This window comes from Triticum dicoccoides, chromosome 4A (genome assembly GCF_002162155.2).
Source record: "Triticum dicoccoides isolate Atlit2015 ecotype Zavitan chromosome 4A, WEW_v2.0, whole genome shotgun sequence".
In the NCBI taxonomy this organism is placed as follows: domain Eukaryota; kingdom Viridiplantae; phylum Streptophyta; class Magnoliopsida; order Poales; family Poaceae; genus Triticum; species Triticum dicoccoides.
This window is the reverse complement of record NC_041386.1, coordinates 59226681-59293317: the sequence shown is the minus strand read 5'-3', so window position 1 is coordinate 59293317 and position 66637 is coordinate 59226681. Positions and strand designations below refer to the sequence as shown.

The 66637-nt window shown below is 48.4% G+C and overlaps 1 protein-coding gene across 1 annotated transcript; it reads right to left on the bottom strand.

Moving 5' to 3' along the window:
• Positions 1-29633: 29633 nt before the first annotated feature.
• Positions 29634-33509, bottom strand: LOC119284966 (glucan endo-1,3-beta-glucosidase 3-like). The gene is made up of 3 exons (XM_037564153.1): positions 33113-33509; positions 30128-31384; positions 29634-30043 (listed from the first exon to the last, which is right to left on the bottom strand). Exons 1-3 carry the CDS (start codon positions 33177-33179, stop codon positions 29865-29867), a joined length of 1503 nt encoding a protein of 500 aa, XP_037420050.1. The 5' UTR covers positions 33180-33509; the 3' UTR covers positions 29634-29864.
• Between the last annotated feature and the right edge of the window lie 33128 nt (positions 33510-66637).

Below are 66637 nucleotides of genomic sequence, written 5' to 3'. Positions count from 1 at the left end.
CAAGTGGGGTTGGATCAAATATAAATTTTGTTAATTTTCAATTTCAATATTTTCAAATAAATAAAAATAAAGAGAGAAGATAACATGACTTCATCAAAAACAGAAAAGAAAATATTGGAAATAGAATTTTGAATCAAAATATATTTATTTGTTTTTACTTGCAAACATATTTATTTTATGCAAATTTTATTAGTGCTAAAATGTTTGTTTTTAATTTATGCATTTAGGCCCAGAAAAATGTTCACAAGGTCATATATAAGGCCCTAATTATATGTGAATTTTTCTGTTAAGATATATACTTATTATAGTTTTCGTATTTCTTATTCTGGAAAATGTTTTATACAAAAAATCATTTCCGCCGAACTAGGCCAGGCCAGCCGCAGCCCAACTCTGCGCCGCCTCCTTCCCTGAGCCAGAGTTCGCCGCCCGTAAACCATCGCCGCCGCCGTGGCCGAGTCGGTCTCCACGCCGCCTCGCCCGACCCCTCCTTCAAGTCACCGCCTCCCCTTCCTCCTTTAAATAGCGCCGCCCGTTCTCGTCTCTCTCCTCCCAAAGTAGCAGAAGCCGCCACCGCATCTTGCAGCCACCGCCGCCGCAGCAAACCACCTCTGCCGCAGCTCGCCTCGCCGCCCCGCGCCACACCCACCGCCACTCTCCGCCGAAGCCGGAGCCGTCGTCCCCGTCCGAAACTGCCGCCGCCGCTTTCCCCAACTCCGGCGACCGCCGTGGTATCCGTCGCTCCCCCTCGTCCGTCCGATCTGGATCTAACGATCCAGATTGATTTGCTTCGAGTCATTTTTTTACATTTTTTATTTAGCATACGCTTGCCGGTTAAGCCTCTGTAGCGAACGATTTCATCACTTAACTTCTGTAGCGGACGTTCGTCTTTTAGTTTTCTGTCTTGTAGTCAGGGAACTAGATGCAGTTATTTTTCTTACAGATTAATCCATGTTTTTCAATCTAGCACAACTTTTAAATCGTTTGTCCAAATTCAACGAAACCAATGCCAAATTCTTCGGCATGATCCCCTCTATCCAGATAACCAATCTAAAAATATTTTTGAAAATTTTGAAATTTGACTTCGTTCATATCTGATTTAAACTTTGTTTGGCTATAATTTGAGTTTCGTAACTCCGATTGGAGTGATTCTTTTTGCATATCGAAGCTCATCACATATACCTTCTATTAAGATAAAAACCACATAATTTTACTACTGTTAAAATTTTGTGTTGTACAGAAGTTTTATTTGGATATTTTTGGAGTTTTTATAAGTTTTTTCTTTGCTTTTCTTTTTGATTCGTTGTTTGTGTGCTTATGTATGTTATGGTTTGCTTCGTTAGATTATCCGGAGTGCGAAGCTTGCTACTACGAATCTCTAGGGTTTACCGATCGTCAGCAAGGCAAGTTACACTTTGATCATACTCTTTCATAACCAGTTTTATTATACATTAGTTTCACCCTCAAAAATTGCATGAGTAGGTTTGGGAACATGTGGTTATTGCTTTGTAGTTCATGAGGTAGGAACCTATTACCTTTGATCACCCCGGGAATATACGTTATGCTCATAAATTGCTTAGCCATGCTCGTAGATGGGGATTGGTATGTGAGATTCATGCAAGTTGTGAGAGATAATAATTAAGGGTAACTTAAGGTGGCAACATTAACATACATCTGGGTGGATTTTTTGGGGCACCTGGAGAAACCAGTGCTTCCCCAAGGGAATCCCGGAGTACCCGTGTGATTACCCTAAGTCCGCCACCTAGGCTCAAAGGGATCATACAACACTTCATGAATAGAAACTTCTGTGTGTAGCCACAAGCCATTATGGGCTCTGGCATAGTTGAGTAAGTTGTGTGACCTCTTTTAGTGGTAGACTAGCTGATGTAGGGGAAAGTAGGTGTACCAATCTATCCAGAGTAAAGAGTAAATGCTTCAGAAAGGCTATGTCTCAATCTTCCGATCATGGAGGTGGTCGAGTCTTGTGGGGAAAAGTGTGCAAACCTCTGCAGAGTGTACAAACTAATCATGATTAGCCGTGTCCCCGGTTATGGACAACTTGAGTATCTAGAAGTGAATTATTGCTTGATCTCATCACTTTATTTAATTTATGAATTGGGTTATTATTATTAATATTACTTGGTAATTTTGGGGTTGAGTTGGAGGAACCTTCTCAACAATGGCATAAACTTGGTAGTAAATAAAATTTATTCCTTTGTTGTAGGAAAAAATTGGCTTTATGCAAAAAGTAAAATTAGAGCCTCCACCAGCCAAATATGCATGTAGTGATAGATATTGTTCATCATTGCTCTATAGTGTGATCTTGCCAGCATATTCCATGTGCTAACCTACACGACTGCAATGTCTCATGTTGCAGAATTTTCAAACGAGGACTAAGGTGCGATAGTTCATTGTCATGCACTCAGTTTTGTCATGGAGTTGGATGGACTCATTTATCTTTGAAGCTTCCGCATTTATTTTATTTAGTTGGCCTTCGGCCTTATTTATGTAATAAATACTCTTTATGAGGACCTTGATGTAATAAGTGTGTGATTGAACTCTGTTATAAATCCTCGAGGACTGTGTGTGTCAGCATACTGATCCAGGCATGACACTTAAGCACGGAGACTTTGATCCATTGGGATCGGGTCGCTACAAGTCCTCGTTACCTCTTTATACAAAGCAGATGCTTACATGAACCACCCGGGCACGTGCTGCTCCATTGATGACGTTACTGAGCTTTTGGAAGAAACGTACAACACAGATTGTCCATACTTATTCCCGCGTGTTCGTCAGTGCGAAAAGGCCAGAGGCCTTCTCGGATCACATATCCAAATCGTTAGTGTCTTGGGAGCGCACGGAGATGATCAATGATCCACGATCTGTGGTCCTGTCGCCCGGTCTCACGGACTTACGGCAAGGGCTAAGAATGCACGGCCGTGCCGCGTAATTATCTCGCGGGTACCCTCATGGTCAACCCGACTGCAGTATCTCTCGCGGGTACCAACAGGTGAAAGGATCGATATGGTTGACTAGAGGGGGGGTGAATAGGAAACTAACAATTTTTAGCTTTTCTTTACCAAATTAAACTTTGCATCAAAGTAGGTTGTCTAGATGTGTAACTAGGTGAGCAACCTATATGATGCAACAACAACAAGCACACAAGCAAGCAAGAGAAGTAACACTAATAAGCTTGCACAAGTAAAGGTACGAGATAACCAAGAGTGGAGCCGGTGAAGACGAGGATGTGTTACCGAAGTTCCTTCCTTTTAGGGGAAGTACGTCTCCGTTGGAGAGGTGTGGAGGCACAATGCTCCCCAAGAAGCCACTAGGGCCACCGTATTCTCCTCATGCCCTCACACAATGCGAGATGCCGTGATTCCACTATTGGTGCCCTTGGAGGCAGCGACCGGACCTTCACAAACAAGGTTGGGGCTCTCTCCACAACTTAATTGGAGGCTCCGAACTAAACCGCGGAGCTTCACCACAATGGAAGGTGGCTCCGAGGTGACCTCAACCATCTAGGGTGCTCAAACACCCAAGAATAAAAAAATCCACACAAGAAAGTATGGGGGAGCAAAAATCCTTTGGTGGAAGTGTAGATTTAGGTCTCCTCCTTCAATCCCTAGCAAATCAACAAGTTTGAGTGGCTAGCAAGAGAGATCGGGCAAGAGAGCTTGAGTAGCATTAATGGTGGAGTGAGAGAGGTCAAAGGTGGGTGTGGTAGGTGGAAGAAGCACCCTTATATAGCAGCCCTAAAAATCCAACTGTTACTGTGTTTTCAGTACTACAGCGGTACAACCGCTCCTTGTCCTGGTACAACCGGGACTCACAATTTACATGCAGAACCCTACCAGGCGGTACAACTGGGCGACCAGGCGGTAGTACCGGTTGAGGAGAACAACCGGACCAACCGCCCAGCCACCGCTCAACCACCGCATAGGAACAGAAGGGAGTCACCCCTGAGTGCGGTAGTCGAGCGGTACAGGGTCGGTGCAACCGCATGGCCTTGAGTGCTCGGGTGGCTAAGTCCTGAGTGGTAGAACTGCTCCGGACACCGGTGGTACCGGTACGACCAGACCAACCAGGCCACCACCGCCCGAGTACCACATCAAAATAGAAGCCTGACTGGTACTTGGGCGGTGCCTGGCCAGAACAACCGCCCTAATCTTTGTTGAGCATGTTGGCGGTACCACCGCCCGGAAGCAGCGGTACGACCGCTCGATCAAAACTGGTCAGCCCCAAGACCCAGCGGTACAACCGCTCCAGAGAGCGGTACAACCGCTGGGAACCCACAGTAAGAAGTAGGAAACAAAGGGGAAGAGCTCTCTCACAATTTAGGAAGGCAAGAGAGGGGTGAGGTAAGTGTATGTGAAATGATGCCCCCAACACTTTCCAATGTGGATTCCCTCTTGATAGTACGGGTTCCCTACGACCAAAAGAGATAAAACAAGTAGAAAACACCGTCTTCGATCTTTTTCTTTCAGAGAGAATAACTAACCGAAGAAGGCCTAAATCCCGAAACCTAAAACACTTAGCACAAGATTAGACCAACAAAGGGGTGTCATCATCATCCAAAACACAAAGTAGGGAAATGTCCTTACAATCTCCCCCTTTTGGTGGATGATGACAACACCACGATATGCAAGTGGAAAGTCTAGAAAATGTAGACGGGACTCCCCCTAGATGTGTGCCCCAAATTGAGAAGGCTATTTGAGATCACACATTAGGGACGAGACTCCCCCCTTGATTTTATAGACTCGCCACTCCTACTAAACATGGTGAGCAATAAGACCATAATATGAAGGTAAAGATAATAATGGAATACACAACAATATCGTCGATAATAAAGATAGATAGCTAGATAAGCACATGTCTTACACCATGCAAGAAGAGATAAGCAACAAGGTTCACAAGCCAAAGTTCAACACAACGAACGAAAGGAAGGCACACCCAAGCAAGGCAAAGAGAAAAAAAACCATGCAAATCCCGAGACCTATAAAACTCTCTCCCCCTTTGGCATCAAGAAACCAAAAAGGAAAAAAGAGCGAAGCTAGCATCCCAAAGCTCAATCATCCTCCTCTGACTCCTCGGTAGCATCTGGATCCGCATCATCATCAGACTCGTCATCATCGTCGTGATCGGATTCCTCCAAGATATTATCCGTTGCAGCAAAGGAGGTGGAAGGCTGGCAAGGGACCTCATCATCAGACCACGTGCTGTGAGCAGAGATCCAGCGCTCCTCCGGTGTGATGCTCTTCTCAGAACCACTCTGGACAGGCATGTTGAGGTGCTTCATCATCGCAATCTGACGACGCCGAGCAAGCTTCTCATTGACATGGGCCTCATACAACTCCGTCTGAATATCCGTCTGGAGGCAGAAAGTCTTCTTTCACCTTGGCTGTGAGCTTGGCCACCCACGAGGGCTTGGCCCTGGCTCCATCTCAAAGTCCTCATCATCCGAGGTGGCATAGACATCCTCGGGAGCATTAGCAGGGAAGCGAGGCTCGGCGTGTTTCTTCTTTTTGAGGAGCTTGACTTCATGAGCAGTGAGATTATCAGGAGAAGTGAGATTCTCTCCAGGACGGCAAACCTCCCATACTGAGTTCACAAAGCACATGACAAACGGAGCATAAATGGGAACCTTCCTATAGATGACCATGTTGTACATCTCGTGCCACAGCCAGTTGGACACATCAAACGTTTCCCCATAGCCCACCTTGGTATTCATTGCAACCATCAAGTCAACAAGATAGCCATGGATTTCATCTTGATTTCCCACCTTGGGCAGAAGCACATTGCGAAACACACGATGCATGATGTCATAGACCTTCACCAAATCCTTAGATTCTCCAATAATACCACGGCCCCGAATGTACAGAGGGGCAAGCTTCTCCTTAAGCATGGACTTAGGATGCTCATGAGGGTGAATGCCACCCCTTCCTACCAGACCAGTATCGTCATACCCAATAGCATTGCAAAAGGCCCTCCAGGGCACTTGGAAGAGCTCATAACGGCACATGAACGTGAGAATCCAAGCATCATCTTCTCCAAAGTGAACAGTGGCATAGAACTGATGGACAAGCTGAACATCAAAGTCACAGTTAACTGACATGAGCTTGACCAGATCAAACTCCTCACAGAGAGCCAAGGCTTCACCAAAGTACTCCAAGTTGTTCCTCCAATGGTCAAGATCGATGGTCCACTGCTTGGCATACCTATTCTTGTTGTGCTCAGAGAGTTCATGAACGATCCGCACTTGCATCTCATTTCGGAACTGAACGACGGTCCAGCGGGGAGAAATGGGAACCTCATAAGGATTTTTCGAGTGAAAGGCTCCCAATCCTTGGCTTTCCAACGGTGCAAGGGCAAAACCACACGTTGCTTGGCAGCGGCAGACTTCTCACGGCGAGTGGGCTTGGTGGGAATCACAACCTCTTCTTCGTCATCAGACACAACCGGGCGCAAGGTCCTTCGTGCCCTCTTCTTGGTCTTGCGAGGAGCAGAGCGAGAACTAGAGCCACCTGTACACACGCACAAGGAGAATACAAGAAACCCATCAAAGATGAGAGGATTGCACACACAGAAAGAGGAAAATATAAATTGCACAAACTTAGAAAGCAGAACATGGCTACATGGTGCAGATATCCCGGTTGAACCGGTTCACTTACCGATAGAACCGCTCCAGCGGTTGTACCGCCCGTAGAGGCGGTAGAACCGCTGAACAGTGGTACTACGGGTAGGGACTAGATCTATCCGCGAAATATGTATCACACTAGCCATATTCTAATCTCTAAGAAGTGCAATCGAAGTGCAGGAGGCAAAAGGATCCCTTCCACCCAATAGTTTAACCAATAAACGTGGAATGTCAAGTAATGCCCTAGAAGAAGGGGACAAACCCTAGAACGAAGAACGAATGACATGGGGCATTACTGTCATCCATGGGAAGAGATCAGGAAGGAGGAGGCCTCCTTGGAGAGGATCCACGGAGACCCCACAGATCCGAAGCGCGAGAAGCACTCCGGGGCAGAGGCAATGGCGATCGGTGGCTAGGTCACAAGATGGGAAGGTCTAGGAAGAAAGTAAAAGGAAATCCCCTCCAGCCCCGATAGGTATAAATAGGCCCAAAGTCGCGCAACGGTTGTACCGCTCAAGGACGCGGTTGTACCGCTGCCTGGTACGAGCTAGTGGTTGCGGGCGGTACTTCCGTCGTCAAGAGGCAGCGGTAGTACCGCCGTAACCAACCGGTAGAACCGGCCAGACGGGCACCCTAGTGGTGGAGCGGTGGAACCGCTCAAGCACCGCTGGGAGACCGCCTGGAGAGCACCAGCGGTAGAACCGCCTGTGACCCCGGTTGTACCGCCCGGTCACCATCACCAAAGCCATGGTCAAGTGTGTTCAATTAGACTAGATGGCTCGAGGAAAGGGAAGGCTTGGGATAGAGAAGACGCGGGGAAAAAGGTGGGTCTCCAAGATCCCAAAAAACGAAAGAGAACCACACTTGGAGACCCCAACACCTAGAGCCTAAGAAAACAAACTAAGGCAAGGACAAGAAGGACAAACACAAAGCACAACACTATCAAGGGGGTCGGTGGCCGTAGCCACCTATGTATGAGTCAATTGGTATGGCACCGCGAAGAATTATCCTTGGGCCCATGACCAACACTCATCTTTAAACAAGATAATCTGAAAGAGTTGATCAATTTATGCATAATGGGGGGAGGAAGAGTTCATTGAGAGAACAACACTCACCCTATGTCCATGCCTACATCTAAACAAGATAACAAGTTGAGTATGGTGGGGTGTGCAAGGATTCAAGCAACATTGCTCGAATCAGTGATATTTAGCTCATGCCTTAACTCACGAAATCTTGCTTCATCCAAAGGCTTCGTGAAAATATCTGCAAGGTTGTCATGAGTGTTGACATAGTTGATATCGATCTCCCCTCTCCTAATATGATCCCGGATGAAGTGATACCGGATCTCAATATGCTTCGTCTTGAAGTGTTGCACCGGGTTGAGAGAATCTTGATTGCACTTTCATTGTCAGACCAAAGAGGCACTTTGTCATAAGTGACATCGTAATCCTTTAGAGTTTGCCTCATCCATAAAAGTTGTGCACAACAACTACCGGCAGCCACATACTCCACTTCCATGGACGAGAGAGACACGCAACTTTGCTTCTTGGAATACCAACTCACCAAAGAGCAACCAAGAAATTGGCACCCTCCGGAAGTGGACTTCCTATCCACTTTGTCTCCCGCCCAATCCGAGTCCTAATAACCTACAAGATTGAAGTTTGCTCCTCTTGGGTACCATAAGCCAAAGTTTGGGGTATGAGCCAAATATCGAAAGATTCGCTTGACCGCCACAAAGTGACTTTCCTTAGGTGCGGCTTGAAACTGTGCACAAATACCCACACTCAACATGATATCCGGTCTAGATGCACAAAGGCAAAGCAAGGAGCCAATCATGGAGCGATACACCTTTTGATCCACTGCTTTACCATTGGGATCAATGTCAAGTTGGCACTTGGTGGGCATGGGAGTGGAAGCCGGCTTGACATCACTTAGCTTGAATCTCTTGAGCATGTCTTGAGTGTATTTGGCTTGGTTGATGAAGGTTCCTTCTCTCCTTTGCTTCACTTTGAACCCAAGAAAGAACTTCAACTCTCCCATGGAAGACATCTCGAACTTTGAGGTCATGAGAGCGGCAAATTCCTCATTGAAAGCTTTGTTAGGGGAACCAAAGATAGTATCATCAACATATAATTGGCACACAAACAACTCCCCTTTGACCTTCTTAGTAAAAAAAGTGGGGGAGATTAGCCCAACTTCAAAACCACAGTCTTGTAACAACTCCGTAAGGTGGTCATACCACGCACGTGGGGCTTGTTTAAGGCCATAGAGTGCCTTATCGAGTTGATACACATGATCGGTAAAGTAGGGATCCTCGAACCCGGGGGGTTGCTTGACATATACCAATTCATTAATCAAACCATTAAGAAAAGCACTATTCACATCCATTTGTTGTAACTTAAAGTTATGATGAGAAGCATATGCAATCAACATGTGAATGGGTTCAAGATGAGCAACGGGAGCAAAGGTTTACCATAGTCGATATCCTCGACTTGGGAGTAGCCTTGTGCTACCAAACGAGCCTTGTTGCCAATGATAATCCCAAGAGCATCTTGCTTGTTCTTGAATATCCACTTGGTTCCAATGACATTGTGGTTCCCCGTTGGCCTTGGCACCAATCTCCACACTTTGTTTCACTCGAAGTTGTTGAGTTCTTAATGCATGGCATTGAGCCAATCCGGATCTTCGAGCGCCTCATAGACCTTTTGGGGTTCAACACACAAGACAAACGTGTGGTGTTAACAATAGTTTGCTAATTGTCTACGAGTGCTTACACCCTTTCTTAAGCTTCCAAGCACATTTGTCATGAGATGATCCTTGGTGGAGAGCTTGGAAGCAATCTTGGCGGCACGACGCTCCAATTCCTCCTCGGGGGTGAGACGAGGAGTGGTCACTTGATCATCTTGAGCGCTGTCTTGAGCTTGTCCTTGATCTCGAGGAAGCTCTCGATCTTGAACTTGCTCAAAGGAGAGAACTTGACCTTGGGCATCACTTGATGTTACAACACCATCTTGAGATTGACCTTGCCCTTGGTCTTGTTCTTAAGGTTGAGGGCCTTCACTTTGTTCTTCGGAAGCATGTGGGTCTTGGGTTGGTGAAGGTTCCACTTGTCTGGAATATTGTCCTTCTCCTTCGGCCACAAGGGGTTCCTCAATGGGTAGGATATGACCAACACCCATTCTTCTTATGGCTTGGGGAGGAATTTCATCACCTACATCACAAGTACCACTTTGCTCCACTTGGGAGCCATTATTCTCATCAAACTCCACGTTAAAAGTTTCCTCAATAAGTCCCGTGGACTTATTGAGAACACGGTAAGCATGAGAGTTTGTAGCATAACCAATAAATATGCCCTCATAAGCTCTAGCCTCAAATTTAGACAAACGGACACCTTTCTTGAGAATGAAACACTTACACCCGAACACCCGGAAGTACTTGAGGTTGGGCTTGTTACCGATGAGTATCTCATATGGAGTCTTGTTCAAGCCTTTGCGGAGGTAGAGCCAATTAGATGCACGACACGCGGTGTTGATGGCTTCGGCCCAAAAGTTGTAGGGAGACTTGAACTCCGCCATCATGGTCCTTGCTGCATCCATCAATGTCCGGTTCTTCCTCTTCGCTACACCATTTTGTTGAGGGGTATAAGGTGCGGAATATTGATGCTTTATTCCCTCATCACTCAAAAACTCATCCAAGGTGTAGTTCTTGAACTCGGAGCCATTGTCACTTCTTATAGTCAAGATCTTTGTATTGTGTTGTCGTTGAGCTTCATTTGCAAAGTCGATGACAATTTGTTGGGTCTCACTCTTCCTCTTGAAGAAATATACCCAAGTGTATCTTGAATAGTCATCCACAATCACCAAGCAATACTTTCGGTCACCAAGACTATCAAAGGATGGAGGCCCGAAGAGATCCAAATGAAGGAGCTCCAAAGGCCTCTTCGAGTAGATGATAGTCATGGGAGGGTGAGCCTTCTCATGTAGCTTTCCTTCGATGCAAGCACTGCAAGCACGATCTTTGGCAAAACTAAAATTTATTAGTCCATGGACATGGTCCCCCTTGGGAAGACTTTGCAAAGATCTCATATTGACGTGGGCTAAACGGATATGCCAAAACCATCCCATGTCAACTTTAGCCATTAGTCATGTCGCGGTCTTAGTAGGTCGCTCCGAAAAGTTAATCACATAGAGACCGTTCTCGACATTCCCAACAAAGGCTACTTTAAGAGTCTTGCTCCACAAGAGGGCCACGGTATCCATTGTTGGAAATATGCCCTAGAGGCAATAATAAAAGTATTATTATTATATTTCCTTGTTCATGATAATTGTCTTTTATTCATGCTATAACTGTATTATCCGGAAATCGTAATACACGTGTGAATACATAGACCACAATATGTCCCTAGTGAGCCTCTAGTTGACTAGCTCGTTGTGATCAACAAATAGTCATGGTTTCCTGGCTATGGACATTGGATGTCGTTGATAACAGGATCACATCATTAGGAGAATGATGTGATGGACAAGACCCAATCCTAAGACTAGCACAAAAGATCGTGTAGTTCATTTGCTAGAGCTTTGCCAATGTCAAGTATCTCTTCCTTCGACCATGAGAGCGTGTAACTCCTGGATACCGTAGGAGTGCTTTGGGTGTATCAAACGTCACAACGTAACTGGGTGACTATAAAGGTGCACTACAGGTATCTCCGAAAGTATCTATTGTTTTATGCGGATCGAGACTGGGATTTGTCACTCCATGTAAACGGAGAGGTATCTCTGGGCCCACTCGGTAGGACATCATCATATGCGCAATGTGACCAAGGAGTTGATCACGGGATGATGTGTTACGGAACGAGTAAAGTGACTTGCCGGTAACGAGATTGAACAAGGTATTGGATACCGACGATCGAATCTCGGGCAAGTAACATACCGATAGACAAAGGGAATTGAATACGGGATTGATTAAGTCCTTGACATTGTGGTTCATCCGATGAGATCATCGTGGAACATGTGGGAGCCATCATGGGTATCCAGATCCCGCTGTTGGTTATTGACCGGAGAACGTCTCGGTCATGTCTACATGTCTCCCGAACCCGTAGGGTCTACACACTTAAGGTTCGACGACGCTAGGGTTATAAAGGAAGTTTGTATGTGGTTACCGAATGTTGTTCGGAGTCCCGGATGAGATCCCGGACGTCACGAGGAGTTCCGGAATGGTCTGGAGGTAAAGATTTATATATGGGAAGTCCTATTTTGGCCACCGGAAAATGTTCGGGATTTTTCGGTATTGTACCGGGAAGGTTCTAGAAGGTTCCGGAGTGGGGCCCACCTGCATGGGGGGACCCACATGGACGTGGGTAGTGGGGGCAAGGCCCCACACCCCTGGTCAAGGCGCACCAAGATCCCCCCTTAGAAGGAATAAGATCATATCCCGAAGGGATAAGATCAAGATCCCTAAAAAGGGGGGATAACAATCGGTGGGGAAGGAAATAATGAGATTTCTTTCCTCCCACCTTGGCCAACGCCCCAATGGACTTGGAGGGCAAGAAACCAGCCCCTCCACCCCTATATATAGTGGGGAGGCGCATGGGAGCTATAGACGAAGTTCTGGCACAGCCCTACCTCTCTTCCTACTCCTCCTCTCCCATGGTGCTTGGCAAAGCCCTGCTGGATTGCCACGCTCCTCCACCACCACCACGCCGTTGTGCTGCTGTTGGATGGAGTCTTCCTCAACCTCTCCCTCTCTCCTTGCTGGATCAAGGCGTGGGAGACGTCACCGGGCTGTACGTGTGTTGAACGCGGAGGTGCCGTCCGTTCGGCACTAGGATCATCGGTGATTTGAATCACGACGAGTACGACTCCATCAACCCCGTTCACTTGAACGCTTCCACTTAGCGATCTACAAGGGTATGTAGATGCACTCTCTTTCTACTCGTTGCTGGTCTCTCCATAGATAGATCTTGGTGACACGTAGGAAAATTTTTGAATTTCTGCTACGTTCCCCAACAGTGGTATCAGAGCTAGGTCTATTGCGTAGATTCTTTGCACGAGTAGAACACAAAGTAGTTGTGGGCGTTGATGTTGTTCAATATGCTTACCGTTACTAGTCCAATCTTGTTTCGACGGTATTGTGGGATGAAGCGGCCCGGACCGACCTTACACGTACTCTTACGTGAGACAGGTTCCACCGATTGACATGCACTTGGTGCATAAGGTGGCTAGCGGGTGCCAGTCTCTCCCACTTTAGTCGGAACGGATTCGATGAAAAGGGTCCTTATGAAGGGTAAATAGCAATTGGCATATCACGTTGTGGTCTTGCGTAGGTAAGAAACGTTCTTGCTAGAAACCCATAGCAGCCACGTAAAACATGCAACAACAATTAGAGGACGTCTAACTTGTTTTTGCAGGGTATGCTATGTGATGTGATATGGCCAAGAAGAATGTGATGAATGATATGTGATGTATGAGATTGATCATGTTCTTGTAATAGGATTCACGACTTGCATGTCGATGAGTATGACAACCGGCAGGAGCCATAGGAGTTGTCTTTATTTATTGTATGACCTGCGTGTCATTGAAGAACGCCATGTAAACTACTTTGCTTTATTGCTAAACGTGTTAGTCATAGAAGTAGAAGTAGTCGTTGGCGTGACAACTTCATGAAGACATGATGATGGAGATCATGATGATGGAGATCATGGTGTCGTGCCGGTGACGATGATGATCATGGAGCCCCGAAGATGAAGATCAAAAGGAGCAAAATGATATTGGCCATATCATGTCACTATTTGATTGCATGTGATGTTTATCATGTTTATGCATCTTGTTTGCTTAGGACGACGGTAGTAAATAAGATGACCCCTTACAAAATTTCAAGAAGTGTTCTCCCCTAACTGTGCACCGTTGCTACAGTTCGTCGCTTCTAAGCACCACGTGATGATCGGGTGTGATGGATTCTTACGTTCACATACAACGGGTGTAAGATAGTTTTACACAGCGAAAACACTTAGGGTTAACTTGACGAGCCTAGCATGTGCAGACATGGCCTCGGAACACGGAGACCGAAAGGTCGAGCATGAGTCGTATGGTAGATACGATCAACATGAAGATGTTCACCGATGATGACTAGTCCGTCTCACGTGATGATCGGACACGGCCTAGTTGACTCGGATCATGTGATCACTTAGATGACCAGAGGGATGTCTATCTAAGTGGGAGTTCATAAGATGAACTTAATTATCCTGAACATAGTCAAAAGACCTTTTGCAAATTATGTCGTAAGCTCGCGCTTTAGTTCCACTGTTTAGATATGTTCCTAGAGAAAATATAGTTGAAAGTTGATAGTAGCGATTATGCGATCAGTAGAAAGCTTATGTCCTTAATGCACCGCTCAGTGTGCTGAACCCCAACGTCGTTTGTGGATGTTTCGAACATCGAACATACACGTTTTGATAACTACGTGATAGTTCAGTTAAATGGTTTAAGTAGAGGCACCAAAGACGTTTTCGAAACGTCGCGGAACATATGAGATGTTTCGAGGGCTGAAATTGGGATTTCAGGCTCGTGCCCACGTCAAGAGGTACAAGACCTCCGACAATTTTCTTAGCCTACAAACTAAGGGAGAAAAGCTCAATCGTTGAGCTTGTGCTCAGATTGTCTGAGTGCAACAATCACTTGAATCGAGTGGGAGTTAATATTCCAGATGAGATAGTGATGTTTCTCCAAAGTCATTGCCACCAAGCTGCAAGAGCTTCGTGATGAACTATAACATATCAGGGATAGATATGATGATCCTTGAGGTATTCGCGATGTTTGACACCGCGAAAGTAGAAATCAAGAAGGAGCATCAATTGTTGATGGTTGGTGAAACCACTAGTTTCAAGAAGGGCAAGGGAACAAAGGGATACTTCATGAAACGGCAATTCAGCTGCTGCTCTAGTGAAGAAACCCAAGGTTGAACCCAAACCCGAGACTAAGTGCTTCTGTAATAAGGGGAACAGTCACTAGAGCGGAATTACCCTAGATACTTGGTAGATGAGAAGGCTGGCAAGGTCGATAGAAGTATATTGGATATACATTATGTTAATGTGTACTTTGCTGGTACTCCTAGTAGCACCAGGGTATTAAGATACCAGTTCAGTTGCTAAGTGTTAGTAACTCGAAATAAAAGGCTACGGAATAAACGGAGACTAGCTAAAGGTGAGCTGACGATATATGTTTGATGTGATCAAACATCGCACGCTCCCTCTACCATCAAGATTAGTATTAAACCTGAATGGTTTATTGAATCTCGATCGTAGTGATACACATTTTCATGCCAAAAGATATAAGATAGTAATGATAGTACCACTTCCTTGTGGCACTGCCATATAAGTCATAATGGTATAAAACGCATGAAGAAGCTTCATGTTGATGGATCTTTGGACTCACTCGTTTTTGAAAAGTTTGAGACATGCGAACCATGTCTATTGGTGTATATGCATGAAGAAACTCCATGCAAATGGACCGTTCGGACTCACTTGATTTTGAATCACTTGAGATATGCAAATCATACCACATAGGCAAGATGACTGAAAAGCCTCAGTTTCAATAAGATGGAACAAGATAGCAACTTGTTGGAAGTAACACATTTTGATGTGTGCAGTCCAATAAGTGCTGAGGCATGCAGTGAATATCGTTATGTTCTTACTTCACAGATGATTCGAGTAGATGTTGAGAATATTTACTTGATGAAACACAAGTCTGAATTATTGAATGGTTCAAGTAATTTCAGAGTGAAGTAAAAGATCATTGTGACAAGAGGATAAAATGTCTATGATATGATCATAGAGATGAATATCTGAGTTACGAGTTTTGGCACACAATTAAGACATTGTGGAAATTGTTTCGCAATTAATACCGCCTGGAACACCATAGTGTGATGGTGTGTCCGAACATCATAGTTGCACCCTATTGGATATGGTGCGTACCATGATGTCTCTTATCGAATTACCACTATTGTTCATGGGTTAGGCATTAGAGACAACCACATTCACTTTAAATAGGGCACCACGTAATTCCGATGAGATGACACCGTATGAATTATGGTTTAGAGAAACCTAAGTTGTCGTTTCTTAAAAGTTTGGGGTTGCGACGCTTATATGAAAAAGTTTCAGGTTGATAAGCTCGAACCCAAAGCGGATAAAATGCATCTTCATAGGAAACCCAAAACAGTTGGGTATACCTCCTAATTCAGATCCGAAAGCAATATGGATTGTTTCTAGAATCGGGTCCTTTCTCGAGGAAAAGTTTCTCTCGAAAGAATTGAGTGGGAGGATGGTGGAGACTTGATGAGGTTATTGAACCGTCTCTTCAACTAGTGTGTGACAGGGCACAGGGAGTTGTTCCTGTGGCACCTACACCAATTGAAGTGGAAGCTTATGATATTGATCATGAAACTTCGGATCAAGTCACTCCCAAACCTCGTAGGATGACAAGGATGCGTACTACTTCAGAGTGGTACGTAATCCTGTCTTGAAGGTCATGTTTCTAGACAACAATGAACCTACGAGCTATGGAGAAGCGATGGTGGGCCCGGATTCCGATAAATGGCTTGAGGCCATAAAATCCGAGAGAGGATCCATGTATGAAAACAAAGTGTAGACTTTGGCAGAACGGCTCGATGGTCGTAAGGCTAATGAGTACAGATGGATTTCAAAAGGAAGACGGACAATGATGGTAAATGTCACCATTAAGAAAGCTCGACTTGTCGTTAAGATGTTTTCCGACAAGTTCAAGGAGTTGACTACAATGAGATTTTCTCACTCGTAGCGATGCTAAGAGTCTGTTGGAATTATATTAGTGATTACTGCATTATTTATGAAATCTTCCAGATAGGATGTCAAAACATTGTTTCCTCGACGATTTTAATGAGGAAAGGTTGTATGTGATACAACCGGAAGGTTTTGTCAATCCCGAAAGATGCTAATAAGTATGCAAAGCTCCAGCAATCCTTCTAAGGACTGGAGTGAGCATCTCGGAGTTGGAATGTATGCTTTGATGATGATCAAAAATTTTGGGTTTGTACAAAGTTTATGAGAAACTTGTATTTCCAAAGAAGTGAGTGGGAGCACTATAGAATTTCTGATGAGTATATGTTGTTGACATATTGTTGATCAGAAATGACGTAGAATTTCTGGAAAGCATATAGGGTTATTTTGAAAGTGTTTTTCAATGGAAAGCCTGGATTAAGCTACTTGAACATTGAGCATCAAGATCTATAAGGATAGATCAAAATGCTTAATAATACTTTCAAATGAGCACATACCTTGACATGATCTTGAAGGTGTTCAAGATGGACCAGTCAAAGAAGGAGTTCTTGCCTGAGTTGTAAGGTACGAAGTTAAGACTTAAAGCTCGACCACGGCAGAATAGAGAGAAAGGATGAAGGTCGTCCCCTATGCTTAAGACGTAGGCTCTTCAGTATGCTGTGATGTGTACCGCACCTGAAGTGTATCTTGCCATGAGTCAGTCAAGGGGTACAAGAGTGATCCAAGAATGGCTCACAGGACAGCGGTCAAAGTTATCCTTAGTAACTAGTGGACTAAGGAATTTTCTCGATTATGGAGGTGGTAAAAGAGTTCGTCGTAAAGGTTACGATGATGCAAGCTTGACACCTATCCGGATAGCTCTGAGTAGAGAGACCGGATACATATAATGGAGCAATAATTTAGAATAGCTCCAAGTAGAACAGTTGTTTGGAATAGCTCCAAATAGAGCGTGGTAGCTGCATCTAGGAGATGACATAGAGATTTGTAAAGCACACACGGATCTGAAAGGTTCAGACCCGTTGACTAAAACCTCTCTCACAAGCAACATGATCAAACATAAAACTCATTGAGTGTTAATCACATAGTGATGTGAACTAGACTACTGACTCTAGTAAACTCTTGGGTATTAGTCACATGGCGATGTGACCTGTGAGTGTTAATCACATGGCGATGTGAACTAGATTATTGACTCTAGTGCAAATGGGAGACTGTTGGAAATATGCCCTAGAGGCAATAATAAAAGTATTATTATTATATTTCCTTGTTCATGATAATTGTCTTTTATTCATGCTATAACTGTATTATCCGGAAATCGTAATACACGTGTGAATACATAGACCACAATATGTCCCTAGTGAGCCTCTAGTTGACTAGCTCGTTGTGATCAACAGATAGTCATGGTTTCCTGGCTATGGACATTGGATGTCGTTGATAACGGGATCACATCATTAGGAGAATGATGTGATGGACAAGACCCTATCCTAAGACTAGCACAAAAGATCGTGTAGTTCATTTGCTAGAGCTTTGCCAATGTCAAGTATCTCTTCCTTCGACCATGAGAGCGTGTAACTCCTGGATACCGTAGGAGTGCTTTGGGTGTATCAAACGTCACAACGTAACTGGGTGACTATAAAGGTGCACTACAGGTATCTCCGAAAGTATCTATTGTTTTATGCGGATCGAGACTGGGATTTGTCACTCCGTGTAAACGGAGAGGTATCTCTGGGCCCACTCGGTAGGACATCATCATATGCGCAATGTGACCAAGGAGTTGATCACGGGATGATGTGTTACGGAACGAGTAAAGTGACTTGCCGGTAACGAGATTGAACAAGGTATTGGATACCGACGATCGAATCTCGGGCAAGTAACATACCGATAGACAAAGGGAATTGAATACGGGATTGATTAAGTCCTTGACATCGTGGTTCATCCGATGATATCATCGTGGAACATGTGGGAGCCATCATGGGTATCCAGATCCCGCTGTTGGTTATTGAACGGAGAACGTCTCAGTCATGTCTACATGTCTCCCGAACCCGTAGGGTCTACACACTTAAGGTTCGATGACGCTAGGGTTATAAAGGAAGTTTGTATGTGGTTACCGAATGTTGTTCGGAGTCCCGGATGAGACCCCGGACGTCACGAGGAGTTCCGGAATGGTCCGGAGGTAAAGATTTATATATGGGAAGTCCTATTTTGGCCACTGGAAAATGTTCGGGATTTTTCGGTATTGTACCGGGAAGGTTCTAGAAGGTTCCGGAGTGGGGCCCACCTGCATGGGGGGACCCACATGGACGTGGGTAGTGGGGGCAAGGCCCCACACCCCTGGTCAAGGCGCACCAAGATCCCCCCTTAGAAGGAATAAGATCATATCCCGAAGGGATAAGATCAAGATCCCTAAAAAGGGGGGATAACAATCGGTGGGGAAGGAAATAATGAGATTTCTTTCCTCCCACCTTGGCCAACGCCCCAATGGACTTGGAGGGCAAGAAACCAGCCCCTCCACCCCTATATATAGTGGGGAGGCGCATGGGAGCTATAGACGAAGTTCTGGCACAGCCCTACCTCTCTTCCTACTCCTCCTCTCCCATGGTGCTTGGCAAAGCCCTGCTGGATTGCCACGCTCCTCCACCACCACCACGCCGTTGTGCTGCTGTTGGATGGAGTCTTCCTCAACCTCTCCCTCTCTCCTTGCTGTATCAAGGCGTGGGAGACGTCACCGGGCTGTACGTGTGTTGAACGCGGAGGTGCCGTCCGTTCGGCACTAGGATCATTGGTGATTTGAATCACGACGAGTACGACTCCAGCAACCCCGTTCACTTGAACGCTTCCGCTTAGCGATCTACAAGGGTATGTAGATGCACTCTCTTTCTACTCGTTGCTGGTCTCTCCATAGATAGATCTTGGTGACACGTAGGAAAATTTTTGAATTTCTGCTACGTTCCCCAACATCCATATCAAAGAAAGTGGCAAAGCCCATGAGTGCTAGTTGACGAACGGAAAGTAAATTGTATGCAAGGGACTCAACAAGCATGACCTTCTCGATCGTAAGATCATGAGAAATGACAACTTTGTCGAGTCCCAATACCTTAGAGGACGAGGCGTCACCCCACTCGACGTTGGTGGGCATGGATGGAATCTTTTGCACGTCCACCACCAAGTCCTTGCTTCCGGTCATATGATTAGTAGCTCCACTATGGAGCAACCATGATCCCCCACCAGAAGCAAACACCCTACAAGAGATCAATGCTTGGTTTTAGGTACCCATTTTGTAATGGGTCCTTTGATGTTAGTAACAAGGGTCTTAGGAACCCAAATAGACCATTCAATGTACTCATAAGGAGAACCAACAAATTTGGCATAAACATGCCCATCTCTAGCACGGCACAACACATAAGAAGGGTTAAAGTCGCCGTCTTTGTTGGGAATGGAAGCGTTGCCCTTCTTGGCATCACTACCCCTCACGGAGTTCTTCTCCTTCTCCTTAGTAGCACCCTCTCCCTCCTTCACAAAGGTTTGCTTGAGAGGAGGAGGTCGTTTGTCCTTTTCATTCTTCTTCTTGTTCTTGGACTTGGGCACGTACCCAATCCCTTCCTTGGCCACAACTCCCTTTTGGTTGGTCAAAAGGTCATTGAGGTTCTTCTCGCCTTGTATGCAAGACACAAGACCTTTCTCAAGTTGCACCTTTAGCTTAGCGTTCTCCTCAACAAGATACACATGCTCACAACATGGGTTAGTAGCATTTGCATTATCAATTAACATCATATGAGGAAAAGTGGTTTTCTCCTTTGTTAGCTTTACTTGAAGTTGATCATGAGACTCTTTGAGGATGGCATGAGCACACTTCAAGACCTTGTGAGCCTTGTCAAGTAGATCAAACTCCTCTTTGAGTCTAGCAGGATCAACCCCAAGCTTGGCCTTCTCGGAGTTTAGCACACGAGAGACAACAAGAGCATGATCACAATATTTCTTTAACTTAGCATGATCAACGTTGTGTGACTCCTCAAGAGCCAAGCGAAGACCACACTCTTTCTCAAGAGCATTGGGAAGATCCGAAATCTCATCGGCATAGTCACGACTATGCCCCTCCATCTTGGAGATAGTATCTTCGTGAGCCTCGATCATGTCATTGGCTTCACCAAGTTGTTCCAAGAGAGCAACAAAATGCTTCTTGGATTTACCCTTGAGTTTACCCATAAAGGACTCAAACTCATTTTCCTCCACATTAGATCCCTGATATTCATAGATGCAATCCGTCAAGGAAGGATTATTAATGATGGTAGTTTTGATGTTGGGGGTTACCTTGTTGGTGGCTTTAGCCATGAGGCACTTGGCGGTGATGTTCTCATTGGGTGAGTCAAAGAGAGACACTCATGGAGTTTTTACAATGGCAACGGAGGCCATGGCAACCGACTCACCATCTTCATCATCATCCTCATGGTACTCTTCTTGAACCACCAACGCCTTGTGAGGGGTCTTCTTGGTGAAGTTGCTCTTGTTGGGGAAAGACTTGGCTTTGTCCTTTCGGATGAGCTTGCCACCATTGTCTTCCCTCTTCTCATACGGACACTCCGCAACAAAATGGCTCACATTGCCACAATTGTAGCAAGTCCTCACACGTTGCTTGCTCTTCGTGCCACTTGAGTTGTTCTTGTTGAAGTTTGGCCCTGAGTTCTTCTTGCTCCAAAATTGCCTTGAAGCAAGTGCCATGTGTTCATGATAGGCATACTTTGTATTTTCGGGGTTGCTTTCCTCTTCTTCCTCTTCTTCTTCTTCAACACAAACCTTGGCCTTCAATGCAAGGTTGGGCTTCTTTGCCCTTTGAGAGCGAAGCACCGCGTTGTCGGCGGTCTTGTCCAAGATGTTCATAGCCACAAACTCATCCAACACTTCACTTGAGGTCAAAGTGTGGAAGTCCAGCCTTTGACGAATGACGAAGGACATGGCCTTGTGGTAAGGCATCATTGCCTTGAGGAATTTGCGCTTGATCCAATTGTCATTCATGTCCTTGCTCCCATGATCTCGGAGTGAGACCGCGAGTTTGGTTACTCTTCGATAAAGCTCACGAGGTTCTTCGTCTTCTTTCATTGCAAACTCATCGGCTTCATCTTGCACCACTTCATAGTTGGAGCGTTGAATGCTTGCGCTTCCCGGGTAGAGAGAGACAACACAAAGCCATGCATCTTTGGCCAAGGCGAAGGGCCGCAGATGAGGTAGATCTTCGGGAGGAATTGCATCTTGGATGATGAAGAGAGCATTCTCATTTAATTGATTATCCGCGGCTTCTCGAGGAGTGAAGTTGCTTGGGTCATGCGGATAGAAGCCTTCTTCAATGATTCTCCAAAGATTAGTATTCACATGATTTAAATGATGATTAAAGCGATAAACCCAAGAATCAAAGTCCTCATTTTTCATAATCTTAGGGGGAGGACCGGCATGATTCAAATGAGTGGAAGGAATCGGTCCACCATAAACAAGTGGTGGTTCCACATGGTAAAAGATGTCGGTGCCATTTTTACCACTAGAAGAAGGAGCTTTTTCACTACTAGCTTCCCCCTTGTCGGAGTTAGCATCTGTCACCTTGTCAGTGGGATCACCCACTTTCAACGGTGCGGTGGATAGTTTAAGCCCTTCAATGAATTTAGTAAACATCCTTTCAACCTCGGTCGTCATGGAGGTTTTCAATGTCTCCAAGGCTACATTGAATTCCTCACGAGAGACCGAGGTTCCCCCATCAACCGTAGACGAGATCGGATTCACACCGGAGTGCTCCTCCACAACGTCTACGATGTCAACCATACTCTTCGGACGGCAAAGTCCTTAGTGAAGAGACGAGGCTCTGATACCAATTGAAAGGATCGATATGGTTGACTAGAGGGGGTGAATAGGCAACTAACAATTTTTAGCTTTTCTTTACCAAATTAAACTTTGCATCAAAGTAGGTTGTCTAGATGTGTAACTAGGTGAGCAACCTATATGATGCAACAATAACAAGCACACAAGCAAGCAAGAGAAGTAACACTAATAAGCTTGCACAAGTAAAGGTACGAGATAACCAAGAGTGGAGCCGGTGAAGACGAGAATGTGTTACCGAAGTTCCTTCCTTTTGAGGGGAAGTACGTCTCCGTTGGAGCAGTGTGGAGGCACAATGCTCCCCAAGAAGCCACTAGGGCCACCGTATTATCTTCACGCCCTCACACAATGCGATATGCCGTGATTCCACTATTGGTGCCCTTGGAGGCGGCGACCAGACCTTCACAAACAAGGTTGGGGCTCTCTCCACAACTTAATTGGAGGCTCCGAACTAAACCGCGGAGCTTCACCACAATGGAAGGTGGCTCCGAGGTGACCTCAGCCGTCTAGGGTGCTCAAACACCCAAGAGTAACAAAATCCACACAAGAAAGTATGGGGAAGCAAAAATCCTTTGGTGGAAGTGTAGATCTAGGTCTCCTCCTTCAATCCCTAGCAAATCAACAAGTTTGAGTGGCTAGCAAGAGAGATTGGGCAAGAGAGCTTGAGTAGCATTAATGGTGGAGTGAGAGAGGTCAAAGGTGGGTGTGGTAGGTGGAAGAAGCACCCTTATATAGCAACCCTAAAAATCCAATCGTTACTGTGTTTTTAGTACTGCAGCGATACAACCGCTCCTTGTCCCGGTACAACCGGGACTCACAGTTTATGTGCAGAACCCTACCAGGCGGTACAACCGGGCGACCGGGCGGTAGTACCAGTTAAGGAGAACAACCGGACCAACCGCCCAGCCACCGCTCAACCACCGCATAGGAACAAAAGGGAGTCACCCCTGAGTGTGGTAGTCGAGCGGTACAGGGCCGGTCCAACCGCATGGCCTTGAGCGCTCGGGAGGCTAAGTCCTGAGCGGTAGAACTGCTCCGGACACCGGTGGTACCGGTACGACCAAACCAACCAGGCCACCACCGCCCGAGTACCGCATCAAAACAGAAGCCTGGCCGGTACTTGGGCGGTGCCTGGCCGGAACAACCGCCCTAATCTTTGCTAAGCATGTTGGCGGTACCATCGCCCGGAAGCAGCGGTACAACCGCTCGATCAAAACTGGTCAGCGCCAAAACCCAGCGGTACAACCGCTCCAGAGAGCGGTACAACCGCTGGGAACCCACAGTAAGCACTAGGAAACAAAGGGGAAGAGCTCTCTCTCACAGTTTAGGAAGGCAAGAGAGGGGTGAGGTAAGTGTACGTGAAATGATGCCCCCAACACTTTCCAATGTGGATTCCCTCTTGATAGTATGGGTTCCCTACGACCAAAAGAGATAAAAACAAGTAGAAAACACCGTCTTCGATCTTTTTCTTTCAGAAAGAATAGCTAACCGAAGAAGGCCTTAATCCCGAAACCTGAAACACTTAGCACAAGATTAGACCAACAAAGGGGTGTCATCATCATCCAAAACACAAAGTAGCGAAATGTCCTTACAACAGGGGAGTCCACGAAATACTTTTTCCGCCGTCGCAAGCCTCTGTTCTCAAGAGATCCCACCTGGGGACCTTTTCTGGCACTCTGCCGGAGGGGCAATCGATCACAGAAGGGTTCTTTATCAACCTTACTGCCCCTTCGATGATGCGTGAGTAGTCTACCATAGACCTACAGGTCCATTGTTAGTAGCTAGATGGCTTATTCTCTCTTTTTGATCTTCAATACAATGTTCTTGTTGGTGTTTTTGGAGATCTATTTGATGTAATGACTTTTTGCAATGTGTTTGTTGAGATCCGATGAATTTTGAGTTTATGATCAGATCTATACATGAATATTATTTGAGTTTTCTCTGAACCCTTTTATGCTTGATTTATAGCTTTGTATTTCTTCTTCGATTTATTGGTTTGGTTTGGCCAACTAGATTGATTTATCTTGCCATGGGAAGAGGTGCTTTGTAATGGGTTTGATCTTGCGGTGCTCAATCTCAGTGACAGAAAGAGACATGACACGCATGTATCGTTGCTATTAAGGGTAAAAAGATGGGGTTTATTCATATGTGAGTTTATCTTGTCTACATCATGTCATCTTGCCTAATGCATTACTCCGTTTTTTCCATGAACTTAATACACTAGATGCATGCTGGATAGCGGTCGATGTGTGAAGTAATAGTAGTAGATGCAGAATCATTTCGGTCTACTAATCTTGTACGTGATGCCTATATGTTTGATCATTGCATACCCACTGTATGCTATTTTCTCGAGAGAAGCCTCTAGTGAAAAATATGGCCCCCGGGTCTATCTTTTATCATATAAAAATCCTAAAAATACCTTGCTGCAATTTTCCTTTATTTATTTTATTTTGTATTTTAGTTACATCAATCTATTAAATCCTATACAATTTAATCTTTCTCAATAACGTTGAGGGATTGACAACCCCTCTGCACGTTGGGTTGCAAGTATTTGTTGTTTGTGTGCACGTGTTGTGTACATAGTGTTGCTTGGTTCTTCTACTGGATTGGTGACCTTGGTTTCATAAGTGAGGGAAATACTTATCTCTACCATACTACATCATCCCCTCCTCTTCGGGGAAATCCTAACACAGCTCACAAGTAGCAAGCCCCCCTCCTTCTTTTTTTTAAATATTTACTGTGAGGCAAAGCCCCATAGCCCTTTATTGAAAATAACAACTGTACAAACAGAGGAGATTACATGGAGAAGATTACAGGAGTAACACTATCTATCTACCTACCTGAAATCAGGTTAGAGAATTAATCCAAGCAGAAAGCTTGGCCCTGATATCTACCCTTAGCCTATGAGTTAGAAGAGAAAGGTCATGTACAAAATGACATTTCCAAGCACCAAAGGTTGCATTCTCTCCTCTGAAAGTTCTTCCATTCCTGGGGATCCATATATTCCAGGTTGCAGTGAGCATAACTTCAAAGAAGAAAGGATGCTTAAACCTGGATCTTGCATGCTGAATACATTGTTGAATATCAGGTCCCCTGGTCCAGTCAATGGAGAGATAATTCCAAAATCTGCGGCTGAAGTTGCAATTGAAAAACAAGTGCAACCTATCTTCATAAACATATTCATTGCAAATGACACGAAGATTGTCATCCAAAGGATCTCTCCAATGTCTGCGTATCAACAAGTCCTTGGTGTTGAGTCTATCAAAGAATAACAACCAACCAAAAACTTTGATCTCTCAATGGTGCACCTGTTATCCCACAACCATTTGCATGGTAGAACTGTGGGCAAGTGGGAGTGCATGAGCGTGTAAAAACTCTTGGTAGTGTAACAACCAGATTTTCCAGGCCAGATCCAAACATCTGGTAAGGTAAGGTCTTTGTTGAAATCCAGGATCCAAGCCTCCAGGACCTGCAACTCTAGTGCAGCCTCATGTGACAATGGCAGGAAAAACATTGAGTAGATATCCTGAGAGATTAGGAATTCATGCACAGAGACCTTATCATTGTTAACAAAGGAAAAAAGCCTGGGTAATCTCCAACACAAAGGTCTGGAAGAGCCACCAATGAGCCAAGCATCAGTCCAAAAAAGGGCAGAGTCTCCCATATTGATGTGCACTGAGGCAATGGCAGTATATGCATCAGAAAGCTTGAGAATATCTCTCCACCAAAAGGAACCAACTGGAGTTGTAGCATGTGGGAGACCATCAACATAGTAGCTATTCCTTGGTCTCCCCCTAGATGGGAGGAGAGTTTCCCCTCTGGTCCATGGCCTCCATGGAGGTGGAGGGGCTGGAGCCCCACCGAGATTGGATCTCTCCCTCTGTTTCGCATTCTTGGTTTCTGGCCGAAAACCTCGGAGATGCATAACTCTAATTAGGCTGAATTTTGAGAGGATTTTTATCCGAAAATTATCTTTCTTGCGGTGAAAGAAGGTCTGCAATTGCCTTACGAGAGTCACAAGACACCACGGCGCGCCCACCCCCTGGCCACGCCCTGGTGGCTTGTGGCCACCTCGGGCACCGTCTTGTGTTGATTCTCTTCCAAAAATCACATATATTACAAAATAAGTCTCCGTAAAAAATTTATCGCATTCGGACTTCGTTTGATATGGATATTTTGCGAAACAAAAAATGCAACAAACAAGAACTGGTAGTGGGCACTGGTTCAGTATGTTGGTCCCAAAAATAATATAATTTTTTGCCAAAAGTATATGAAATTTGTAGAATAGTAGCATGAAACAATCAAAAATTATAGATACGACGGAGACGTATCAGGGCGCGGCCAGGGGAGTAAGTCGTACCATGTTGCCTTATGGAGCTCTTGGGGCACTGCCTTGTGTTGATTTTTTTCTCAAAAATCACATATATTTCATAAAAAATCTTCGTAAATTTAATCACGTTTGGACTTCATTTGACATGGATTTTCCGTGGAACAAAAAACATGCAGAAAAACAGGAATTGGCACTAGGCACTGGATTAATAAGTTAGTCCATAAAAATCGTATAAAATGCACCAAAACCATACAAGATTGTTGTAAACATCACATGAATACTTGATAAGTTATAGATATGTTGGAGACGTATTAGGCATGTCGTGCCCCCTTGTGGGCCCCTCATGGTTCCGTCTGACCTAATTCCAATGCTATAAATTCCAAATATTCCAAATCCCCTAGAGCGAGACCCGAAATAATTCTTCGACCACCGCAAGCCTCTGTTCTCCCGCAATCCAATCTAGAGGCCTCCGCCGGAGGGGGAATCGATCATGGAGGCCATCTTCGTCAACCTTGTTGTCTCCATGTTGATGTGTGAGTAGTTCCCCATGGGACCTACGAGTACATAGTAGTATCTAGATCTCTCTCTCTCTCTCTCTCTCTCCGATCTTCAATACAATATTCTATTCGAAGATGTATCCAATGTAATCTTTTGCGATGCGTTTGTTGGGATCTGATGAATTGTGGGTTTATGATCAGATTCTTCATTGAAAGTAATTGAGATATTTCTGAACTTTATTGTGTGTGATTATTATAGTTTTGTATTTCTCTCTAATCTATCTGTTTAATTTGGCCAACTAGATTGATTTATCTTCAGCGGGAGAGGTGCTTTGTGGTAGGTTCAATCTCACGGTGTCCTCACTCTCTGACAGGAGGAGTAGCGAGGCACATATTTGTATTATTGCTACCAAGGGTAAAACAACGGGGTTTGATCATATTGATTGGTCTTATTTTGTCTACATTATGTCATCATGTTTAAAGCATCACTATGTTTGTTATGAATTTAATACCTAGAGAGGCAAGCATAGAAGTGCTCTTGAAGTGGAGAAATAGTAGTAGATGTCGGTCTACTTGTCCCGGATGTAATGCCTGTGTACTAATCATGCCATGAATAACATCATAACTATGCACTTTTCTATCAATTGCCCAACAGTAATTTGTGTACCCACCGTTGCTATGTTCTTCAGGGAGATGCCTCTAGTGAAAGCTATGGTCCCCGGGTCCATTCACCTCATATTGCTAAAACCCTAAAACTTTCTATAATTTATTTAATTTTTCAATTTATATATCTACCACTAACAAAATTAATCCTTGCAATTAACAAGTACAAGGCGATTGACAACCCTTCTGTCTATGTTGGGTGCAAGTATTTGTTTGTGTGTGTGCAGGTACTGCCGACAGTTGTTTGTGTGAATCTCTTGTTGGTTAGACAAACCTTAGTTCTTAGCTGAGGGAAATACTTTATTCTACTATACTGAACCACCCTTCCTCTTCGAAAAATCCCAACGCCTATCACAAGTAGCAGTGTCGCACCATCGTCGCACCTCCGCCAACTTGAAGGAGACCGCGAACCACACTCATCGACAAGAAGGGAGATACCAAAGTACAAGACGCGTGCTATCCAAAGAAGAGACATGTCACAACTCTTCACAAAGCCCTAAGAGGAGTGTCGCCCTACGACAAGCGTTGAGAGAACGGGCGCCCACTAGGCCTAAGCTCGACTTGGTGCTCCCTGCATAGATCATCAAGACATTTGACGAGCAACTATAGAAAGCTCAGGGTGCCCAAGGAACCTATGTAGGAATGACCACCTCACCCCATGCGAGCCGAGGCGTCCCCTAAAATACCTTTGCATGGGACAAACATAGACACCATGGATAGGGTGGATAAAATGACATGAGCCAAGATCCCCTATCAACAAGGCGCTCATACGATGCATGCCATCACCGACTTATAGGTCGCCACCCTCGACATCGGCTTCGACCTCAACAAGCTCTACTTCTTACTTGACCCGCCTCAAGCTACTTTCACAAGCCTTACAGGATCACTGAGAGGTCTGGATCGTCGCTTATTGGGTTGTGAAGCTTTGGCCACCTCGACGCCATGTCGAGTCTCGGCCGCAGCTGCATCGGTGACTCGAAGGATCAACACACGTTTGGATCTGCCTTGTCGTACCATCATCGAGGCCGACAATGTCTCAAACTCACCCGCCTCCCTGGGGAGCACCTGAAGGAAAGGAGTTTTCTTCCATGCATAAATCTTGCAGGAAGCACAAGAAGATCCAACACAGAGCACGCCTTTGGAAGACATGCCCTCCAAGCACCAAGGAAGACCGTTTGCCCCCAAGAGCGGACACAAGCGGCCCCAATAGCCCTCACGGCGTGAAGAAGTCACATTGAGCACTTGTGCGCCGCAGGAAGGCGCCATGATTGCTCCCCAAGCCGCCGCAATAAAAGAAGGAAGCAAGCCCAATTTTCAATGCTACCTTCGTCGCCAGCGGTAGCCTGGGCCAACAAGCAACCCCCGCGTAAATGGAGGTCGAGGAAATGCCCTTCCTAGGCAAGCTCGAGAAACCAACTATTAAGAAGGTCGGGGGAGATTCCACCTCATTGCATCTCATGAAAGTATGCACTATCGTCACCTTCACTAAGGAGACGACCCCGTGGAAGTGTGTGATCTCCTCTCGCTCCCATGTGCACGAAGACTTTTCTATCATCGACAAGGTCAAGCTAGGTCCGGTAGGGAAGTGGGCAGCGATGCGTGTAAGCGGCTTGATTCGCCGGTGGTAGTCGTGGTTTGATGATCTAGAGACCTTGATGAATTTATTTATTTTTGTTTTAAGATGCTTTGTACCCTTGATGAACTTTTATAATAGATCTGGATCTTTTGAAAAAAAGAGAAGGGAGGGCACGGAGACCATGGCCGGGTCAGTGGGTTGATGACGGGTGGAGGAGTACAATGTTTGTTTGATTGTGGTGAGCGCAAACACGTTCGTCCTCCACCAGCAGATGGCATCCAATGATCCAACGTCCAATACAATCCCAAATTCCCAACCAATACCAGAGTACGAGCTCATATCTTAAGAGCCAACATAAACCACATCCCGTTCCATTTGGAATGACACTTGCCACCCAGCAGCACCGAGGCCAATTCCACTTGACAACAAAAAAGAATCTCTCACGTCACTAATAGCACGTCTTCCCTACTCTGCTGCCTGCCTGACTTCCTACTACTCACATCCTACAACAGAGCGACGACGCTCAAGAGCAGCGCGGTGACGACGATCCGGACGAACGACGTGACATCGCCGACTGCCCGCCGGGATCCGGAGTCCGCGGTGGAGTTCGACGACGGCGCCAGCGAGGTTCCGTTCAGCAACGCGCTGCCGTTCTTCCCACCATAGACACAAGATCCATGGCCTGCACAAGCAAAGAGATGTTCCCATGGCATGAGTCCCAAGAATGCGAAAGAACAGGCAAGGAAGAGAAGGCTGTGGAGCTTACTCGGATCGGTCGTGGTGATCACGGCGACGCCGGAGAAGTAGCACGTCCCGGAGCCCATCCCCATCCCATGGTAGTAGGCATTGAACGCGTACGTGGCGTGATCCTCCACGGTGTCCGGGTCATAGCACGGCTTCCCCTGCGTCAGCACGGAGCAGTCCACCTTCCCCGGGCCGCACGCCCAGTCGAGCGCGGCCTGCAACATCTTCTCGTCCGCGCCCTCCCGCGCCACGCAGTAGGTCTGGTTCGTCGTATCGTTGGCCAGCAGCACGCCGGAGCCAGTCAGGTGCAGCGCGTACGCCGGGATGCCGTTCATGTCGAACAGGCCCCAGTACTTCTCGGACGCGGTGCCGGGGCGAGTGTCCTCGTCGTACAGCTCGTAGATGAACGTCGGCACGGCCACCCCGGGGTGCTTTGGCGTGCCGGTGACGTTCATGACGTGCCGGATGAGGTTGCTGTTGTACGTGTCGGCGTTGTCGTTGTTGGCGTCCGGCTCGGCGGACGCGTCGCCCTTGTGCGGCCACCCGGTCTCCGTCACCATGACCGGCACGTTGGTGACGTTGAGGTACGCCATGGCGAAGTAGGCGGCGTCCACGACGGCGTCGAAGACGTTGGTGTAGTGCAGCAGCGTGTTAGCGTCCACGGCCTCCTTGTTGGGCGGCAGCGGCCGGAACAGCGCGTAGTCCAGCGGGATGACGCCGTTGGAGCGCATGTAGTCGTAGTACGGGTAGACGTTGAGCATGAGCGGGGCGCCGGTGGACTGCAGGAACTTGAGCATCGGCACGAGCACCGGGTCCAGCGAGCGGTTGAAGAAGGCCTGCGACGGCGGGAAGGAGTCGAGGATGATGGAGGACGAGTGCGGCGTGGAGATCTTGATGTACTTGTCGAGCGCCGCGGCCACGAGCGCGTTCTGGAGGTAGCGCATGGCAGGCATGATGAGCGGCGCGGCGTTGGGGAGCGTGGAGAGCACCTCGGAGCCGACCGCGATGGCCGTGATGTTCACGGACGGGTAGTGGGCCGCCACGTTGCGCGCCACCCACTTGGCCGCCGTGGCGTTGGAGTTGCCGATGGCGAGGAGCTGCTCGTTGGGGACGGAGATGATGACGCGGATGCCGGTGTTGGCGAGCGCCGACAGCATCCCCGGGTCGGCGTCGTAGAGGCGGATGTGCCGGATGTTCTGCGAGCGGAGCAGCGTGGTGATCTGCGTGGCAGCCGGCACCGATGACATGGCCGTGCCGATGTTGACGCCTATGTACGCCCCTGCACGCCAACGAAAAAAGTTCAGACAACAGAGCCATCTACGTGTACCAAAGTTCTGCAGAAACGTGGCATGCATCTTTTAGGCCATCATCAGATGCAAATACATTCTCCGTGTAGTTTAGTTTAGGTGAGAGAACAAAGTGCATCATAGAGTAGGAATCTTTGTTAAGTCATGTAGTACAGACATGCGTGATGCCGATGCTAAAGTATCATGAACAAAACAGTAATAAATTGACAGGTACAAAAAGAGAAGAGAGGAATGTTTTATAAAGCTGAAAACAAGCCACTCCTCCGGTTTTCATATTGCGAGATATGGGCATGGGACATTTGGGAGGGGGCACACGGCTAGCTGTAAAGCACAAACTGGGTATGGGCACAGTGGCTTTGGTCTTTCGTGCGGCCATCCGCGCAATCCCAGGCTCGAGTCCGTGGGTGCACTGCACCGCTCTGCTTCACTCGCGTAGACAAGGCAAGCATGTCCCTGTGTCGCGTACGCCATGGACGTGACTTCATTAACCACGCAGGGCCCGCTGGCCAGTACTGATACACTGCCATGTGGTCCCGCGGACACATCACTTTTTCCTTACAGTCAAACGGGTAGAACTGGCAGAGAGAGACGGTGCTGTGCACGCTCAGAGTAGTGACCAGTGTCTTGTCGCGATCGGCATGTGATCCTGATCCGTGACATAATTACCGAGTCATTTCCACCGGGTTAACCCTGATGATTAACACCACGGTCAGTGGTTTGACCATGAGATGCTACTGCTTGACCACGATGGACGCCCACCGACACGGCGCCCGGCTTAAGAAAACCTTGCCAGTAACCCGGTGTTGCAGCACATGCATCCTATGGGAAATTACCGGCTGGAGAACAGAACAGGAGGACAGGGAGGACCCGCAAAGGCTGACGCTAGACATGGGCCTTCGTACGAGCTCAGCGGCCATCGTCTCTTTCTGCTTAAACTTATGTGCACAAAGCCATCACAGATTCATGGAATGCCGGGGTTGGTTCTTGGTTATCTGGTAACTGCATTATTTTAGTACGTATAGGCAGATTAGCGTTGGGTGTGAGACCGTTTGATGCTACTGGTGATATTCCTTGCCCTAGCTCCAAGTAAATCTTATTCTAAGCCCACATTGACAGAATATAATGATAACAGGACCAGATGTTCTTATGGAACGTGCATAACTTGTATAAAAACTAGTCCAATGCACATGAAATGGGCAAGGAATACACGGCCTGTAAAAGCCCAGAGAACCGAGAGAAGGGAATCCCAGGGAGACCGGGTAGGACGAGCAGGACGAGTAGTCAAATACAAACCCCAAAAGATACTGCTTGATTTACACGCATCCCATACCACTCCTAGCAATTACTCAAATGTTAAGAGAAACATACTTAATCTGATGGTAAGAGAAAGCTGATGGCTGAACATTCCCAGCAGGACAAGCCAGAAACACACCGGATCATAAGACGACAAAGGATAAAAATCCAAGAGAAAGGGACGGCACTAGTTCGACTAGTCTCAATCACACTCAGGCTGGGTTCCCAGGGCTGCTGTACGAATGGTAGAAATCCAGCCTAGCTGGTAAGAAGCAAAACTGCAGCGGCACGGAGATCGCCCGAGATGGAAAAGCATGCATGGTGAAAGAAAAGAACTAACCATGTACGTACAAGAAATGCCCGACATGAGTATACAGGAATAGAAAGAAGCGAAGAAACAAACTCACCATCTTCGCCGTGAATAGCTTCGGCGGCGGCCAGCAGCAAGAGGAGGAAGAAGTGGAGCTTCGCCATGTCGTCGCCAAGAGAAAAGGCCCAGCCAGGAGCTCCAACCTACTTTAGCCCGGTCAACCTCCGGTTCCTGTGTGTCTCTTCTCCGCTCTGTTTTCTCTCTCCCGGCTCGGGAGAAGGAAAAGGAACCTAGCTAGCTACTCCTTTTCTCCAAGATCTAAACTGCCTAACTCGATGGATGATAACTTGGCGAAGAAGAGCAAACCGAAGAAGTGAAAGGCAACTTGATAGGAAGAGGAAGCTGAAGAAGTGAAAGGGGATGAGAAGGGGAGAAGAAGGGGTCGAGAGGAAGAAGAGAAGCTGGACAGGCCGGGGGAGGTGTGGCGAGTGGGCCTATTAATATGAGGACGCGGAAAAGGAGGGGCTTTTGTGCAAAAGTGAGGACGCAGCCCAATGGGAGGGGGAGCCCACCAATGGATCCGTTGCTTCGGGCGAGTACTCCTTCCCGGTGCCTCGCCCGTCACTGACAGTTGCGCCCACCACGTTCGGGCGGCCCGCATGTCAGCAAGCAAGGCATCTTTCCGGGGACAGCCTACGGTTCGGCAGCACGGATCACATGGCGCATGTCAGACATCCGACGGCTGCGATGCGATCCCGGGGAGCCGAGAGGCGATGTTCGCGGGTTTCCGTCTCGTCCACCGACCCGGCGCTGACCCTTGCCTACGTATGTTCGACTGAGATGTGGAGCCTCCAGGAATGCCTGGTCCCGCAGTACTGTGCTGCTAGCGTCCATCTCTGCGCCGCTTCCCCAGCCGCGCGTAGCAGCATCCCGCCTGCTTCGGACAACGGGAAAGAAACGAACAAGCCACAGTAAAGCGCTGCCTGCTCACCGACGTGTGGGCCGTGGGGGCGGACCCACGTGTCAGCTGCAGCTGAACACCGGGCGATGGGACAGTGGCGCAGACAGGTGGGCGCGCCATACGAGGAGAAGGGGAGGAGAGGAGGTCTCCGGCGTGGCGGAGCAACGGTCAAAAATTGGCGACTCCGCCATGTGGTTCGGCTCTGGGCTGGAGGCGGAGGGGATGATTGGGTGCGCCGCGCGGTGCCCGCCATGGCACGCACGCACGCTGGCTTCTTCGGCTTTTGGACCCAACGGTCGTATTCGCATGCTCGCAGAGACAGGCCAGTCCAGGCCGCCTCGGCGACATGACCGTAGCTGTACCATCGCCCATCGGCCGCTGGAATGCAGGGCTCCTTTCTCCTTTCACTTTCTTTTTCCTTGCGTGCTTTGCTGATACGATGCTTGAAGGTTGCGAATGGGTTGTTCAATTTGATCCGAGGCACGTCGCGTGCACCGGTGAAAGTTTGTTTCTCCCTATGACCAAGGGAATATACGGCCAAGCGGATGTGTTCATTGTTTAAGGCATTGTTTAAGGAAGAATGAGGTAAAGGCATTATAAGGGCATCTCCAACGTCAACCCGCAAATTTCCTTCCGTATTCGTCCACGGATAGAGGGACCAGTCTGCGGACATCGAGAAACAAGAACCATGGAAGATTCCCTGGCTCCACAGCGATCAGGGAGGGGTGGCCGTCGGGTCCTTTTGCTTGATGGGTTTTCGGACGTCGGATCGAGCCACTGGAGGACGTCGGCCATCGGATCGAAGCAGCGCTCCTGTAGCAACAAACAGCCTCACCCCGCGTAAATATCTCGTGCCACGGGCTGTAATTGGCATTGCCCTCATCTTTTCACCTTTTGCCCATGTGTGTGTTGGGCGCTGGTTGGATGAGGTGAGGGAGATCGGCTGCTGCATCCCTGTGCTCCCATTCCCCCTCGCAAGAACCCTAGCCGCCACTCCCGATCGTGCGCTTCCTGTAGCCGTCGCTCGTTTCTCTCCCGTTGACGCTGCTCTCCCCATCGACCTCGCCCCATCAACAGCTAGTGAAGACGCAAGAAACAAATGCTAAGTATTGGCTTTTCCTTTTTAGAACGCAAGACATTCTATCTCATGTTGATTCCGTGAAGTTGGTAGTAACCCTCTAGGCATTTTGGACGACGAGACGAAAAGCTATCCATGAGGGCACATTCCAGAAGCCCATTGTTGACACATTTTGTTGTTGTGAGATTTATTTCTGAACTGGAATCCATTAAAGAGATAACAAGAATTGACGGGCCTCTTCAAAATATTCAAGAAATTATGCAATCCACTGCTTAGAAGCCCCTCCTTCTGACTAGGCAAAGGTAAATGTTGATGTGGGTGGCTCCTGTCAAGATAACACTGGTCTTGCTGTTGCGGTGTGTAGAGATCTTGTTGGCAACTCCTTGGATCATCCTCTATCGCCTTCTCGAGGTTGTCTGGTCTTGCAATGTTACTTGTCGTGAAGCAATCAGTCCTGTTGAGGATCTGCTGCTGCAAAGAATCATTATTGCATGTGATTGTAAGCCAGTCGTGGAAGACATCAGATATGGAAGTAGAGGAGCACGTGCCATAGTCATTAAGGAGACTGTGAGAAAGAAATCAGTTTTGCCAGTTGTGATGTTTTGTTGAAGGATGAGCTTCTAATCAAGAAGCGCACATCCTTGCTAAATTCTCTCTCTCGCTTGCTCAGGGTCGCCACTTGTGGCTTACCATACCTCATGATCCAAATTGTACTCTTTGAACATTTTAGTTGATCGATGGCGCATTGTTGTTGCTTGAAGCTACGTCGGTGTTTCTCCAAAGAGGAAGGGATGATGCAGCACAGCGGCGGTAGGTATTTCCCACAGATATGAAACCAAGATTATCGAACCAGTAGAAAAACCAAGCAACACAACATAAACAGCCCCTGCACACAAATAACAAATACCCGCAACCCGACGTGTTAAAGGGGTTGTCAATCCCTTTCGGGTAACGGTGCCAGAAATTGGTGCGTGGACGGAAGAAAATTGTAATAGGTTGAATAAATAGATCGCAAATAAAATAAAGTGCAGCAAAGTATTTTTTGTGTTTTTGGATTAATAGATCTGAAAATAAATGGAAAGGAAAATAGATCGCAAAAGAAAATAATGTGAGAAAGAGACCCGGGGGTCGTAGGTTTCACTAGTGGCTTCTTTCGAGAAAAAAATAGCAAACGGTGGGTGAACAAATTACTGTTGGGTAATTGATAGAATTTCAAATACTCATGACAATATCCAAGCAATGATCATTACATAGGCACCACGTCCAAGATTAGTAGACCGACTTCTGCCTGCATCTACTACTATTACTCCACACATCGACCGCTATCCAGCATGCATCTAGTGTATTAAGTTCATGGAGAAATGAAGTAATGCAATAAGAACGATGACATAATGTAGACAAGATCTATCTATGTAGAGATAGACCCCCATCGTTTTATCCTTAGTAGCAATGATACATACGTGTCGGTTTCCTTTCTGTCACTGGGATCAAGCACCTTAAGATCGAACCCACTACAAAGCACCTCTTCCCATTGCAAGATAAATAGATCAAGTTGGCCAAACAAAACCCAAATATCGGAGAAGGAATACAAGGCTATAAGCAATCATGCATAAAAGAGATCAAAGAAACTCAAATACTTTCATGGATATAAAAAGAGATAGATCTGATCATAAACTCAAAGTTCATCGGATCCCAACAAACACACCACAAAAGAGTTACATCATATGGATCTCCAAGAGACCATTGTATTGAGAATCAAGAGAGAGGGAGAGAGGAAGCCATCTAGCTACTAACTAAGGACCCGAAGGTCTACAAAGAACTACTCATGCATCATCGGAGAGGCACCAATGGAGGTGGTGAACCCCATCCGAGATGGTGTCTAGATTGGATCTGGTGGTTCTGGACTCTACGGCGGCTGGATGAATATTTCGTTGACTCCCCTAGGGTTTTTGGAATATTGGGGTATTCATAAAGCAAAGATGCGGTCCGGGGGCACCTGAGGTGGGCACAACCCACCGGGGCGCGCTTGGGCCTCCTGGCGCGCCCTGGTGGGTTGTGCTCTCCTCGGAGCACCCCCCAGGCGCAGCCAGGACCCATTACGTTCCTTCTGGTCCATAAAAAATCTCCGTAAAGTTTCGTGGCATTTGGACTTTGTTTGATATTGATTTTCTGCATGTAAAAAACATGGAAAAACAGCAACTGGCACTTGGCACCATGTCAATAGGTTAGTATCAAAAATGATATAAAATAACTATAAAATAATTATAAAACATCCAAGATTGATAATATAATAGCATGGAACAATAAAAAACTATAGATACGTTGGAGACATATCACGCACCCCTAAAAATAGCATTGCACATTTTATTGAAAAGACCATGGATTCTTTAGAATTGGCGCACGGGTCTGGAATTAAGCTAACCGATATAAAGACCACGGAAAGCTCGTGTAGTTGAGGTTGCTTTGGATATAGCGTCCTTGACATCACTATCATCTCCTTTGAAGCAGGCCATCGCAATATCACTGGAGCAGTCGGATCGCCATCACCGCATCATCGTAGTCGTCGAACCATGCCATCACACCGTCATCAAAACAACCATGCTCGTCATCACATTGTCGCGTCCGTGAAACGTGCCATTGTAGGATAAGAATGTCTTTTTTGCCTAGTTGTGCATGCACCAACACGTCCTTATTTACCACTACTACTGGGTCACAAGTCCTTGTTAAAGTTTTGCAAGGTTTGTTAATAGCCTTGATTACATATTCGCTATGGTAGACACCGCCAATGATGCAAATGGGCTCCTTGCACAGACATCTCATACCCGAATGTCGTAGAGGTCTACAAGTAATAAAAGATCATCCACAATGGGAAGAAGCAGGGCTCCCTGGCTGACCTTGTCGCGGCCATCATGACCCCTTCCACATTGGCAGGAAGAAAGACATCAAGAACAAGCTTGTTTGGAACTCGACCTGGGAGGACTTTCAAGGCTTTCCATCCTCTCCAAAGATCCCATCCCAACCAATAAATGAGAGTTTGACGGAGATTTTTCTTAAACGTTAACTAGATCTGACTGGACTTAGTCCACCTCACATATGCGGCCAAGGATTCCTAAACAAGCTACGACATGTACATGCAGGTCGTTGTCACCAGGGGATCACGCAGCAGCGGCAACAACAACAGTGGCAATCGTGCCCGAAAGTCAATATGAAGTGGTATATATTGGGGAACGTAGCGTGCAATTTCAAAATTTTCCTACAATCCCGCAAGATCTATCTAGGAGATGCATAGCAATGAGACGGGGAGAGTGTGTGCACATACCCTCGTAGACCGAAAGCGGAAGAGTTAGGTTAACGTTGTTGATGTAGTCGAACGTCTTCACGATCCAACCGATCCAAGTACCGAACGTACAGCACCCCCGTGTTCATCACACGTTCAGCTCGACGACGTCCCTCGAGCTCTTGATCAAGTAGAGGGTTGATACATCTCCAACATATCTATAATTTTTTATTGTTCCATTCTATTATATTATCTGTTTTGGATGTTAATGGGCTTTATTTTAATTTTTTATATTATTTTTGGGACTAACCTATTAACCCAAGGCCCAGTGCAAATTGCTGTTTTTCGCCTATTTTAGTGTTTCGCAGAAATGGAACATCAAACGGAGTCCAAATGAAATGAAACCTTTGGGAGCGTGATTTTTGAAACAAATGTGATCCAGAGGACTTGGAGTGGACATCAAGAAACGAACGAGGTGTCCACGAGGCAGGGGGCGCGCCTACCCCCCTAGGCGCGCCCTCCCCCACATGGGCCCCTCGTGGCTCAACCGACCTACTCCTTCCTTCTATATATGTTCACATACCCCGAAAACATCCAGGAGCACCACGAAACCCTATTTCCACCGCCACAACCTTCTGTACCCAAGAGAGCCCATCTTGGGGCCTTTTTCGGAGCTCCGCCGGAGGGGGCATCGATCACGGCGGGCCTCTACATCAACTCCATGGCCCCTCCGATGATGTGTGAGTAGTTTATTTCAAACCTTCGGGTCCATAGTTATTGGCTAGATGGCTTCTTATCTCTCTTTGAATCTCAATACAAAGTTCTCCTCGATCTTCATGGAGATCTATTCGATGTAACTCTTTTTGCGGTGTGTTTGTCGAGATCCGATGAATTGTGGGTTTATGATCAAGTCTATCTATGAACAATATTTGATTCTTCTCTAAAATCTTTTATGCATGATTGGTTATCTTTACAAGTCTCTTCGAATTATCAGTTTGGTTTGGCCTACTAGATTGATCTTTCTTGCAATGGGAGAAGTGCTTAGCTTTGGGTTCAATCTTGCGGTGTCCTTTCCCAGTGATAGCTGGGGCAGTAAGGCACGTATTGTATTGTTGCCATTGAGGATAAAAAGATGGGGTTTATATCCTATTGCTTGATTTTATCCCTCTACATCATGTCATATTGCCTAATGTGTTACTTTGTTCTTATGAACTTAATACTCTAGATGCATGATGGATAGCGGTCGATGTGTGGAATAATAGTAGTATATGAAGAATCGTTTCGGTCTACTTGTCACGGACATGATGCCTATATACATGATCATGCCTAGATATTCTCATAATTATGCACTTTTCTATCAATTGCTCGACAGTAATTTGTTCACCCATTGTAATACTTATGATATATTGAGAGAAGCCTCTAGTGAAACCTATGGACCCCGGGTCTATCTTTTATCATATAAGTTTCCAATTTACTTTGCAATCTTTACTTTCAATCTATATAATAAAAATACCAAAAATATTTATCTTATTATCTCTATCAGATCTCACTCTCATAAGTGACCGTGAAGGGATTGACAACCCCTTTATCATGTTGGTTGCGAGGTTCTTATTTGTTTGTGTAGGTATGAGGGACTTGCGTGTAGTCTCCTACTGGATTGATACCTTGGTTCTTCAAAACTGAGGGAAGTACTTACGCTACTTTCCTGCATCACCCTTTCCTCTTCAAGGGAAAACCAACGTAGTGCTCAAGAGGTATCTAGAAGGATTTCCGGCGCTGTTGCCAAGGAGATCTACGCACAAGTCAAGACATACCAAGTACCCATCACAAACTCTTATCCCTCGCATTACATTATTTGCCATTTACCTCCCGTTTTCCTCCCCCCACTTCACCCTTGCCTTTTCTTCCCCTTCTTCTTTTCGTCTTTTTGTTTGCCTTGATGTCTTACTTGGCTCATTTGCTCGTTTGGTTGGAATATTTGTTTATTTATTGCTAAACAGAGAACCTAAGATCTATGAATCCTCATCCGCTTGCTAATCTTTTTAAGAGATTCAATTATGATGAAGCAATTGCTAGTGAGTTTTGTGCACTAGATTATCTTTATGAAGTTTTGCTTGAAATTCGTGAATCTGAAAATTGTGATGAAGTACTTTATGAAGTGATTCACGATAGATCTTTGAATAAATGACATGATTGCAATGATGATATTATAAATTCTATTAATGTTAATTGTCCTAATAATATGCAAAACCCTAAGCTTGGGGATGCTAGTTTTGCTACGTCCACTACTTGTTGCAATGATCATGATTGGGGTGATTCTTCTTATGATCTTGAAAATTTATTTAAGCCCCATGATGAATATGAGATTGATAATAGTGTTTGCAATAATATTGAAAGTGGGTTTGGAAGAGTGTCGACTTTAGATCCCACATATTTAGAGAATGTTCAATCTTATGAATTTTTTCGATAAAAGTGGGTTTGGAGAGGTCATGACTTTAGTTAATGTTAATCCCACTATTTTGGAAGAGTGTCAACTTTGCACGCATGTGGATCATGTTGAGAATATGTTATGTGATAGCTATATTGTTGAATTTGAATATGATCCCACATGTAATTATTATGAGAGAGTAAAATATGGTTGTAGAAATTTTCATCTTACTAAATTACTTCTCGTCATGTTGAGATTGCTATCGCCTCTTTCTTCTTCCTTGCATATGCTAATTTTTGCTTGCTACGATAATTTGTTTGCTTATAAAATGCCTATGCATAGTAAGTATGTTAGACTTAGTTGTGTTTGTCATATGCTTTATGATGCTCCTTTTGTGCTTCAATTCTTGTCTTTCATGTGAGCATCATTAAAATTATCAACGCCTAGCTAAAAGTCTTTAAAGAAAAGCATTTGTTGGGAGACAACCCAATATATTTACTTTCTGTTTTTGAATAAATAATTCGTATAGCCTCTGTTTAGATATGGTTTTATGCTTTTAATTAGTGTTTGTGCCAAGTAGAACCTTTGGGAAGACTTGGGGGAGTTTTAACGATCTTGCTGTAAAAAATAGAAACTTTAGCGCTCACGAGATTTGCTGCCATTTTTACTAGAGAGTGAGATTAGGTTGATTATTTTTGAAGATGAAGAATAGACAAATTCCTCACGTCCACCAATTTATTTCAGAATTTTTGGGGTTACATAAGTATTCGAAACCTACAGATTACTACAGACTGTTCTGTTTTTGACAGATTCTGTTTTTCATGTGTTGTTTGCTTATTTTGATGAATCTATGGCTAGTATCGGAGAGTATGAACCATAGAGAAGTTGGAATACAGTAGGTTTAACACAAATATAAATAAAGAATGAGTTCATTACAATACCTTAAGTGGTGGTTTGTTTTCTTATACTAACGGAGCTCGTGAGATTTTCTGTTGAGTTTTGTGTTGTGAAGTTTTCAAGTTTTGGGAAAGATTTGATGGATTATGGAATAAGGAGTGGCAAGAGCCTAAGCTTGGGGATTACCAAGGCACCCAAGGTAAAATTCAAGGAAAACCAAAAGCCTAAGCTTGGGGATGCCCCGGAAGGCATCCCCTCTTTCGTCTTCTTCCATCAGTAACTTTACTTGAGGCTATATTTTTATTTACCACATAATATGTGTTTTGCTTGGAGCGTCTTGTATGATTTGAGTATTTGCTTTTTAGTTTACCACAATCATCCTTGCTGTACACACCTTTTGGGAGACACACATGAATCGAAATTTATTAGAATACTCTATGTGCTTCACTTATATCTTTTGAGCTAGATAATTTTGCTCTAGTGCTTCACTTATATATTTTAGAGCACGGTGGTGGTTTTATTTTATAGAAATTATTGATATCTCATGCTTCACTTATATAATTTTGAGAGTCCTTTAGAACAGCATGGTAATTTGCTTTGGTTATAAAAATGGTCCTAATATGATAGGCATCCAGGATTGGTATAATAAAAACTATCATAAAAAGTGCATTGAATACTATGAGAAGTTTGATACTTGATAATTGTTTTGAGATATGAGGATGGTGATATTAAAGTTGTGCTAGTTGAGTAGTTGTGAATTTGAGAAATACTTGTGTTGAAGATTGCAAGTCCCGTATCATGCACGTATGGTAACCGTTGTGTAGCAAATTTGAAACATGAGGTGTTCTTTGATTGTCTTCCTTATGAGTGGCGGTCGGGGACGAGCGATTGTCTTTTCCTACCAATCTATCCCCCTAGGAGCATGCGTGTAATGCTTAGTTTTTGATGACTTGTAGATTTTTGCAGTAAGTATGTGAGTTCTTTATGACTAATGTTGAGTCCATGGATTATACGCACTCTCACCTTTCCATCATTGCTAGCCTCTTCGGTACCGTGCATTGCCCTTTATCACCTTGAGATTTGGTGAAAACTTCGTCGGTGCATCCAAACCCCATGATATGATATGCTCTATCACACATAAAACTCCCTATATCTTCCTCAAAACATCCACCATACCTACCTATTATGGCATTTCCATAGCCATTCCGAGATATATTGCCATGCAACTATCCACCGTTTCATTCATGACACGCTTCATCATTGTCATATTGCTTTGCATGATCATGTAGTTGACATCGTATTTGTGGCAAAGCCACCATGTATAATTTATCATACATGTCACTCTTGATTCATTGCTCTTCCCGGTACACCACCGGAGGCATTCATATAGAGACATATTTTGTTCTAGTATTGAGGTGTAATCATTGAGTTGTAAATAAATAGAAGCGTGATGATCATCATTAATAAAGCATTGTCCGAAAAAAGGCCAAATAAAAAAAGGCACAAAAAAGAAAAAAAGGGACAATGCTACTATCCTCTTTTTCCACACTTGTGCTTCAAAGTAGCACCATGATCTTTATGATAGATAGTCTCTTGTTTTGTCACTTTCTGTAAGTGCATCTAGTGCCCCTTAGTGATTTTGGTGTATTGAAGACTTATAGGTTAAGAGACTGATGCGTTTGTGAGTGTACACAGGTCTATAAGTCTATGAGGAGTTTGATATTTACAGAGAAAGTCGACCCTTAAAAATGAAGTTCTTTGATTGAAGACTTTGGATTTCTGAAGACTTTCTGAAGACTTTGAAAGTGAAGAAATTGGTGTGACCATGAAGACTTGGTATTTATTCGAGGAATATGAAGCGTGAAGACTTTTGTTTTCGTTGTTTCATTTTCTCTTTATTGAGTCATAGGAAACACCGTACTGTTAAAGGGGGTCAAGGAAATACTAAGGAAAAGTTTCCAAGTGATTCTCAACTCAAAATCCTACACCTATCAATCCCTTCAAGTGAAGCCATTGGAAATCTCATGCAGTTCAGTCAACTTCTTCAGTGACAGAGACGAAGTTCTTCTGGTCTCTGAAGAATTTGTTCTAACTGAGGAGTTAGGAATTCTCCAGTGCGGATTGCCTACAAGTGAGGAACATGATAGCCCTGAGGAATTTGATAGTCAAATTTCCGACCGTTGCTGTGCTACGCGCCAGCTGTCCTGAAATATCATTCCTCCTAACGGTCATATCATTGAAGGGCATTTATGTCTTATCATGTCGGGCTGCTCCCTAGGCTATAAATAGCCGCCCCTACAACCACTAGCTGGTTGGCTGCTCCGAGAAAAACTGACACTTGTCATTTGAGAGCATCCCATCCTCCGAGGACTTTGAGTGAAAATCATCAAGTGAGGAAAACCCAAACCCAAACACCTACAAACCCAAAGTGATTGAGCATCACTGAAGAGATTGATCATGCGTGGATCCGATGCTTGTTACCTTTGAAGACTGTGCATCTTCCAGACGGTTAGGTGTCATGGTCTAGAGCATCTAGGAGGAAATTGTGGATCGCCGAGTGACCGAGTCTGTGAAGGTTTGGAAGTCACCTGAAGACTTAACACGAGTGATTGGGCGAGGTCTGTGTGACCTTAGCTCAAGGGGAATACGGTGAGGACTAAGTGTCCTGAACTGCGTGTTCAGGACTGGGTGCCGGGACTGTGTGTCCTCAGGTTTGAATACCTAGCCGCCCTAACCAGACGTACAACTGTCACATCAGTTGGAACTGGTCTACCAAATCATTGTCTTCACCAAGCCTACTGGTTCTATTTCATCAACCCTTCGATTTCCTCATTTCTGTGTTGTGTGCTTGTGTTGGGGAACATAGTAATTTCAAAAATTTCCTACGCACACACAGGATCATGGTGATGCATAGCAACGAGAGGGTAGAGTGTTGTCTACGTACCCTCGTAGACCATTCGCGGAAGCGTTGTACCAACGCGGTTGATGTAGTCGTACGTCTTCACGATCCGACCGATCCAAGTACCAAAAGCACGGCACCTCCGAGTTTTGCACACGTTCGGCTCGGTGACGTCCTCGCCTTCTCGATCCAGCAAGAGGGGCGAAGTAGTAGATGAGTTCCGGCAGCACGACGGCGTGGTGACGGTGTTGGTGAAGAACAATCTCTGCAAGGCTTCACCTAAGCACTACGAAAACTATGAGGAGGATAAACTCAAGGGGACGGGGTAGCCGGCACACGGCTTGGTGTTTCTTGATGTGTCTTGGGTGCTAGCACTGCCCCTCTATTTATATGTTGAGCCTTGGGGTCGAAACTTGGAGTAAAAGCCTCCACAAAGTCGGTTTCACCCGAAAGGCAAGAGTCCTTCTCGGACTCCACGGCCAGACGCCAGGGTTCCCAGCATCTGGACCCAGACGCCAGGGACCCTGGCGTCTGGCCCCTGGACTCCGCAAAACTTCCTTTTGCACTTTCCAAAAACCTCGTGGGCTTTCCCTTTTGGCCCAGATAAGGTGTTCTCGTGCCCAAACATTTCGGGAAACATCCGAAACCCCTTCCGGTGAATTCCGGAACCCTTCTGAAGTCCAAACACTATTATCCCATATATCAATCTTTATTTTCGGACCATTCCGGAGTTCCTCATCATGTCCGTGATCTTATCCGGAACTATGAACAACATTCGGTCACCAACATACATAACTCATAGTACTATATCGTCAACGAACGTTAAGCGTGCGGACCCTACGGGTTCGAGAACTATATAGACATGACCGAGACACCTCTCTGGTCAATAACCAATAGCGGGACCTGGATGCCCATATTGGCTCCTACATATTCTACGAAGATCTTTATCGGTCAGACCGCATAACAACATACGTTGTTCCCTTTGTCATCAGTATGTTACTTGCCCGAGATCCGATCGTCGGTATCTCAATACCTAGTTCAATCTCGTTACTGGCAAGTCTCTTTACTCGTTCTGTAATACATCATCTCGCAACTAACTCATTAGTTGCAATGCTTGCAAGGCTTATAGTGATGTGTACTACCGAGTGGGCCTAGAGATACCTCTCCGACAATCGGAGTGACAAATCCTAATCTCGAAATACGCCAACCCAACAAGTACCTTCGGAGACACCTGTAGAGCACCTTTATAATCACCTAGTTACGTTGTGACGTTTGGTAGCACACAAAGTGTTCCTCCGGTAAGCGGGAGTTGCATAATCTCATAGTCATAGGAACATGTATAAGTCATGAAGAAAGCAATAGCAAAAAATTAAACGATCAAGTGCTAAGCTAACGGAATGAGTCAAGTCAATCACATCATTCTCCTAATGATGTGATCCCGTTAATCAAATGACAACTCATGTCTATGGTTAGGAAACTTAACCATCTTTGATCAATGAGCTAGTCAAGTAGAGGCATACTAGTGACACTCTGTTTGTCTATGTATTCACACATGTATTATGTTTCCAGTTAATACAATTCTAGCATGAATAATAAACATTTATCATGAAATAAGGAAATAAATAATAAATTTATTATTGCCTCTAGGGAATATTTCCTTCAGTCTCCCACTTGCACTAGAGTCAATAATCTAGATCACATCGCCATGTGATTTAACATCAATAGTTCACATCACCATGTGATTAACACCCATAGTTCACATCGTCATGTGACCAACACCCAAAGGGTTTACTAGATTCAATAATCTAGTTCACATCGCTATGTGATTAACACCCAAAGAGTACTAAGGTGTGATCATGTTTTGCTTGTGAGAGAAGATTAGTCAACGGGTCTGCAACATTCAGAACCGTATGTATTTTGCAAATTTCTATGTCAACAATGCTCTGCGCGGAGCTACTCTAGCTAATTGCTCCCACTTTCAATATGTATCCAGATTAGGACTTAGAGTCATCTGGATCAGTGTCAAAATTTTCATCGACGTAACCTTTTATGATGAACCTTTTTGTCACTTCCATAATCGAGAAATATATCCTTATTTCACTAAGGATAATTTTGACCGTTGTCCAGTGACCTACTCCTAGATCACTATTGTACTCCCTTGCCAAAAACAATGTAGGGTATACAATAGATCTAGTACATAGCATGGCATATTTTATAGAACCTATGGCCAAGGCATAAGGAATGACTTTCATTCTCTTTCTATCTTCTGCCGTGGTCGGGCTTTGAGTCTTACTCAGTTTCACACCTTGTAACATAGGCAAGAACTCTTTCTTTGACTATTCCATTTTGAACTACTTCAAAATCTTGTCAAGGTATGTACTCATTGAAAAACTTATCAAGCGTCTTGATCTATCTCTATAGATCTTGATGCTCAATATGTAAGTGCTACCTCTTGAGCACTGTGTTGGATTTCCTTGAAGAGGAAAGGATGATGCAGCAAAGTAACATAAGAATTTCCCTCAGTTTTTGACAACCAAGGTATCAATCCAGTAGGAGGCTACACACGAGTCCCTCGTACCTGCACAAAACAAATAACTCCTCGCAACCAACACGATAAGGGGTTGTCAAGCCCTTCACGGTCACTTACGAGAGTCAGATCTGATAGATAATATTTTTGGTATTTTTGTGATAAAGATGCAAAGTAAAATAAAAGCAAAGTAAAAAAGCAAAGGAAATAACTAAGTAATGGAAGATTAATATGATGAAGATAGACCCGGGGGCCATAGGTTTCACTAGTGGCTTCTCCCAAGAGCATAAGTATTTTACGGTGGGTGAACGAATTACTGTTGAGCAATTGACAAAATTGAGCATAGTTATGAGAATATCTAGGTATGATCATGTATATAGGCATCATGTCCGAGACAATAGACCGACTCCTGCCTGCATCTACTACTATTACTCCACTCATCGACCGCTATCCAGCATGCATCTATACTATTAAGTTCATGAAAACAGAGTAATGCCTTAAGCAAGATGACATGATGTAGAGGGATAAATTCATGCAATACGATAAAAACCCCATCTTGTTATCCTCGATGGCAACAATACAATACGTGCCTTGCTGCCCCTACTGTCACTGGGAAAGGACACCGCAAGATTGAAGCCAAAGCTAAGCACTTCTCCCATTGCAAGAAAGGTCAACCTAGTAGCACTACAAAAAAAAGACACATCCATGACATTTTGGGCCGAATGAAATTATTTTCTGTCATACATATGACACTTCTAAAACGATAATTGTGACAAAACCCGGTATCATCATAGATGTGGTGTGCTCTGACTTCTATGACAAAAATCATGATAGAAAATGGGCTTTTCGTCCTGGGCGGGCCGGAGACGCAGCTGCATGACATTCTTTGGGCCGTCCATGACGGAAAAAACCATGGTAGAAGTGAGGGGGAGGAAAATTTCAGGGAGTTCCCGGTTATGGTGGGAGGTCGGGGACCGAGCGATGCGCGTTTCTCTCGTACCCGTACGCGCGTGTGTGCGAGGCATTGGCTCTAACTGAACCCGAGCGAGGCGTTGGGCTCTAACTGAACCCGAGCGATTGCACTGCAGGCTACGCGTTACTGAACCCGAGCAGTCGATCGATGGCTGTTAACTGAACCCGATTGAGCGATTCCTTCGCTACTGCTGCTAACTGAAGCCGATCGATTGGATGAACAGTGAGCATTGCAGGGGGGGTGGATGAACAGTGAGTGGTGGCGTTGCCTCTGGATGAACAGGACCTTGTGGTATGGAGGGCTGGATGAACAGTAGACGGTGGAGGGGTGCCCGTTGAGGGGTGGTTGAACAGGACCTCGTGGTGTGGAGGGTTAGATGAACAATAGACGGTGGAGGGGTGCTCGTGGAGGGGTGGTTGAACAGTAGCCGGTGGAGTAGCGCGCGGTGGAGGCTGGATGAACAGGAGCCAGTGGAGGTTGGAGGAGGTCGACGGTAGCCCGTGGAGGCTGGAGGAGGTCGATGGTGGAGATGAACAGTATCCCGTGGAGTCCCGTTTTGCGGTACGCCACACCCCTCCCGATCAACAAGACCCCCGTTTCGATCGTAGCGCTCCAACACAAGTCTGTTTCCTCCGTTCTGCGGTACGCCACATCCCTCCCGATCAACAGGGCCCCCGCTTTGACCGTAGGAGGTCCGTTTCCTCCGTTTTGCGGTACGCCAGACCCCTCCCGATGAACAGGATCCCGTTTCGAATGTGGCCGGTCGAACACAAGGCCGTTTCCTCCATTTTGCGGTACGCTAGGCCTTGTTTCCATCGCCTATTCCGTCCAAGCCCTCCCGATGAACACAACCACGCATTCCGTTCTGACCCAGCCGGTTGGCTCCCACGCGTTCCGTTGCCTCCCGATGAACACGACGCATTCCATTGCCTCCCATGAACATGACGCATTCCGTTACCTCCCCATGAACACGACACATTCCGTTGCCTCCCCATGAACACGACGACGACAATGTTTCTCCGTTCCGACCCAGCCATGTACACGAGCCCTGGCCGTACATATGCGTGAGTAGGCGTTCGAGACCCTGCCCGTATGTACGTACGTGGCCGTATTTTCTTTCTTGCACCCTGGCCACTATACGTACGTGTACATGCTACATGCACGGCTCTACTACGACACGTACGCGCCTCTACTACGACACGTACACGCCTCTACATCGACCAGTATATACGTACGTACACGTTCGCGACCAGAATGACAATGCTATGTACGTTTCGACCAGGTGGGTCCCGACTGTCAGACACTTCTTTGCCTGCAAAGATGTAGCTGGTGGGTCCCAGCAGTCAGGGGGGCGAATCGTTTTGTTTTTGTTTTTTTTGCCCGGATGCACTTCCTTGCGTACGAAGGTGTAGCTGTTGGGTCCCAGCAGTCAGGGGGAATCATTTTTTTTGCCCAGACGCACTTCCTTGTGTGCGAAGATGTAGCTGGTGGGTCCCAACAGTCAAGGGGCGAATCGTTTTTTTCGGATGCACTTCCTTGCGTGCGAAGATGTAGCTGGTGGGTCCCAGCAGTCAGGGGGCGAATTGTTTTTTTTGGACGCACTTCCTTGTGTGCGAAGATGTAGCTGGTGGGTCCCAGCAGTCAGGGGGAAACATTTTTTTCACGAAATACGATGGCCCGTCCGATGGGTCCCCGCAGTCAGGTGGAGGAATAATTATTTTGCGTGCAATAAGAAGGCACTTCCTTGCTGCGGCCGTGGACCCAGCTGCCAGCCTCTCCACATATAGTCCATGTCCGATGGAAGCCATTCCTTGACCACGTTGACCACGCCGCGCCGAGAGCACCAGGGCGGTGGACGACGGTGAGGCCTAGGAAGGGGACGACGTGGAGCCGGGAAGACGCGGCAGTGGATGCCCACACATAGAGGAGTATGAGGGTTCACTCGTTCGGCTGCGGTGTGAGGCTGTCGTCGCCGCAGAATAACAGGGGGTGTGGGTGCGTAGAGGGATGGCCTGGCCAGCGGTGGGAGTAGTAGGGGGCGGTGAGGCCTCCACGGCATCACAGCCGGCCACGGGCGGCAGGAGCAGGCGGCACGACCGGCGCTGCTTTGGGCGGCTGGAGCAAGAAGACCAAAGGTTGAAGAAGCACTACGGCCATTGGATGGACATCATACGGTCACTAGAGCTAGAATCGTTCATATATTTACTAAAGTTGACAAAGGCCTCCGTCCCAGTCAACTTAGTAGGCCCACAAGTCAGCCTCCCACCAAGGTGGGTCCCAGCTAGCAGGGGGTATTCATTTTTTGTGCGTAATAAGGAGGCACTTCCGATGGGTCCGAGCTGACAGCGGGGGAACATCGTTTCATGAAATACGGTGGCCCGTCCTGTGGGTCCCAGCAGTCAGGGGGAAACGTTTTTTTCGCGAAATATTAGTAGCCCGTCCGGTGGGTCCCTGCTGTCAGGTGGAGGAATAATTATTTTCCACGTAATAAGGAGGCACTTCCTTGCGGCTGTCGTGGACCTAGCTGTCAGCCTCTCCACGTACAGTACTCTTCCGATGGAAGTCGGTCGTTGACCACATTGACCACGCCGCGCCGAGAGCACCACGGCGGTGGACGACGGCGAGGCCTAGGAAGGGGACGACGCGGAGCCGGGGAAGACGCGGCAGTGGAAGCCCGCGCAGAGAGGAGTACGAGGGTTCACCGGTTCGGCTACGGTGTGAGGCTGCCGTCGCCGCAGAATAACAGGGGGTGTGGGTGAGTAGAGGGATGCCCTAGCCAGCGGTGGGAGTAGTAGGGGCGCTGAGGCCTGCGCGGCAGCACGGCCGGCCACGGGAGGCGGGAGTAGGCGGTCCCGCTGGCGCTGCTTTGGTGGCTGGAGCAAGAAGATCAGAGATTGAAGAAACACGACGGCCGTTGGATTGACATCCAACGGTTACTTCTGCTAGAATCATTTGTTGACCTACATAATAAGTAAAAAATCTTGCATACGCGTCAACTAAACAGGCCCACAAGTCAGACCACTCCCTCTTTTTTTAATAATTTATATATAGCTCATGGCAACTTCTTATGCAATTTATTGCAGTCGTTTTTTTGGTTGGCCAGGGCCAATTCCGCATATTTCTGTGGGTTCCAAACTATTTTTAATACCGAAATGTCGAGCCAGATTTAAAGTACTTTGAAGATATATTTAAATTAGGTTAATTCCCAGTGAAATAGGAATGTGAAAATGTGAAAAAAATCAGAAATTATAAAGTAATTGCCAATTTGTCATCTGTTTTTATATTTACAACCCATTTCATATTACTTTCAAGATTTGCAGGCGTATTGAAAGAGTTGCAGCCCATCAGGGCGTAGAAAAATAAGTAGGCCTGGATTGGGTATTCTTCAGAAAAAATAAATTGGGATCATTTTCACAAAGAAAAAATAGTCGGGCTGGTCACATGGTGAACATAAAATATAAGCCTAGGCTAGACAGGCCACAACCCAGTTCAAACCCTGCTCCATCTCAACAATACCAAAGAAAAAAATACTGCTCGAGTAGCTACGTCCCAGGTGTCAGCCGATCTTGTGCTATTCTCTTGTCTACTGACTATATACGCTTACAATGTCATGGGTCCCAGATGTCAGGAAAACACTAGGAGGAAGCATTTTATTTTTCCATACTCTGACGTGGTGGGCCCCTATTATCATCCTCTCCACGTACTTTTGCCGATTCCTATTGTTTCTTGACCATGTTGACAATGCGAGAGGGCGGCGCCGCGGCGAGCGCACCAAAGCGCGCGGAGGACGTCGGCGTTAACGATTTAGGAGATGGTGGGGCGGCGATGTGTGTGCCGAGGCGCAGCCAGCCATGGGAGGCGGAAGCAGGCGGCCCCGTTGGCGCTGGTTTGGTTTTGGCGGCTGGAGGAAGACAGGACTGAAGAAACACGACAGACTGTAAAAGCAGCAGGAGTACTTAACAGCCTTAACTGAAACCAGCAGGGGCACTTAACAACCAAAGCTGAAAGCAGTTCTTTGTTCCATTTAACTAATAACCTCTTAAGCTCATATCTATCCCTGCAAGCTAAAATAGCGGCAGAAGATTCCATATCAAAAAGATAACCCGCAGGGATAACAGGCATATTTTCATCATCACTATCATCATCGTATTCAGATTCAATAATTTATTTTCTCTAGCCCTAGCAATTTTTTCATCAAGAAATTCACCAAGGGGCACAGTAGTATGAGGCATAGGAGCAGTTTCATCATAAGTATCATGCATAGCAGAAGTGGCATTATCAATAACATGCGACATATCGGAACAAATAGCAGAAGCAGGTTTAGGTGTCGCTAGCTTACTCATAACAGAAGGTGAATCAAGTGCAGAGCTACATGGCAGTTCCTTACCTCCCCTCGTAGTTCAGTGATAAATTGTTGTCTTAGCGTCTTTCAAGTTCTTCATAGTGTCCAGCAGATATAAATCTCAAGTGACTCAAAAAATAGAGTTATGCTCCCCGGCAATGGCGCCAGAAATTGGTCTTGATAACCCACAAGTATAGGGGTCGCAACAGCTTTCGAGGGTAGAGTATTCAACCCAAATTTATTGATTCGACACAAGGGGAGCCAAAGAATATTCTCAATTATTAGCAGCTGAGTTGTCAGTTCAACCACACCTGGAAACTTAGTATCTGCAGCAAAGTGTTTAGTAGCAAAGTAATATGATAGTGGTGGTAGCGGCAACAAAAGTAAAGACAACAAAAGTAATGTTTTTGGTATTTTGTAGTGATTGTAACAGTAGCAGCAGGAAAGTAAATAAGCGAGAACCAGTATATGGAAAACTCATAGGCACCGGATCAGTGATGGATAATTATGCCGGATGCGGTTCATCATGTAACAGTCATAACATAGGGTGACACAGAACTAGCTCCAATTCATCAATGTAATGTAGGCATGTATTCCGTATATAGTCATACATGCTTATGGAAAAGAACTTGCATGACATCTTTTGTCCTACCCTCTCGTGGCAGCGGGGTCCTATTGGAAACTAAGGGATATTAAGGCCTCCTTTTAATAGAGAACCGGAACAAAGCATTAGCACATAGTGAATACATGAACTCCTCAAACTAAGGTCATCACCAGGAGTGGTCCCGATTATTGTCACTTCGGGGTTGCCGGATCATAACACATAGTAGGTGACTATAGACTTGCAAGATAGGATCAAGAACTCACATATATTCATGAAAACATAATAGGTTCAGATCTGAAATCATGGCACTCGGGCCCTAGTGACAAGCATTAAGCATAGCAAAGTCATAGCAACATCAATCTCAGAACATAATGGATACTAGGGATCAAACCCTAACAAAACTAACTCGATTACATGATAAATCTCATCCAACCCATCACCGTCCAGCAAGCCTACGGTGGAATTACTCACGCACGGCGGTGAGCATCATGAAATTGGTGATGGAGGATGATTGATGATGATGACGGCGACGAATCCCCCTCTCCGGAGCCCCGAACGGACTCCAGATCAGCCCTCCTGAGAGGTTTTAGGGCTTGGCGGCGGCTCCATATCGTAAAACACGATGATTTCTTCTCTCTGATTTTTTTCTCTCTGAAAGCAAATATATAGAGTTGGAGTTGGCGTCGGAGGGCATCCAGGGGGCCCACGAGGTAGGGGGCGTGCCCTAGAGGGGGGCGCCCCCACCCTCATGGACAGGGTGTGAGCCCCCTGGTCTTCATCTTTGGTGAGGATTTTTATTATTTTTTCTAAGATGTTCCGTGGAGTTTCAGGTCATTCTGAGAATATTTATTTTCTGCACATAAAACAACACCATGGCAATTCTGATGAAAACAACATCAGTCCGGGTTAGTTCCATTCAAATCATACAAGTTAGAGTCCAAAACAAGGGCAAAAGTGTTTGGAGAAGTAGATACGACGGAGACGTATCAGCGAGCGAGCAGTGAGCGGGGGTAAATGGTGTGCGGCCGACGATGGGGAAGAGAGGAGTAAGAAGAAGAGATGGCAGTACTGGGTAAGGCTGATTTAGTAACACCAACACGTTGGTTCAGCTTATTAATTACGTGTCCCATCTGCTGCAGCGTGTATTGTCACTTCACTGCGAAGACTAGTTGAATAGTTCCCTCTGACCGAGATGGGGAATAATGGATCGCGAGGACTTCCTTTCTATAGTATCCCTATGCCTCTACGCTCACTTCACCCATTTTGCTCCGTACCTAGTCACTTGTTGAAATCTGTAGAAAGACAAATACTCCATATTTGGGAACAGAGGAGGCTTTTACTCCGTACTATTTGGGAACAGAGGGAGTACCACCATATGGAGGGAACATAGGAAGCTTGAAATATGAACATGTCAATGGGAGGGAGTAAGCCCCATGCATGCATGCAACATGCAACACTCACACATACACATGGACGCACGCAACACTCACACACCCATGCGGCACACAACACACGACGCAACACACACGATCACGCTCAAGTGCTCAACCTACTCCCTACGCCCGTGAAAAACTGTACATTTAGAGATTTACACATTGACCAGGGCAGGCTCAGTAGGAAGGTGGCGCTCCCGACGCCGCTGCGTCCAGTAGCTCAGCAACACGCTCAAGCAGCGTGTCCCGACCGCTCTCCATCAGCCTGCATCGCAGCAGCTCCCTTGCCACTATGAGGGCCACCCTCATGTTCGCTTGCTCCCGCCGTGAGTGCGGCGCCGTTGCTGCGGCGTGACTCGCTGCTCTCGCCGCGGCTTGTGCTTGCCGCGGGGTGAGGGTGGATGATGCCTGGCCACGCTGTCCATGCCCGGTGGAGCCTGGTGGTGCCCCCGTTGCTCGGGGTGCGGGGTTGAGATCTTCATGGGCAGGTGGCGCCTTCCGGGCCGGCCAGGCTGCCCAGCGGTCGGATCCGGCCCTTGGGTCGCCAGACATCGTAGCCGGCGAACGTCGAAGAGCCGATCAGTGGAGAAGAAGCTCCAGCGCACCCCTACCTAGCGTGCCAAATGTCGGGGTGTGGGGTTCCGGCAAACCCTTAAGGTTCGAACACTAGCGTGCGCGCGAAGTCTTTCCCTCCTACCGATCTACGCTCTAGCTCGCTAAGATCTTGCGGACGAACTCGACGAACTCACAACACAGAAAGACACGGAGTTTATACTGGTTCGGGACATCATTGTGGTGTAATACCCTACTCCAGTGTGGTGGTGGTGGATTGCCTCTTGGGCTGATGATGAACCATACAAGGGAAGAACGGCCTCCTGAGGTTGAGGCGTTCTTGAGCTCGGCGAGCTTGCGCATGTGGGGGTTGTCTGAATGATCTCTCCCTCTAAGGTGGTGGCTAGTCCTATTTATAGAGGACCTGATCCTCTTCCCAAATATCGAGCGGGAGGGGAGCCAACAATGGCGGGCTAATTTGAAAGGGGACAGCTAGTACAAGCTATCCTGACAAAAGTAGTCTTCGCCTGCACAAAGTTCTGGTGGTGACGTTGTTCTGGGCTCCACGAAGACCTGCGTCTTGCAGTCCATGGTCTTGGTCTTGTTGCATCGAAATGGCAACCTTTGCCTGAGGCCTCGGTACTCCACGGATGCACTTGCCCCCTTTGCACCAAAGAGGAAACAAGGACGCTCCGCGCGCTGGCGCCCGCCTGGTGTCGATCGTCATGGCTCACGTCACGAGAGCCTCGTGAGGTTCGCCTTGCCTTGATATCTCCGCTCCTCGCGAGCCTTCCTAGCTAGGCCACTCCAGAGGAGGTCTTGCATCATCCGCCTCGCGAGGCTTGGCCCCTCGCAAGGGTCTTGGGTGCTTTGTTGGTGAAGATGGGTCGTACGGCCTGCTGACTCAGCCACGCCGCGGGCCGCAGGTAGGCAAGTTTGGGTATCCCCGTTCCCAGAACGCCGACAATCCCCTAGTTCGTCGGGAAGCCATGGTGCATCGCAAGATCACGTACTACAAGATGCTGATGCCGGAGCGCCGCGTAGAATCGCGGCGGCAGTCGGTGCCATAGACCTCCATTCCCAAGCTCGCTTTGCGGCGGGCCAATCCCCAAGCTCTCTGCAGCCAAGCTACGAGGAGGAGGAAGCCGATCCAATGTTCATGGCGGAGGTCGCGGCGTAGAAGGCCCCCGATGGGTATGACACGATGGACGTCGACTTCGTGCCGGCGTCCGGGTCCCCCATGGTGCAGGCAGACCAACGGTTCAACCTGGTGATACTAAAGGAGGACCGGGAGGCATAGGCTCAACTCGACGTGAAGCGCGCGCATGCCACTGCCATCGAGGCTCTGCTGCAGGCGGAACAGGATGTCGTGGATGTGAACCGGGCAGCGGAGGCTCAACTTGAGGCAGAGCGCGCGGATGCCGCTGCCATCGAGGCCCTCCTACAGGCGGAACCGGACGTCCTCGACTTGAACCGGGCGGCAGAGGCTCAACTCGACACGAAGCGCGTGGATAGTGCTGCCATCGAGGCCCTCCTTCAGGTGGAACCGAACGTCCTCAACTTGAACCGGGTGGCAGAGGCTCAACTCGACGCGGAGCGCGCGGATGCCACTACCATCGAGGCCCTCCTGCAAGCAGAACCGGACTTCCTTGTCAGATTTCGGGTTCCGGCAGACCCTTGAGGTTCGAACATTGGGGTGCGCGCAGAGATCTCTCCCCTACCGATCTACGCCCAATCTCCTCGCGTGATTTGAGCTGGAAACAACGAACAACACAAGGGACACAAGGTTTATACTGGTTCAGGCCACCGTTGTGGTGTAATACCCTACTCCAGTGTGTGGTGTGGTGGATTGCCTCAGGGGCTGATGAGGAACAGTACAAGGGAAGAACAGCCTCGCGAGAGGTGTTCTTGAGCTGGTGTGATGAACTGCTAGGGTGAGTTCAGTCGCCTCTCTCTCTCTATCTCTCTTTTCGGTCCCTTCTGTCCCTTGTCTACTCTGTGGTGGCTAGCTCTATTTATAGAGGCCCTAGGCCTCTCCCCAAAATAATGAGCGGGAAGGGCGCCAACAATTGGCCATTTTGAAGGGGAACATCTAGTACAAGTTATCCTAAACAAAGGTGGTCTTCGGCTGCCAAAAGCACTGGTGATGACGCCGTCTTGGGCTCCACGGTGACATCTGCCCTGCCGCTCTGTTGGTCTTGGTCTCGTTGCACCGGAATGGTAACCTTTGCCCGATGCCTTGGCCTGTGCTTGCCCCCTTTGCACCAAAGAGGAAACAAGGACACTACGCAGGCCGGCGCCCACCTGGTCTTGGTCGTCATGGCTTGCGTCACGGGTTCCTCGCGAGGTACCCTTGCCTTGATCTCTCCGCCTCCTCGCGAGCCTGCCTGATGAGGCTGCCTCTGAGGAAGCTTCATGCCGCCCGCCCCGTGAGGCTTGGCCCCTCGCGAGGGTCTTGAGCTTGAGCTGATGAATATGGACCATGCTGGGCCCCCGCTTGAGCCACGCCGCAGGCCGCAGGCAGGCAAGTCTGGGGACCCCCGTTCCCAGAATGCCGACAGTAGCCCCCGGGCCCAAGGCACGCCTGGGCTTGGCCTAGCAGGAAAACGAAGGGGCAAGCGCGAAGCGCCGCGGGCCCTAACAGCCTGCGGCCTTGGGCGCCGCGTGGCGATTGATTGGATGTGGGCGACTGTGCTTCCCCACGACGCCTCGACGACCGCACGACTTGATAAGTCCCTGCATGCAGAGAAACCGATCATGATTACCTGCAATCGTGGTGCTCGGCGGTTGGCCTCCTCCGGCTATAAGTACGGGGCCGCGCGAGCCCCTTCGGCCCGTCCCTTCTTGCTGCTCCTTTTCTTCTTCTTGGTTACTCGCTGTCCCCATGGCTCCAAAGAGGTTCTCAGCCGCGGAGAAAGGAAAGCCCCCCCAGGCTGGGCCTGGCTCTCCCCGGCCAAGCGCGGCCGAGGCCGCCCTCGCAAGTATTCCACGGTCCCCGTGGTGGCCTCGCGCGGCCATGGAGGCGGTTCCATGCGCGGTGGTGAGCGCCCGGTTGCCGACGGGGGGCACGCCGTGGGTGTGCGCCCCCCTAGGCCACGCTTTCGCTCCACAGAGGTGCTGCCAGAGTTTGTCATGTAGTCGGCGGACCCATCCAGCACCAGGCTCCAGCTCCCCCGTTTCTTCGTAGATGAACTGCCGGCCAGCGCCCGGTGCGGCTTCTGGCTCCAGGCAGACGGATGCTGCAGTAGGGCCTCCTGGGCATCGTTGGAGGTCTCCGTTTCTGGGAATGGGGCCCTGACACGCGGCTGGCAAATGTTTGCCCACGCGCGTGGCCTGAGCCGGTGGTGCACCCTGTACTTCAAGTTTGATGGCGACGCCACCCTCTACATGAGGATGTTCGGGAAGACGGTCACTGTGCCGGGTGCTGCCCTGAAGACAACGACCGCGGCTGCCTGCCCAGCCCCGGCACTGACCAGGATGAAGATGGCGACTGGCGTACAGGCGGCGGTGCTCGGGGTTCGCTGAGCTTCGGCGATCCCCTCTCAGGCAGCAGCTCCTCCAGCGGGGGCCGCGACCAGCCTCCTCGCCGTCGCACCCGCCTGGGTGAAGGTAGCGCATCAGCCCGCCGTCACGCCCCGGTGAAGTGAGAGGAGGGATCCGCCTGAGCCCCAGGAGCAGCTCGAGCCTTCGCTGTGGGTTGGCGCAGGACGAATTGCGCCCGTTTTGTTTTCTTTCTTATCCTGCGCAAAAATAGAAAGTAATGTAGGGCCCCGCGGGGGCGTATTAGAACTGCTGTTGTTTAACCATCGTGCTATTTCCGCTATTTCTGCGCCGTGTTTCTGCGCCGCGCACCCATGTGCTGGAACTATTTTAGCTCGGTGGGGCTTGGCGCGGTCCTCGCCTCCCGAGGCCATGGCCTCCTCGTGCGCTTCGTGCCCTGCAAGGATCAGTAGGAGGGGTAACTTACGGTCTTAGTTGTGGGGGCGATCGGCCCAGGTCCTGCGCTCGTGTCGCGATGCCCGTGGGGCAGGGACTGGGAGGGGTGCTCCCGCAGAGGACTCGGATAGGAAAGCTCCAAACGATCGGGGCAGAAAACACTCGCGAGGGCGCCCGCAAACCTCCCTCGCGAGACTTGTGCGAGAGAAAACAAGGCAAGCGAGCGAGAAAGGCAAAGAGTCACAAGCCAGGAACGTCAGCAACTCCAATAAAACTTCAAACGGGAATAAACAAGCCAACTGCAGAAAGCAAATGGGAAAGCCACGTCCGGTACCTATTCTAGTCTTCGACGTCTTCTCACCAGCGCGGAGCTAAGTGCTGCCACTAGGTGTGGGCGGGAGCCTCCGAGGCCCGAGGGCGACACTCCGGAGACTCCGGGGCATGTACAACCCCACTCATTATTATGTGAGAGTGTCACAGGCGGCGAGCTTCACAGGCATTGGCCTTCTTCACAGGCACCGGGCCTTTCTCGAAATGCGACAGCTTCACAGGCATTTGCCTTCTTCACAGGCACCGGGCCTTTCCCAAAACGCAGCTTCACAGGCATTCGCCTTCTTCACAGTCGCCGGGCCTTTCCCAAAACGCAGTTTCACAGGCATTCGCCTTCTTCATAGGCACCAGGCCTTTCCCAAAATGCAGCTTCACAGGCATTCGCCTTCTTCACAGGCACCGGGCCTTTTCCAAAATGCAGCGGCTTCACAGGCATTCACCTTCTTCACAGGCACCGGGCCTTTCCCAAAATGCAGCTTCACAGGCATTCGCCTTCTTCACAAGTACTGGGCCTTTCCTAGGCGCTAGGCCTCGCTCAGGGATAGAACCTCCAGAGATGTTGAATGTTCCACGCGTTCTGGATGGGTACCCCCTCTGTGGTCTCCAAGCGTGTGGAGCCAGGCCTGGAGACATGAACAACCTTGAACGGGCCCTCCCACATGGGAGAGAGCTTGTGCAGCCCCTCCCTGGAGAGAACCCGTCTGAGCACGAGATCCCCTACCTCAAGAGTTCTGGGGCGGATGTTGCGGCAGTGGTATCGTCGCAGCGCCTGTTGATACATTGCCGCTCGCAGCGCGGCTTCTTGACGGCGTTCCTCCCCCAGCACAAGATCCGTCCCCCGCATGGCGTCCTACTGCGTCTCGTCGAACGCCAGGACCCGTGCGGAGCGACGCCTGACCTCGTGAGGGAGGACAGCCTCTGCTCCGTAGACAAGGAAGAACGGGGTATCGCCAGTCGGCTTGATTGCAGTTGTGCGGATTGACCATAGCACGGACTGGAGCTCGTCATACCAGCCCCTGCCGCAGGCCTCCAACTTCTTCTTGAAGGTCCTGGCTTTGAGGCCCCTCAGGACCTCCGCGTTGGCCCGCTCGGCCTGGCCATTGCTCCGGGGGTGTGCTACCGAAGCGTAGCATATCTGCGTTCCAAGGTTAGCACAATACGTTTTGAAGAGATTACTGGTGAATTGCAAACCGTTGTCGGTGATGATGCAGTTGGGCATCCCAAATCGGCTCACGAGGCCCTTGATGAATTTGACCGCAGAGCCTGCCGGGATTGAGCGGACGGCTTCCACCTCAGCCCACTTGGTGAATTTGTCCATGGCGACGTAGAGGTAGCGATAGCCCCTTGGCGCCCGAGGAAACGGGCTCAGAATGTCCAGTCCCCAAACTGCGAACGGCCATGAGAGGGGTATAGTCTGTAGACCCCCCGCAGGCTGATGGATCTGCTTAGCGTGAAACTGGCAAGCCTCGCAAGCCTTCACAAGCTCAACGGCATTGTTGAGCGCCGTGGGCCAGTAGAATCCACTGCGGAACGCCTTGCCGACGAGGGTCCGCAACGACGAGTGGTGCCCGCAGTCTCCATCGTGTATGTCCGCCAGTAGCTCCTTCCCTTGCTCTCGGGAGATGCAGCGTAGGGACATGTCATTTGGTCGCTTCCTGTAGAGCTCTCCATCCCTAATGCAATAAGTCGTGGCCTGCCGCGCCACACGCTCCGCTTCCTCCTCATTCTCCGGCAGAGTCCCTTGCATCAGGTAGTTCTTGAGCTCCGGGATCCAACACCCTTCCTGAGGCTCTAACGCCAGGAGCAGGCGTGCCCCTGAGGCTGGGCCGTAGACCGGGGCTCCTGAGGCAGGCGGCTGAGGGAGCTCCTCCCTTGGTTGCGCCATGCCCGATAGTGGCGGCACCGCCGAGGGTTTGAAGAGCCGCTCCTCGAAGACGCCAGGCTCCTGAGGCAGCCGCCTGGACGCCCTCTTGGCAATGTCATCGGCCTCCTGATTGATGTCGCGAGGCACATGCTGCAACTCCAGCCCCCAGAACTGTTTCTCCATCTTGTGAACCTCAACGAGGTAGGCTTCCATGTGCTCGTCCTTTGGCTCATATATCTTGTTGGAGAAGTTGACGAGGAGTTGCGAATCGCCCTTGATGATGAGGCGCTTTACCCCTAAGGCAATTGCGGCCTTCAAGCCTGCTATTAGGCCTTCGTACTCCGCTATGTTGTTGGAGACCTTTTCTCTATGCTGGAAGCAGAGTTGTACGGCATAGTAGAGTTTGTCATGGGTAGGGGACACAAGCACTGCGCCAGCTCCCGCACCGTGTCGGGAGAACGCCCCATCGAAGTACATGACCCAGCCGTCCGGTGCTTCACTTCCCGGGGAAAGTGATCGGTCTTCGCCTGCCTCGAGACCCGACGCTTCTGCCCATTCTGCCATGAAATCCGCAAGTGCGGCTCCCTTGATAACTCTGGTCGTGCTGAATTCTAGCTGAAATGCCTATAGCTCAATGTTCCATTCAGCGACCCTTCCAGCTGAGTTGGGGCTCCTGAGCACTCTTTCCAAGGGGTATGCTGAGACGACTTTGATGGGTTGTCCTTGGAAGTAGTGGCGCAGCTTGCGCGAGGCCACTAGTAGCGCGAGGAGGAGTTTTTGAGGCATGGGATACCGTGCCCTTGCGTCCCGTAGCACCATGCTGATGAAGTACACGGGATGCTCGACGAGGTTGAGGGTGCTGGCGTAGCTTGCGTCCTCCAGAGGTCGAGGCGTCTCTTGAGACGACAGAGCTCCCAGTGCTTGGTCACCTGAAGAGGCCTCTCCTGCTCCGGGTGCGTTCTCCTGCTGCGGCTGTTCCTTTCCGGCTGTGGTTGCGGCCTTCGCGAGGCCCTCCTGGCTCTGCTTTTCTTCAGTTCGGACGGTCGATGCAGCCTTAGCACAGTGCTCCTCCCTGACCGCCACCAGGGCTGCGCTGGCGGAGTAGGGGGTGGCCGCAAGGTGGAGCACCAGGGGCTCCCGAGGACGCGGAGCTACCATCACTGGCGGACTGGTAAGGTACCTCTTGAGGTCTTGGAATGCCTTGTCGACCTCTTCAGTCCATTCGAAGGGGCCCTTTTTCTTCATCAGCTTGAAGAAGGGCAGCGCTCGTTCCCCCAGCTTGGAGATGAAGCGCCCCAGCGCAGTCACACGCCCGGTGAGCTTCTGCATTTCTCTGAGGGTCCTCGGCGGGCTCATGTCTTCGACTGCCTTGACCTTCTTCGGGTTGGCCTCGATGCCCCTGTGGGATACGAGGAAACCCAGGAGCTTGCCCGAGGGGACTCCAAATACGCACTTCTCCAGGTTGAGCCGTAGGTCCACTTCGTTGAGGCTTGCAAAGGTTTCTTCCAGGTCCTGTATCAGGGTTCTTGCCTCACGAGACTTCACCACAACGTCATCGACGTAAGCTTCAGCGTTCCTCCCGAGCTGCCGGCCTAAGGCGATGTGCATCAGCCGCTGAAAGGTTGTGTCTGCGTTACGGAGCCCAAACGGCATGCACGTATAGCAGTACACTCCACACGGGGTCAGGAAAGCCGTCTTCTCCATGTCTTCTACCGCCATCTTGATCTGGTGATAGCCCGAGAAGGTATCCAGGAAGCACAATAGGTCACACTCTACGGTGGAGTCGACTATCTGGTTGATGCGGGGGAGCGGAAATGGATCCTGCGGGCAGGCCTTGTTGAGGTTTGTGAAGTCGACACACATGCACTCTTTTCCTCCCTTCTTAGGCACAACGACCGAATTAGCCAGCCAATCAGGGTAGCGGACCTCGCGAATAACCCATGCCGCCTCTAGCTTCCGGGTCTCTTGAATGATGAAAGTCTGTTTCTCAGTAGACTGCCGCCTTGCCTTCTGCTTCACGGGGCGCACATTGGGGCACACATTGAGGTGATGCTCAATCACTTCCCTTGGGACCCCCGCTAACTGATCTGGTTCCCACGTGAACACCTTCTTGTTCACGTGCAGGAACCTGATCAGGGCCTTCTCCTACTTGGGCTCGAGGTTGGCCCCTATGGTGAAGGTGGCGCTAGTGGACCCGTCCTCGTCGACTGGTACCTGCTTGGTTTCCGCCTTGTCTTGGGTGAACAACTGCTTCTTTTTAGCCAGTGCAGCCCCCTTGGGCTCAAGGGCGTCGGTGCTAGTGGGCTGCGCCACCGCGGCCGCCCTGAAAACAAGCCGGAGCACCTGCAGCACATCCTTTGTGTCTCCTGACACGGTAAGGACGCCGCTGCTTCCGGGCATCTTCATGAGGTTGTACGTTGGGTGAGTTGCTTCCATGAACCGAGCCAAGGCCGGATAGCCGAGGATGGTGTTGTAGGGGAGGCCAACGGGGGCGATGTCAAAGTCGATCAGCTCCGTGCGGAAGTTGTTGCAGGTGCCGAAGGTCACTGGGAGGCGGATCTGTCCCAAGGAGGCGGTGGAACCGTCTCCGATGCCCGAGAAAGGCCTGCTGGGTTGGAGCCGCTCCAGCGGCACGTGGGGGAGGCTGAAGGCCTCCACCGAGAGCACGTTGAGGCCGGCACCACCGTTGATGAGGGTCCTCGTGACGGCCACTTGGCAGATTGTGGGGGTGCACAGCATCAGGAGCGCGCCCGAACCAATGGGGTTGAAGGGGTGGTCCTCCGAGTCGAAGGTTAGATCGGCCTCGGGCGCCACCCAGCCCGGGGGGGCTTCTCGACGCTTGGAGGCGATGCTGATCCGGTGGACGAACGGCTTGACATGATGACTCGAGGGTGGTGCCTGGGAGCCACCCAGGAGAGCTGCGACGACGGGCGGCGCTGGTGCGGCGAAACGGGCGAGGAAGAGGTCGCCCAGCTCCTCCCAGGAGGTGACAGAGGCCGTCGGCAGGTGGAGGAGCCACGCGCGCGGGATGCCGGTTAGGGCCATGGGTAACCAGTTGGCCATCACCTGATCGTCGCCCCCGGCTCCGAGGACGGCCTCCTCGTACGCCAGCAGGAAAATCATCGGGTATGTCGCGCCGTCGTAGCGCGGCGGCATCTTGGGCCTGAACTTGCGCGGCCACTGCACCTGTCACAAGGCGGGGGCCAAGGCCTGGAGCCCCCTAGCCCCAGTGTCGGCATCCGTTGCTGGAGCGGGCGGCGTGTTGTCCTCCATGAGGGCGGGATGCGATGTCGGGGGAGAGCGGGTCGTCAGGAGGGAGGGCCCCGGCGCACCCCTACCTGGCGCGCCAAATGTCGGATTTCGGGTTCCGGCAGACCCTTGAGGTTCGAACACTGGGGTGCGCGCGGAGATCTCTCCCCTACCAATCTACGCCCAATCTCCTCGCGTGATTTGAGCTGGAAACAACGAACAACACAAGGGACACAAGGTTTATACTGGTTCGGGCCACCGTAGTGGTGTAATACCCTACTCTAGTGTGTGGTGTGGTGGATTGCCTCAGGGGCTGATGAGGAACAGTACAAGGGAAGAACAGCCTCACGAGAGGTGTTCTTGAGCTGGTGCGATGAACTGCTAGGGTGAGTTCAGTCGCCTCTCTCTCTATCTATCTCTCTTTTCGGTCCCTTCTATCCCTTGTCTACTTTGTGGTGGCTAGCTCTATTTATAGAGGCCCTGGGCCTCTCCCCAAAATAATGAGCGGGAAGGGCGCCAACAATTGGCCATTTTGAAGGGGAACATCTAGTACAAGTTATCCTGACCAAAGGTGGTCTTCGGCTGCCAAAAGCACTGGTGATGACACTGTCTTGGGCTCCATGGTGACCTCCGCCCTGACGCTCTGCTGGTCTTGATCTCGTTGCACCAGAATGGTAACCTTTGCCCGGTGCCTTGGCCTGTGCTTGCCCCCTTTGCACCAAAGAGGAAACAAGGAAACTGCGCAGGCCGGCGCCTGCCTGGCGCCCGCCTGGTCTTGGTCGTCATGCTTGCATCACGGGTTCCTCGCGAGGTACCCCTGCCTTGATCTCTCCGCCTCCTCGCGAGCCTGCCTGATGAGGCTGCCTCTGAGGAAGCTTCCTGTTGCCCGCCCCGCGAGGCTTGAACCCTCGCGAGGGTCTTGAGCTTGAGCTGATGAAGATGGACCGTGCTGGGCCCCCGTTTGAGCCATGCCGCAGGCCGCAGGCAGGCAAGTCTGGGGACCCCCTGAGGGAGTCCTGGATTAGGGGGTCTCCGGACAGCCGAATTATATCCTTTGGCCGGACTGTTGGACTATGAAGATACAAGATTGAAGACTTCGTCTCGTGTCCGGATGGAACTCTACTTGGCGTGGAAGGCAAGCTAGGCAGTGCGGATATGGATATCTCCTCCTTTGTAACCGACCTTGTGTAACCCTAACCCTCTCGGTGTCGATATAAACCGGAGGGTTTTAGTCCGTATGACAGAACCATAACATACAATCATACCATAGGCTAGCTTCTAGGGTTTCGTGGTAGATCTACTCTTGTACTACCCATATCATCAATATTAATCAAGCAGGACATAGGGTTTTACCTCCATCAAGAGGGCCCGAACCTGGGTAAAACATCGTGTCCCTTGCCTCCTGTTACCATCCGCCTTAGACGCACAGTTCGGGACCCCCTACCCGAGATCCGCCGGTTTTGACACCGACATTGGTGCTTTCATTGAGAGTTCCTCTGTGTCATCGCCGTCAGGCTTGATGGCTCCTACGATCATTGATAGCGATGTAGTCCAGGGTGAGACTTTTCTCCCCGGACATATCTTTGTGTTCGGCGGCTTCGCACTGCGGGCCAACTCGCTTGGCCATCTGGAGCAGATCGAAAGTTACGCCCCTGGCCACCAGGTCAGGTTTGGAAGCTTAAACTACACGGCCGATATCCGTGGAGACGTGATCTTCGACGGATTCGGGCCTCTGCCTTGTGCGTCACGCGGTCACGATGAGTACGATTTAGCTCTGCCATCGGACAGTGTTCAAGAGATCACACTGGCAGCCGCTCCCGCCCTTAATTTGGAGCCAGGTGCACCTCCCATGGACGGGTGGACAGACCCCGCCACAGAGGCCGCATCCCCAACGGCGATCGAGCCGAATATCGATCTTACCCTTCACGAGAGCCGTGTTGTTAAACTGTCGGATACCTCTCCGGGCACGGACTCCGAACCGCCTGCGCCCGTTCCTATCGAATCCGGTTGGGTGCCGATCATGAAGTTTAACTCCATGGATATCTTTCAGCACTTGCCCTTCAGTGACATGCTGAACTCATTAAAGTTTCTCTCCTTGTTAGGAGAGTCCTGGCTGAACTATGTCCGGCAGGATTGGGATGCGGATGACGAAGAAATTCGCCGCCCACCCACCACCCACTTAGTAGCCACTGTCAATGACTTAACCGACATGCTCGACTCCGACCCCGAAGACATCGACGGTATGGACGACGATGCAGGAGATGAACAGGAA

Bases quoted from the DNA above. Each gene is read 5' to 3' on its own strand.
- LOC119284966 (XM_037564153.1), bottom strand. From the start codon at position 33,179: ATGGCGAAGCTCCACTTCTTCCTCCTCTTGCTGCTGGCCGCCGCCGAA. The intron at 31,385-33,112 runs GTGAGTTTGTTT...GTTGGCGTGCAG, and splicing joins AGCTATTCACGGCGAAGATG to GGGCGTACATAGGCGTCAAC. The intron at 30,044-30,127 runs GTAAGCTCCACA...TTGCTTGTGCAG, and splicing joins GATCACCACGACCGATCCGA to GCCATGGATCTTGTGTCTAT.